At 47.6% G+C, this 60738-nt stretch overlaps 1 long non-coding RNA gene and 2 pseudogenes across 1 annotated transcript; all 3 read left to right on the plus strand.

The window, feature by feature from the left end:
• The first annotated feature begins 9051 nt into the window (after window positions 1–9051).
• LOC140691716 (uncharacterized) lies at window positions 9052–12555 on the plus strand. The gene is made up of 4 exons (XR_012067406.1): window positions 9052–9126; window positions 10325–10399; window positions 10683–10851; window positions 12399–12555. It is a non-coding gene; the product is annotated as an uncharacterized lncRNA (long non-coding RNA).
• Window positions 12556–28249: 15694 nt separating this feature from the next.
• Window positions 28250–41093, plus strand: LOC140691684 (alpha/beta hydrolase domain-containing protein 17A-like; annotated as a pseudogene).
• A 3600-nt stretch (window positions 41094–44693) lies between these two features.
• On the plus strand, window positions 44694–46449 carry LOC140691714 (suppressor of cytokine signaling 7 pseudogene; annotated as a pseudogene).
• Window positions 46450–60738: the final 14289 nt, after the last annotated feature.

Below are 60738 nucleotides of genomic sequence, written 5' to 3' on the forward strand. Positions count from 1 at the left end.
GGCTGGTGCCTGCAGAAGCCATGAGGGAGTGCTCAGAAGCCGAGGACCGCAGACTTTGGCTGTGGGTTTGTCGAGATAGCGTGCGGAGGGTGAGCCCTCGCTCCACACTGGCTTCTCCTGGCTCTGCTGACTCCTTCCTGCCGACCTGCACCTGGGGTGGCTCCTGGGTCACTGAGGCAGAGTCCTGTGTCGTCACTCGTTTGACTTGTTTCCTTGCTGAGGCCAGGTGATTCTCCTGTTTAGCATGCCCATTGAAATGCTCGTAACTGAGAAAGGGGCAAAGCCCTCCCTCCAGCTTTGTCCTGTGTGCTTTGTGCAGCTTTGAGTCTACCTGTTTGGTGTGGGGTAAATGTCAGAACCCGTGACCGTCTGTTCTCGGGACGGAGATGTGCCTGGCCCGCTGCGTCCAGTTGTACTCTGGGTAGATGTTGCTTCTGTAGTAAGAAATAGAGGCTTGAAGGGAAAGAGCCCGCAGTGAAGAGGCCTACTTCCCTGCAGGGGAATTGCGACGCGCAGCAGCGTCCTCCCGTTCGTGCTCCCCACCCCTGCGCCGGGTCGGGCCTGCCCCGGAAGCTGCCAGAGCTGCTCCTGTGCGTCAGCATGACACGTCGCGGGATTTTGCGCACGGGCCAGTAGGGTCCTTTTGGTGTCAGTTGTGGGATCCAGACATCCCACTTGAGTTTGCCGAAGGACACAAGTAGTGCGCGCTTCGTAGCGCACTGAAAACCCAGACGTCCCTGAGGATAGCGGTGATTGTAGCGGAGCCTGACTACCTCCTGTGGGCAGCGTTGTCCCCTCAGGAGCACTTGGGCAGCTCCCCCGCAGGACTCCGGGGTGCCCAGCTCCCCAGTGCACGTTGCGCCCAGGGGAAGCCCCTGCAGGTCGGAGGAGATTACTTGGTTTGGGGGGAAGGAGAGGGCCAGGCAGGGTCCTGGAGGCAGAGCGGTGACCCAGGTGCGGCTCTGATTGCACGTGTGGAGGACGAGCTTTTCCCGTCCGTCCCTTCCGCGTGTTCCTGGTCCGCGCCGGGCCAGCTCCCGTGGAGCTGGGGTGGTGGCGAGGAGGGCTGTCCTGCCCAAAGGGGCTGCCTGTTGGGAAGGCGCTGCTTTTGTCAGAGTGCTGGAAGCTCTGTGTGCATCCTCGCAGGCAGGACCCTTGGCTTCGTCCACTTGGAGACAGCGGCGGCGTCGTGTGGCGCCATTGTTGTCCCCCCGTGTCCTGCTGCGCGGCCCGGGCTGCCGGCTGCAGGCCCCAGAGGGCTGGGTGGAGCGTGGGGCACTGTGCTGCTGGGTGGGCACCCGGCGGGGTGTGGGGAGGGTGCCCGGTGCCGACAGCTGATGCGTTGGGTTTCGGCTTTTGTCGGTGGTCGCTCCGTTTCTGTCGCCTGACACGGCTCTCCCTTCTGCCCTGCAGGTTACCTTGCAGCGTCCCGGCGTTTGCAGGGACCGGCCCGTGTTGCCACCAGCACCTGGGCCCCCCTTGGGCCCTGTGCAGCCTCGCTCACCAGTACCGGATGCTCCACTTGGTAAGATGAAAGCGTCCATTCCTCTGTTTGTTCCTTGCGTCACTGCAGGAGAAGGGCAGATCGCTCTCCAGGTCCCTCCCAGGGCATGGGCCACCCTGACTGGGCTGTCGGCCGTGCTCCCCTGGTCCCTTAGCGGACGCAATTGATGGACCGCGTCTTCCCCTCGCCCATCCTGCCCTGGGGAGGAGGTGTCTCTTGTAGAGTGCTACGGAGTAAGAGGCCTGTGGCAGAAGGCAGGCGTGTCAGTTCTGCACACGGGGCTTCAACAGGGAGCACGTTCCGGGCTCCCCGAAGGAGAAGCCCACCCCTGCCATTGTCTGCAGCGTGTGGAGCCCTGACCTTCCACGGCCGTTGATCGGCTATGGAAGAGACACCTGAACCCGTGGCCTGTGGTGTCTCCCTCAGGGTCACGAGACCTGTCTCCCACTCGGTCTGATGCGGGGACGAGTGGGATACGGGGAAGGAAGGCTCGCCAGGTTTTGTGTGGCTTCAGCCAAGTCTTGGCAGGCGAGCCTAATCCTCCATCCCTTCTGTGGTTTTCAGCCCACGTAGGACCTGGCCCGGCCCCGGCATTGGCCGGCAGCTCCCGCCCGCCTGCGGCGGCCCCGGAGGCCCAGGTAAGTGGGGTGGCCGTGCTCCGTTGGACGTCGTCCTGGGAAAGGTGAGCTTCCTGTTTTCCCGGAAGCCATTCCCGCCCTCATCTCCAGACTGTGTGTCCTGTGACGGGTCTGGCATGTCGTTCGCTTTCCAATTCAGTCTCCCCAGGGGCCAGTGGGCTGCTTGTCCCTGGAGCCCGTCACCTTGGCTGGTGCCTGCAGAAGCCATGAGGGAGTGCTCAGAAGCCGAGGACCGCAGACTTTGGCTGTGGGTTTGTCGAGATAGCGTGCGGAGGGTGAGCCCTCGCTCCACACTGGCTTCTCCTGGCTCTGCTGACTCCTTCCTGCCGACCTGCACCTGGGGTGGCTCCTGGGTCACTGAGGCAGAGTCCTGTGTCGTCACTCGTTTGACTTGTTTCCTTGCTGAGGCCAGGTGATTCTCCTGTTTAGCATGCCCATTGAAATGCTCGTAACTGAGAAAGGGGCAAAGCCCTCCCTCCAGCTTTGTCCTGTGTGCTTTGTGCAGCTTTGAGTCTACCTGTTTGGTGTGGGGTAAATGTCAGAACCCGTGACCGTCTGTTCTCGGGACGGAGATGTGCCTGGCCCGCTGCGTCCAGTTGTACTCTGGGTAGATGTTGCTTCTGTAGTAAGAAATAGAGGCTTGAAGGGAAAGAGCCCGCAGTGAAGAGGCCTACTTCCCTGCAGGGGAATTGCGACGCGCAGCAGCGTCCTCCCGTTCGTGCTCCCTACCCCTGCGCCAGGTCGGGCCTGCCCCGGAAGCTGCCAGAGCTGCTCCTGTGCGTCAGCATGACACGTCGCGGGATTTTGCGCACGGGCCAGTAGGGTCCTTTTGGTGTCAGTTGTGGGATCCAGACATCCCACTTGAGTTTGCCGAAGGACACAAGTAGTGCGCGCTTCGTAGCGCACTGAAAACCCAGACGTCCCTGAGGATAGCGGTGATTGTAGCGGAGCCTGACTACCTCCTGTGGGCAGCGTTGTCCCCTCAGGAGCACTTGGGCAGCTCCCCCGCAGGACTCCGGGGTGCCCAGCTCCCCAGTGCACGTTGCGCCCAGGGGAAGCCCCTGCAGGTCGGAGGAGATTACTTGGTTTGGGGGGAAGGAGAGGGCCAGGCAGGGTCCTGGAGGCAGAGCGGTGACCCAGGTGCGGCTCTGATTGCACGTGTGGAGGACGAGCTTTTCCCGTCCGTCCCTTCTGCGTGTTCCTGGTCCGCGCCGGGCCAGCTCCCGTGGAGCTGGGGTGGTGGCGAGGAGGGCTGTCCTGCCCAAAGGGGCTGCCTGTTGGGAAGGCGCTGCTTTTGTCAGAGTGCTGGAAGCTCTGTGTGCATCCTCGCAGGCAGGACCCTTGGCTTCGTCCACTTGGAGACAGCGGCGGCGTCGTGTGGCGCCATTGTTGTCCCCCCGTGTCCTGCTGCGCGGCCCGGGCTGCCGGCTGCAGGCCCCAGAGGGCTGGGTGGAGCGTGGGGCACTGTGCTGCTGGGTGGGCACCCGGCGGGGTGTGGGGAGGGTGCCCGGTGCCGACAGCTGATGCGTTGGGTTTCGGCTTTTGTCGGTGGTCGCTCCGTTTCTGTCGCCTGACACGGCTCTCCCTTCTGCCCTGCAGGTTACCTTGCAGCGTCCCGGCGTTTGCAGGGACCGGCCCGTGTTGCCACCAGCACCTGGGCCCCCCTTGGGCCCTGTGCAGCCTCGCTCACCAGTACCGGATGCTCCACTTGGTAAGATGAAAGCGTCCATTCCTCTGTTTGTTCCTTGCGTCACTGCAGGAGAAGGGCAGATCGCTCTCCAGGTCCCTCCCAGGGCATGGGCCACCCTGACTGGGCTGTCGGCCGTGCTCCCCTGGTCCCTTAGCGGACGCAATTGATGGACCGCGTCTTCCCCTCGCCCATCCTGCCCTGGGGAGGAGGTGTCTCTTGTAGAGTGCTACGGAGTAAGAGGCCTGTGGCAGAAGGCAGGCGTGTCAGTTCTGCACACGGGGCTTCAACAGGGAGCACGTTCCGGGCTCCCCGAAGGAGAAGCCCACCCCTGCCATTGTCTGCAGCGTGTGGAGCCCTGACCTTCCACGGCCGTTGATCGGCTATGGAAGAGACACCTGAACCCGTGGCCTGTGGTGTCTCCCTCAGGGTCACGAGACCTGTCTCCCACTCGGTCTGATGCGGGGACGAGTGGGATACGGGGAAGGAAGGCTCGCCAGGTTTTGTGTGGCTTCAGCCAAGTCTTGGCAGGCGAGCCTAATCCTCCATCCCTTCTGTGGTTTTCAGCCCACGTAGGACCTGGCCCGGCCCCGGCATTGGCCGGCAGCTCCCGCCCGCCTGCGGCGGCCCCGGAGGCCCAGGTAAGTGGGGTGGCCGTGCTCCGTTGGACGTCGTCCTGGGAAAGGTGAGCTTCCTGTTTTCCCGGAAGCCATTCCCGCCCTCATCTCCAGACTGTGTGTCCTGTGACGGGTCTGGCATGTCGTTCGCTTTCCAATTCAGTCTCCCCAGGGGCCAGTGGGCTGCTTGTCCCTGGAGCCCGTCACCTTGGCTGGTGCCTGCAGAAGCCATGAGGGAGTGCTCAGAAGCCGAGGACCGCAGACTTTGGCTGTGGGTTTGTCGAGATAGCGTGCGGAGGGTGAGCCCTCGCTCCACACTGGCTTCTCCTGGCTCTGCTGACTCCTTCCTGCCGACCTGCACCTGGGGTGGCTCCTGGGTCACTGAGGCAGAGTCCTGTGTCGTCACTCGTTTGACTTGTTTCCTTGCTGAGGCCAGGTGATTCTCCTGTTTAGCATGCCCATTGAAATGCTCGTAACTGAGAAAGGGGCAAAGCCCTCCCTCCAGCTTTGTCCTGTGTGCTTTGTGCAGCTTTGAGTCTACCTGTTTGGTGTGGGGTAAATGTCAGAACCCGTGACCGTCTGTTCTCGGGACGGAGATGTGCCTGGCCCGCTGCGTCCAGTTGTACTCTGGGTAGATGTTGCTTCTGTAGTAAGAAATAGAGGCTTGAAGGGAAAGAGCCCGCAGTGAAGAGGCCTACTTCCCTGCAGGGGAATTGCGACGCGCAGCAGCGTCCTCCCGTTCGTGCTCCCCACCCCTGCGCCGGGTCGGGCCTGCCCCGGAAGCTGCCAGAGCTGCTCCTGTGCGTCAGCATGACACGTCGCGGGATTTTGCGCACGGGCCAGTAGGGTCCTTTTGGTGTCAGTTGTGGGATCCAGACATCCCACTTGAGTTTGCCGAAGGACACAAGTAGTGCGCGCTTCGTAGCGCACTGAAAACCCAGACGTCCCTGAGGATAGCGGTGATTGTAGCGGAGCCTGACTACCTCCTGTGGGCAGCGTTGTCCCCTCAGGAGCACTTGGGCAGCTCCCCCGCAGGACTCCGGGGTGCCCAGCTCCCCAGTGCACGTTGCGCCCAGGGGAAGCCCCTGCAGGTCGGAGGAGATTACTTGGTTTGGGGGGAAGGAGAGGGCCAGGCAGGGTCCTGGAGGCAGAGCGGTGACCCAGGTGCGGCTCTGATTGCACGTGTGGAGGACGAGCTTTTCCCGTCCGTCCCTTCTGCGTGTTCCTGGTCCGCGCCGGGCCAGCTCCCGTGGAGCTGGGGTGGTGGCGAGGAGGGCTGTCCTGCCCAAAGGGGCTGCCTGTTGGGAAGGCGCTGCTTTTGTCAGAGTGCTGGAAGCTCTGTGTGCATCCTCGCAGGCAGGACCCTTGGCTTCGTCCACTTGGAGACAGCGGCGGCGTCGTGTGGCGCCATTGTTGTCCCCCCGTGTCCTGCTGCGCGGCCCGGGCTGCCGGCTGCAGGCCCCAGAGGGCTGGGTGGAGCGTGGGGCACTGTGCTGCTGGGTGGGCACCCGGCGGGGTGTGGGGAGGGTGCCCGGTGCCGACAGCTGATGCGTTGGGTTTCGGCTTTTGTCGGTGGTCGCTCCGTTTCTGTCGCCTGACACGGCTCTCCCTTCTGCCCTGCAGGTTACCTTGCAGCGTCCCGGCGTTTGCAGGGACCGGCCCGTGTTGCCACCAGCACCTGGGCCCCCCTTGGGCCCTGTGCAGCCTCGCTCACCAGTACCGGATGCTCCACTTGGTAAGATGAAAGCGTCCATTCCTCTGTTTGTTCCTTGCGTCACTGCAGGAGAAGGGCAGATCGCTCTCCAGGTCCCTCCCAGGGCATGGGCCACCCTGACTGGGCTGTCGGCCGTGCTCCCCTGGTCCCTTAGCGGACGCAATTGATGGACCGCGTCTTCCCCTCGCCCATCCTGCCCTGGGGAGGAGGTGTCTCTTGTAGAGTGCTACGGAGTAAGAGGCCTGTGGCAGAAGGCAGGCGTGTCAGTTCTGCACACGGGGCTTCAACAGGGAGCACGTTCCGGGCTCCCCGAAGGAGAAGCCCACCCCTGCCATTGTCTGCAGCGTGTGGAGCCCTGACCTTCCACGGCCGTTGATCGGCTATGGAAGAGACACCTGAACCCGTGGCCTGTGGTGTCTCCCTCAGGGTCACGAGACCTGTCTCCCACTCGGTCTGATGCGGGGACGAGTGGGATACGGGGAAGGAAGGCTCGCCAGGTTTTGTGTGGCTTCAGCCAAGTCTTGGCAGGCGAGCCTAATCCTCCATCCCTTCTGTGGTTTTCAGCCCACGTAGGACCTGGCCCGGCCCCGGCATTGGCCGGCAGCTCCCGCCCGCCTGCGGCGGCCCCGGAGGCCCAGGTAAGTGGGGTGGCCGTGCTCCGTTGGACGTCGTCCTGGGAAAGGTGAGCTTCCTGTTTTCCCGGAAGCCATTCCCGCCCTCATCTCCAGACTGTGTGTCCTGTGACGGGTCTGGCATGTCGTTCGCTTTCCAATTCAGTCTCCCCAGGGGCCAGTGGGCTGCTTGTCCCTGGAGCCCGTCACCTTGGCTGGTGCCTGCAGAAGCCATGAGGGAGTGCTCAGAAGCCGAGGACCGCAGACTTTGGCTGTGGGTTTGTCGAGATAGCGTGCGGAGGGTGAGCCCTCGCTCCACACTGGCTTCTCCTGGCTCTGCTGACTCCTTCCTGCCGACCTGCACCTGGGGTGGCTCCTGGGTCACTGAGGCAGAGTCCTGTGTCGTCACTCGTTTGACTTGTTTCCTTGCTGAGGCCAGGTGATTCTCCTGTTTAGCATGCCCATTGAAATGCTCGTAACTGAGAAAGGGGCAAAGCCCTCCCTCCAGCTTTGTCCTGTGTGCTTTGTGCAGCTTTGAGTCTACCTGTTTGGTGTGGGGTAAATGTCAGAACCCGTGACCGTCTGTTCTCGGGACGGAGATGTGCCTGGCCCGCTGCGTCCAGTTGTACTCTGGGTAGATGTTGCTTCTGTAGTAAGAAATAGAGGCTTGAAGGGAAAGAGCCCGCAGTGAAGAGGCCTACTTCCCTGCAGGGGAATTGCGACGCGCAGCAGCGTCCTCCCGTTCGTGCTCCCCACCCCTGCGCCGGGTCGGGCCTGCCCCGGAAGCTGCCAGAGCTGCTCCTGTGCGTCAGCATGACACGTCGCGGGATTTTGCGCACGGGCCAGTAGGGTCCTTTTGGTGTCAGTTGTGGGATCCAGACATCCCACTTGAGTTTGCCGAAGGACACAAGTAGTGCGCGCTTCGTAGCGCACTGAAAACCCAGACGTCCCTGAGGATAGCGGTGATTGTAGCGGAGCCTGACTACCTCCTGTGGGCAGCGTTGTCCCCTCAGGAGCACTTGGGCAGCTCCCCCGCAGGACTCCGGGGTGCCCAGCTCCCCAGTGCACGTTGCGCCCAGGGGAAGCCCCTGCAGGTCGGAGGAGATTACTTGGTTTGGGGGGAAGGAGAGGGCCAGGCAGGGTCCTGGAGGCAGAGCGGTGACCCAGGTGCGGCTCTGATTGCACGTGTGGAGGACGAGCTTTTCCCGTCCGTCCCTTCCGCGTGTTCCTGGTCCGCGCCGGGCCAGCTCCCGTGGAGCTGGGGTGGTGGCGAGGAGGGCTGTCCTGCCCAAAGGGGCTGCCTGTTGGGAAGGCGCTGCTTTTGTCAGAGTGCTGGAAGCTCTGTGTGCATCCTCGCAGGCAGGACCCTTGGCTTCGTCCACTTGGAGACAGCGGCGGCGTCGTGTGGCGCCATTGTTGTCCCCCCGTGTCCTGCTGCGCGGCCCGGGCTGCCGGCTGCAGGCCCCAGAGGGCTGGGTGGAGCGTGGGGCACTGTGCTGCTGGGTGGGCACCCGGCGGGGTGTGGGGAGGGTGCCCGGTGCCGACAGCTGATGCGTTGGGTTTCGGCTTTTGTCGGTGGTCGCTCCGTTTCTGTCGCCTGACACGGCTCTCCCTTCTGCCCTGCAGGTTACCTTGCAGCGTCCCGGCGTTTGCAGGGACCGGCCCGTGTTGCCACCAGCACCTGGGCCCCCCTTGGGCCCTGTGCAGCCTCGCTCACCAGTACCGGATGCTCCACTTGGTAAGATGAAAGCGTCCATTCCTCTGTTTGTTCCTTGCGTCACTGCAGGAGAAGGGCAGATCGCTCTCCAGGTCCCTCCCAGGGCATGGGCCACCCTGACTGGGCTGTCGGCCGTGCTCCCCTGGTCCCTTAGCGGACGCAATTGATGGACCGCGTCTTCCCCTCGCCCATCCTGCCCTGGGGAGGAGGTGTCTCTTGTAGAGTGCTACGGAGTAAGAGGCCTGTGGCAGAAGGCAGGCGTGTCAGTTCTGCACACGGGGCTTCAACAGGGAGCACGTTCCGGGCTCCCCGAAGGAGAAGCCCACCCCTGCCATTGTCTGCAGCGTGTGGAGCCCTGACCTTCCACGGCCGTTGATCGGCTATGGAAGAGACACCTGAACCCGTGGCCTGTGGTGTCTCCCTCAGGGTCACGAGACCTGTCTCCCACTCGGTCTGATGCGGGGACGAGTGGGATACGGGGAAGGAAGGCTCACCAGGTTTTGTGTGGCTTCAGCAAAGTCTTCGCAGGCGAGCCTAATCCTCCATCCCTTTTGTGGTTTTCAGCCCATGCAGGACCTGACGCGTCTCAACTTCGGCCTGGCCCCTTCCTGACACCTGATTCCGATGTGGAGGCTCAGGTAAAGTGAGTGTTCCTACCGTTCGATGTCTCTCTAGGGAATGTGTTGTTTTTGTTTCCCTTGCAGTTGTATTAGCCTCCTCTGTAGAGATGTGTTTTTAGACAAGTGTTTTGTGTCATTAGAAGTTCAACCTGTTGCTTACGTGCGCAGTGGTCTTCTCCCCTCAGCCCTATCACCTTCGATGGAGCCTTCAGGAAGCATCAGAATTCTTACATGCTGAGTATCGTAGACTTTGTCTGTTTGTCGAATGTGGGTCTTCAGTGTGAGCCCTTGCTCCACACTTATGTCTCCTCGCGTTTCTGTTGCTTCCCTAACACTTTCTTTTCTGATTGTTGCTGGTTAAGTTATCGAGATTCCTGTTGTCCTTCTTTGGTTTCCCGGCTCAGGCCAGGTGATTCTCTTGTTTTGCATGGCCGTTCAAGTCCTCATGACTGGGAAAGTGCAGAGGTCTTCCTCCTGCTTTGTTCCGTGGGCTTTGTGCAGCTTTGAGTCTTCCTGGGTGGGGTAAATGTCACAACCCACCTCTGTCTTTTCTCGGGAGGGAGATGTGCCTGGCCCGCTGTCTCCAGTTGTACTCTGGGTAGAAAAGCCTGACTCTCAGAGTTGTTGCTTTTGTAGTAGGATGTAGAGGCTTGAAGGGAAAGAGCCCACAGTGAAGAGGCCTACTTCCCTGCAGGGGAATTGCGACGCTCAGCAGCGTCCTCCCGTTGTGCTCCCCACCCTGCGCCGAGTTGGTCCTGCCCTGGGAGCTGTCAGAGCTGATCTTCTGATTCAGCATGAGATGCCGCGGGATTTTTCGCACGGGCTAGTAGGGTCCCTTTGGTGTCAGTTGTGGAATCAAGACTTTCCACTTCAATTTCCCAAAGGACACATGTAGTGTGTGCTTCGTAGCACAGTTAAAACCCAGACATCCCTGGGGATAGCGGTGATTGTAGCGGAGCCTGACTACCTCCTAAGAACAGCCTTTTCTCCTCAGGATCACTTGAGCAGCTCCCCCGTAGGACTCCAGTCTGCCAAGCTCCCCAGGGCTCTTTGCACCCAGGGGCAGCCCCTGCAGGGTGGCGGAGGGCCCTACATGAGGAGGGGGCAGAAAGGGCCTGGCAGGGTGCTGCAGACAGAGCAGTAACCCAGGTGTGACTCTGCACGTGTGGAGAATGTGTTTTAACATTCTTTGTTTCTCTGTGTTCTTGTTCTGCAGAACATTACGTGTCGTTGGAGCTTTGGAAGATTCCTTAAAATTTTGTTCTCCATGGAGAAGTTTCGTTTTCATAAGGTGAATATTAGTCAATTTGCTGGAACCTCTATGAGTTTTTTATCGGTTAGGACCCTTGGCTGCATGAACTTACAGAATTTGTTGGTGACGTGCAGCCTCCGTGTCATATCCCTGTGTCCTTCTGTCGACCCAGGCTGGGTGGAGCATGTGGTAGTGCTCTGCTGTCTGGCCACCTGGTGGAGGTGAGGGTGACAGGTGCTGACAGGTGCTGCATTATGTTTCTGGTTTTGTCTGTGTTTATCCTTTTGTCTGTCATTCAGCAGATCTCTCTTCTGTTCCACAGGGCACTGTGGATGGCAAAGCGCCCCGTTCTTACTCAGGGCCAGCTCATGTTTCCCCCTGTATGAGTGGCCCAACGTCACCCTTCATGGGCTATTCACCACCTCCACCTGGACCACCCTCGTGGCCTCTGGGTCCTCAGGCATAGGCAGAGCCACCAGTTTCTCCACTTGGTAAGATGAGAGCATGTTGTCCTTTTCCATTGTTGAGTCTTTTCTGAAGGGGAGATGGCACTCCAGGGCCTTGCGTTGCCTGAGGAAACCTATCTTGGGACATTATAATGTTCATGTAGTTTCCTAGCACACACATTTGATGGGCTTTGTCATTTCCCCATCCTATCCTGGGAAGCAGGTGTCTCTTGTATAGTACAAGAGACTTTTGACAGAATATCAAATGAATTTTAAGTCCCTGTTTGGCAGATGTGCCTCCGGCTTGGACCATGTGATGTACTTTTTTTTTGATGAAGCACACCACTAACTTTTGGGGTCTCAGGGTGTTCCTTCGAGGGTTGAGGGAGAGAGACATTCAGCTTGTCATCACCATAACAGACGTGCCAATACAAAGCCCCAAAGTGCAAAAGAGGGACACGTGAGCCACACAGGAGTGAATAGGACGGTGTGAAGGGGAAGAAAGAAATTGAGGTGCCCAGCGAGGGTTTGTTGGAGCTGGAAGGTCACTCCCAGCTGGGAGGGCAGTCCAGGCAGGCTTTCTGAATGCAACGTGAGGTCCACTCAGAGCCACGTGTGTGTGCAGGGGACTCAGTGCAGCCATGCACATATCCCCGTCAGAACCCACTGCCTCCAGAAAGCCCTCAGTTCACAACATCATATACAAATGATTGTTCTCTTGGGTTTCTGAAAGTCCTAGATCTGGATGAAAGAAATCTCTGGATATCAGAGAAAGTGAAATTTACCTTGTTTTTTTCAGAATATTTTGTGTGGCTAAAGTTTTCTTCTGCCCCGGTGATTTGAAAAGTACAGGCAGGATTCAGATCAGCTGAGCAGGTGCCTTGCCCTTCAGCATGAGGCAGGTTCTTTAGGGGAAGTCAGGAGTGGTCAGGAGACCCCCTCCAAGACCCTGTCCCCACACCCCTGCTCCCTCCTGTCACCATGCCCACTGCCAGCTTAGCATCTCTATGTTTATGTGTGAAGATCCAATTTCTGATTCTTTGTTTGAATTCCTGCAGTTCAGCCCCCAACACCAAGACCCATTGGGGCCCCCACAGGGTCTCAGCTTTGTTGTCTGTGAGCCGGGGGTAACACTGGCTCCTGATGTCATTGTGAGGAGGATCAGGTGAAGCACACACATTGTTTTGCAATATGACTGGGACATATTTCTCACTCAGCATTCTCATAGTTTAAAAGAAAGTGTCTGCACACAGAATCATCAAAAGAGACCTCGGGAAGTACATTAAATTAAACTGAAGATCTAAGAGCTCAGGCCCAGAGCTTACTATTCTCTGCTTTAGAGATAAGGTGAAGGGTCACTTTCTTCTATTAAACCTCTGGTCCTACAAGTTAAAGAAGGAAATGTAATAATGAGAATGTGCACATTTTCAGATCTGTGTCCGAGATGTGAAAACAATTATTTCCATTATATATAGACATGGAGCTGCACCCACAGACTGCAGTGTCTGTCAGAGGCCATGCATACGTTAGAGAAGACAAAATCGGGAAAAAATAAGATCCTATTAAAATAAATATTTCTTTTTGCCTTACAGCCCAGTAAGTTTGAAAGCTGAAGGGGACCCCAAGCTGTGGCAACGATGTGTTTAGAGACGATGTCGGAGGTGCATTATGGCCTAAATGTCTCCCTGCTCCATCCTGCCACCTCTGCTATTGTCTCCTATTGTCACCCCTAATGAATCTGTCACAGTTCTCTGTGTCAGTGTCTGTTTCCTGGAGGACCAGTGGTCACACACTCTCGAGGGCACACAGTGATTCACAGGCATACAATTCACAAACCAGCAGGAAGTAGGATGACAGGGCGGATGCAAGGTCACCCCTGTGGGGCAGCAGTGACCATAGGGGCCCCGGGGCTGCTTCTGGGAGGCGGGCACAGCCTGTGTCTGATCCAGTGACGGCTGTGCAGCTTCAGTCTGCAAACACTCACTGGGCAGGTGGGCCTGTCAGTCACAGGGGCATCTGGTTGTGAGCCAGATGATCAGAATGAAGTGGCCGTGTCTCATGATGAGGAACAGATGAGGTGCAGAAGGAGCCACGGGCATCCAGCAAGAGGCCCCGCACTGACCAGGCCCGTGTCCCCACGCTGTGCGTCATCTGCCGGCCGCCCCGGCTCCAGGCACGCCCTGAGGGGGGCTGAGGGCGGCAGTGCTCTCAGTGAGCCCGTGAGCGCCCTTCATCCTCCCACAGCCTCCTGACTCTGAGGTGGGCTGGGCAGGGTCAGTGGGTGGGGCGCCACCACTGCCAGGGAGGTGGTGTTGGGTATAAAATGAGTCCACTCCACTCTGCACCAGCTGTCCCTGGAGCCCGCGGGGCCCTCCCTCCTTCCAGGTTGGGGAGGCGGCTAGCCCTGCTGCAGCTCTAGGGTCCAGGCTGGGCCACCAACAGGTCAAGGTGAGACTGCACTGCCTGGGAAGGGGGGGAACAGCGGTGCAGCAGTAAATGCCAGTGAGAGCAGCTCTGTAACCGGCTCCACCTCTGTGAGCAGGGCCAGGGCTCGAACTTGGCCATGAGGGTGGGAGGGCTGGGAGAGCTGGGGCCCTGTGACCCTGGACAGGGCTGAACCTGAGCTCAGGGCCGGAGGGCCTGGGGGAGAGACAGAAAGACACAGGCAGGGAGAGAGAGGGTGTGAGTGATAGAGAGGTGGGGGTTAAGTCCTAGAGAGGGACAGGAGGTGATGGAACACCAGGTAGGGGGAAGCGGACATGAGGAGGCATATCCACTTAATGTTAGGTGTGGTGTTGCTAAGGCCCACATCAAGTCTTTTCCTGTTTTATCAGGTTTTTTTTTTTGCAGCATAATAGGAAAATCCTGCTTCACACAGGTGCATGTAGCAAACGAAGCAGTACACAACCTGCACGCCTCGCAACGCTTGGCTGCTCCTGACTCAGGGTGCTCCAAAAATCATTTCCTGAAAGTTCAGTGAAATTTTGCTTCACCTGGGAATCAGATGTTAAATCAATCAGGCTCTCAAAGTTCCATGCCACTAATGAGGCTGGTTTAAGTTACTGTAGATGGATTTCTAACCCAAGCACTCTTATCCTTTGTTACAGGAAAATATTAACAAAACAGAACACAAACCCCTGGGGTGCTGCACAGCAGCCCTGCGAGTGTCTCCATCAACCATAGGACTAGTCACTGAGTGTAGGAAAACAGCTTTCTTTTGATGATAATTTATCAAATACTGTAAAATCTGTCACATTTCCCCCTTGCATTGACAGAGTAACCTCATATAATTTAGTAAAAATATCTGCAAGATATACAAGTCTTAGCAACCACTATGAATTTGTTAATCAGATCTTCAAAAAGCAGAATCCACAAAAACCAATAGTTCATGATGAAGCTCACAAAATCTTACAAGAACTTTACATCGGGAAAGACACCTCACCTCTGTATTTAGAGGTGCTGTATGCTGGGCACCCAATTCTTCACATAAAATTGTTAGTAGTCTGGACCGATGTGGCTGAGCTTTAATATAATTGATGATTTGGACTGCCTGATCAAGCACGTTTTCCAGAGATGCAGGTATTATTTTAACTGCAAGTGCATGTCTGTATAACAGGTGCTTTCGGGAGCCACATATTTTATCCAGGTGACAGCCCCAGCAATTTTCCCTTCCATCACCCTAGAAGCATCACTACAAACACCAGCACATTTTCCCCATTCAATTTCACATTTTTCCATAAAGCTGTGGACACAGTTGAGAATGTCCTCACCAACGGCATTCCCTGCAAAGATCCACGTAAGAGCAGGTCGTCCTCAGTGCACTCGATAAACCTGCAACGAACAAGCATGAGCAGCACAGCACGTCCTGAGACTTTGGCTGGTTCATGTAGCTGCAGTGAGAATGCGCTGCAGGTTTTCCGTCGACAAACAGGCCCTTCCTTCTTCAGTGGCAGCAGCTAGATCCTTAATTCAACAGCAGTGCTGTCTGACAGCTGCACCGCGTCTATTTGTTTTTACTATACTGTCCGTCACACACCCGCATCACGATGTCTTTTGCACAAGGCTTGGTGAGAAATTCTCTGATGCGTGAGCCTCTCCGCTCGGGGCTGCATGGTAGTTGACACTGCATGATGCTTCTCTAGTGCTTCCATGATCTGTATTGACAATTTTAGGTGCTGGGGGTTTATAGTTTTCAGATGAATCAAGATGTTGCTTGAAAAAGATTATGTTTTTGTCTTTATATGCAGCATGTTTGGTTTCCAAATGTCTTCGAAGCTTAGTAGGGGCCAAAGAGCTTTTTGATAAAATTTCCTTACATAACACACACTGAGCATGAGGTGTAACTCTATTTCCAATGTATGTAAATCCAAAAGACAAATAACTTTCATCATATTTTCTTCTTAGTGGTTTCTTACTAAATGTTATTTTGTTGGAATTGGACATAAAATTGGTCCTGGAAATCTCACTTCCTGAATTTTTTGAAATGGAAGGCTGCAGTGCTCATCTTTACTTTGTAATATTCCGACCTTTTGATCACTTGATTCAGACACAATTTGATAACAAAAAATATTCTACTTCTTGTTTAAGACTTCCTTGTTTCAGCAACACATCCATAGGCAATGTGTTTGTGGTACAAAACAAGGTTAATTTAGAATAAACATTGAGTATCACAAATGTGTTGAAATTATAAGACAGGACACAGAGGATGAGCCATCATCAAAGAGATGCTACCAAGCATCTCGTCAGTGTCTGTGTGAGTGCTGCCTGGGCACCAAGGCACAGGTGGAGCACCGCATGCTCATATATCGGGCGATCTCTCACTCGATGTCCTGGTGCTCTCAGGCTTGGGACATCTTTTCATAAAGGTAGGTTATCACATAAAAATAAAAGCCATAGCAATGAGTTTGGTAGTCTTAAATTTTATTTTAAAATAAACTACAAAGGGAAAACTACTGTTAGCATGGATCTTTTCCCCACAACACTTATTAAGTTAGACAATATAGTGCAGAAGACAGTTTGGGAACCATTGGGCTAAGAAATAATGAAGAGGTCATAAGTGTATTTTTAAGGAAGGGACTTCGAGGTTCCATGGCAGGGGCTGGCAAACGTTTCCTGTAAAGGAACATACAGTAAATATTTTTTACTTTATTGGGCCCCACGGTCTGTGTTGCAACAACCCAGCTTTGTAGCTGTGGCAGCAGCCACAGGCAATACGGTAAAGAATGAGCACAGGGGTGTCCCAATACATCTCTGTTTACAAAACCAAGATGGGGCCAAAATTTACCAACCCCTTTCATGGATACAGTGTCCTGGAATCTCTTTCAGCTTTCTGCTGCCTGCTGCCATTAGACACACTCGTTGTTGACACCATTATACATCTGAAGGCTCCTTTCAAGGGTAGCAACTGTTCTGATGAGCTAAGTCAAAAACACACAAACATAGTTCAAAGTTTTGCAAGACACAAAATTCTGCTGTATCCTAATTATTGTGTGTTCACATTGAAAAATAAACTATAAACTGAAAGTTAGTTACTATTTCTCTGGACTTAAAATTACATAAATATTTACAGTATACAGAATAAGACTCATTGAAAGTAATGTATATATTTTACTGATTACTCTGCATCCCATTACTTTTTACTGAGGGCTAAATGAAGACCTAATGAAAACAAAATCTCTCATTTTAATAGGTTTATTCCTCATAGAACAGCTTTTAAAAAGCATAATTAAATGGAAAGGTAATGCAAGTTTTAGGACCTCTAAAGAATGCTGGCTTTATAAGTTAAGGCATTCACATTTTGTGTCTACCTAAGTAAAGCTACTTTTGATTTAAACTTTATGATTTGACTACTGAGTAAGCAAGGGCTTCTCATGTCAGAGCCTGACTCTGAATGGCTTTCCTAGTGACAGCTACAGAGTAAGTTACCTGGAATGAGGAGCCCTCCCTTCTGTAATCACATTCTCTCATTGGCAGCTTGAAATGCAGACTCTTTCAAAAAAATAAAATTAAGGGATAGGGTGGAAGGGGAGTAACCAAAAGCCTAGAATGAGAATAAATTAAAATTAGACACTGCAAAGCAGAACTAACTACAAACCTCTCAGATGACCATTCCTTACATTTTGTTTTAGAACCAGGCAGCGCAAATGATTCTTCACCACAATGCAGACCTTAAGAGTGAAGTGGAAGGGACCTAGCATAGGAGAAACACTAATGTTTTTGTTCTGTTTACTACCCGGGTAATCTCATTGTTTGGAAATGCTCCCCCATCCACTGACTTCATAGAAAGACATTAAAAACTCTCAGAGACGAAACCTAACTCTTTAAAGTACAGCCACACCTTAATGTCTCTAAAACTAAGCATTGAAAGTAATCTGAAATGGAATTATACATGGAAGTGTTACGCACCGTGACTTTTTGCTATAACTCTTGTCTCAGTCAAGCTCCTAAGGTTACTAATGTTTGAGGGACCATTATTTACTACGTGCCAGGAACTGCTAAATCTCTCATAGATTGGCTCATTTAATCCTCAAAACAAACCTGAGAGTCAGGGACTATCATTAATCTGCCCCCACCAAGCAGGGATAAAGAAATAGACACAGAGGTTAAGCCATCTGCTCAGTTAATACATCTGTGAAGAACTAAGAACAGAACCCAAAAAGCTCACCTACAGAGCCCACGTGCCTAGTCACTGCTGTGTGTCCCTGAATACTCTTAACTTCCCAAGCACTCGAAACACCTGGTACCAGGGGTTGGCTGGTGCAGAGAGAAATGACCAACGATGGAGCACAGCTGCCAGGAAGCCGAGGGCCTCCAACTGGCGGCAGCAGTGGCAGCAAGGCCTGCTTCTCCATTGCTGGGAGCAAATGAGACTGTCCTTCCACAGTCCCGAATGGGATTTGGCGACAGAGAACTTTATGGAGCCGTTCGCTGGGTGACCTAAAAGCTTAGGATCCATCTCCTTTGCTGCCCGAGAAGGACGCAGCAGAGTAGGAAGCTTTGTTATCAGGAAGGAGAGCCTCACCCCCACCTTTAAAGAGGTGCTTCCCCAAATCTCTGGAGGACAGAGATTGTCCTCTCTAGGGAGTAAAGTTTCTATTTGACTCCCTGAAAAGGGCAGGGTGTGGGGGACCCTCAACTTTTGTCTCTTCCGGTTAAGCTGACAGCATAATCCACTCACCCCCACCTCAGGTGGTTCCGGCTTTGAACAACACCCTTGGGGGCAGGAAGGCTGGGGAAGAGCGCAGTCCATTCACAAAGGCAGGGGTGGGCACGGACACCCCATCCAGCATCTAAATGCTTTTTTCAACAGTCACCTCAACCTGCAGCCTGGGCCAGCTGTCCCTCGGCTTCTCCTTGTCACAGGTGCATGCTGCCCGCAGCCCGTGACAGCTGGGGGCTGGCTTCATGTTGGAGTCCACCCTCGCCTGCAGAGCCCCTCTCACATCCCTGGATGGTGGCCTCAGCTAACAACCACAGGCAAAGGACACTGTCTTTCTCCTTCATCTCCATCAGTGATGGGGAGAACCGTGCGGCTGGGCTGCGGAGCCTGTGGCCGCCCTTTCACAGAGCACAAGGCAGCCGTCTCGCCAGAGGGCACTGCTGGGCCGCTGCGGGGCTCCGGTCCCCACCACCCCCCCCACACCCGTACCCAGGCCTGAGCAGGGTCAACAGCCAGTCCTTGTGGGTGGGCTGGGGGAGGGGAGGAAGGAAGCAGGAAGGGGGAGGCAAGGGGAAGGGGGGTAATGAAAAAGAAAACGGAGGAATGGAGGATTCGGGACTGGACCAGGTGATGCTCTCAGCTCGGGGGTAGCGCCTGTGCCTTCTCTGCAGACATCCATTCATCTGAAGACACATTTGGCGCTCTGGGGCACCCAGCTTCCTGTCTTGCACTAGCTTCTTGAACTCACCAAGTTTTGTGATCCTGGCAGCACTAAGTTCTCACACCTCAAGGGCGAAGTCCTTGTCTTCAAGGCTCCTGACGAGGCTGTGACACCAATAATCCCATCCACACACACCCCCTCCCAGAGAAGGGAGAAGAGATGGTTTAAGGACATTCTCCCGAGAGTGCAAACGGCATTTCCATTTCTATCTCTGAGGGAATTTTTGTCACTTGACCACATACAGAGACCTTCAAAGGAGTCTGGAAATTATGAATCCTTTTTTAAAAATTGAAGTAGAGTTGATTTGCAATATTTGTTAGTGTCAGGTGTACAGTATACGGATTCTGTTTGATGGCTTTTTCCTTACAGATTATATTTCATTATGGATTATTACAAGATATTGGGTATAATTCCCCATGCTGCACAGTAAATTCTTATTGCTTGTCCATTTTATGTTCGGTAGTTTGTGTCTGTTAATCCCATATGCCCAATTTGCATCCCCGTTTCTGGCAGCCATAAATTTGTTTTCTATGTGAGTCTTTTTCTGTTTTGTATATAGTTTCATTTCTATTATTTTTTAGATTCCACATATAAGTGATATCATATAGTATTTGCCATAGAGTGTTTGTCTTTCTCTGTCTTAATCTGGGTGTATTGAGACTTGTTTTTGAGATTCAGTTTCTAAAGGTGAGGTGAGACTAGTTCAGAAAGCGCAGTCTTAAACACGCCCATCAAAGAGCATTCCTCACACCCGTGTGTTCTGGGTACCTGTGGCTGCATGCTAAAGCATCCCAAAGCAATGATCCTCTCTGTGTTCAGGATTCATGGGTCAGGACTTTAGGTAGGACTCAGCTGAGTGATGCTTCTGCTCCCGGGGTTGGCTGGGGTCACACGGTGGCATTCAGCTGGCAGCAGCCAGTCCCTAGCCCGAAAAGGCTTTTTCCACGTGCCCGAGACTCTGGTGGGCGCAATATGAAGGTCGGCTGGGTGGGCGCACTGTCCCTCTCCACGTATTCTCAGGGCTTCTCCACACAGTCTCCCCCGCGGGTAGCTGCTCTCCTACCTGGTGGCTTAGATGCCGAGTGGGCGATCCATGTCAAAGGGAAGCTGTCGAGCTCTTAGCAATCAGACTTTGAAACTGACATGACAAGCCTTCAATGCAAGAGAAGAGACGCGGGATACAGACGCCCCGTCCTGCGGGAGGGACGGCCGGACAGCGCGTGGCCATCCTAAACCCGTCCTCCGGGGGGCGCTCGGCAGGGTCCTTGTGCTCACTCCTACGAAATCCGAATCACAGCGCTCCAACTGTAAAGTAAATAGATAAATTTTTAAACATCAGGTTTAAGAAATACCCTGGAGAGTTTTCCTAGATACAGATGACTTATAAAAAGCTAAGCTACTGGTTGTATCTACATTGTAGGATTTTTCACAATTTAAATTTTAGGTTCTGGAAGTAATTACCAATGTTCAAAAATATTTATTGTCCTTTTGAGTACAAATAGTCTGTTATCTTCCTCTTAAGTTAGTCTGAGAGAAAAAAATTCTAGGGTCACACCTTTCTAAATATAGTTTGGGTACCAAGCAACTGGATGTTCAGAGTATATGTTGTGTGTGTGTATTTCTAGTTTAGGAAGAGATTAAAAGGACAGGTGAGTGGTCTCACATCAGTGTGCCATTCCTTCTGGGATGAAAATGAAATTTTAAACTTCTAATTTGGTGTTAGATGCAGAAAACAAAACAACCTCAAAATAAAAATAGAAGGCTGACCAAGTGTCATCCAAGACCATTACAGCTCCAGAGACACCCCATAAACCATGTAATCTTCTTTAGTTAAATACACACCCAGAGAGTTCATTCTTTGCTGACTGGACAAGTCTGTTATAACTTTGTAACTAATAAAAGAAGAAAGAGGCCACTTCCAAAAGTTTTATTTGGAGATCCTGAATTTATCTTTAAACCTCCATTCTTAATTAGAGGTCACCTGTACTCTCCATTATTTCACACTTTAATTTTACTTTGAAATAATTTTAGACTTTCAAAAAGGGTAAAATATTACAAATATTGTCCATCTAGCCTTTACGCAGCTTCTCCAAAGACGAATGTCTTATAAAGTCATAGCTCAGTCATCAAGACCCAGGAAGTTAACAGTAACGAGACGTCACTGACTAACCTACAGGCTTTATTTGAGCTTCACCCTTCAGTCACCAATGTCCCTTCTCTGGTCCGGGACACACACTGGGTTTAGTCATCAGCTGTCCTCAGTGTCCTCCAATCTGGGGCAGTTCCCAGCCCTCCTGTCCTTCATGAACTTGATACTTTGGAAGAAGAGGCCATTTTGTGTATTTTCCCTCATTTGGGTTTGTCTGACATTCCTCAGTTTTATGTTTAAATTGCCTTTTTTTTTTTTTCAAAAACACCAGAGACGTGGCTCTGTGCCCTCCTCAGTGCCTCATACTGAGGTGTGTGTGACAGTGATATGTCTCATTATCTGTGCTGTTAAATGAAAGCTTGACTAAAATGATAACCAGCAGGTTTCTTCACTACAAAATTAGTTTTTCTATTTATGAAGTATTTTGGGGGGAGACACAAACATGTGAAAATATCCTTTTCCCCATTATACAGAAATTTTGGCCACAAACTTTGGCATCCATTGATGGTTTTTTTCCTCAAAGGTTATTACAGTGGTATATGCCAAAAAAAGATTTTCTATTTCCATTATTTTGATACATGTATTAATTGGAAATACTACTAATTGCTTAAAGGAATTCTGGATTTTATTTCCCACTCTACTGTGGCTTGATGATAACAATGACTAAATTTGAAAATAATACTGAGTTTTAGGTTTTGTTTCCTCTCTGTTTTGGGGTAGCTATTATTAGCCTTACTTTGATTTATTTGTGATTAAGGCCATTTTGTAGGGAAGTATTAAGGCTATTCCATCTTCTTTCTACCTGTCTTTTCCTCTTTGTCTTTAAAACTTTTTATTAAAACCATACTACCTTTCTATTTTCCACTTTTTTTCCCTCTATCATCTTTCATGTGGAAGATACTAACCATAATGTAGAAGCTTTGGTTGTGCTACTATTTGAAGAGAAGTAAATTAATTAACAGAAGAGAAGAAAACAGTGTTTTATTTTGATTTTATTTTCTGAGGCAGAAAATTGACACTTTAGTGAGATGAGAGAAAGCAGCTTGGCATGACCAGAATGATCAATAACTTCCACAGCCCCTGGGAAACAGGTCGGAGGCAAAATTCAAACAAACAAAGGGGCCAGTAGGAAAGGAATTAAGTACACAAGTTCAAAACAGAATAACTGGCCCCTGGAGGATTTTTAAAACAGAAGAATTTTAACTGAATCTTGAAATGTTTCTGACATTCTTTGAACAAGAGGAGAAGTAGCCCTCAGGCCATAGATGGAGTGTTTCGGGGAGACTGGGAGGTGTCCCGTGGGAATCCCGCTGCCAAGAGCAGAGTGAGGGCAGGTGCTTGTGAAGACGTGGAGCTGGCCTGACTGGGACTCAAAGGATGGTGGTGGAAGAGTGGTTTCAATTGAAAGAGGGAAAAGACCTGTAAAGTATGTTTGTTTTCATCTGAAGAAGAGTTAAGGACATGTATCTAACTAACTAACTCACTAAATAAATAAATAGAACAACAACAACAAAAGCAATGAATATACGTACGTTCATGTCTAACGGAACAATTGTGCTCCACACTGGAAATTGACACAACATTGTAAACTGACTATAACTCAAGAAAGGAAGAAAGAAAGAAAAGAAAAGAAAAAAGAAAAGAAAAGACAGGACATGTGTCACATGGTGGTATCACCAGTCAAGCTCATCTCAAGGGAGAAAACACACCATTTTGAGGCAGCAGCCCTTCTGTGTCATTTTTTTCATGGGTAGATGGTAGGCATGATTTATTTTATAATCTCTCTGAGGAAGGCAAACAGCCCATAAGCTAAGTCATAGCTGAACATCGGTCCCAGTCTTCACCTCGACATACTTCTGGTCACCATCTGCACAATCTAAAATGCAAATGATTGGCACATGAACTGGCACCCCTCGGCAAAGAATTCCAGACTCCCAGGATAAACTCCAGCCCACACAAGAGTGGTGGGTGCAGGAAGTCTCAGCTCCTGACACCTGCTGCTTCAGTGCCTTCAAACTGTGTAGCTCTCAGTGGACCAGCTCTGCCCCAGCCTTGGGTGGGAGAGACCAGCAAGCTCTGGGAGGAAGAAAGGGGGCTTTGGATCATGCTCTCAACCATGTGCATTTTATTTTATTTTATTTTATTTTATTTTATTCTTCATGTACATTTTAAATGCAGATTTCCAGAACACAGTATCCCACTTCCTAAATATTTCGTCCTGCACTAGTTTAACAAAAGCTCCCACATTGTTGTTTCTTGAACATGTTGAGATGTTTTACCCAGAGGGAAGAGTTCTGGGATGAACAGGGTACTAGCGAGCCCAGAGCAAGCCAGTTTACATCCCTGAATAGACCCACATTTGTGACTTTGGGCATCACACCTGACAACACTTAATGTGTAAGTTCTCCCTGTTTGCAGTTACTTTTCTGAGCACTATTTTTCCTGTGCAAATGATCACACAAATCCTTTTTTAAAAACTTTATAATGTAGGTATTATTGTGACTCCATTTTCATGAGAAATAAAAGGGAGGGAGGAGAGAGGGATAACTGGGAGTTTGGGATTAACCAATACAAACTACTATGTACAGAATAGATTAACAACAAGGTCCTGCTGCATAGCACAGGGAACTATATTCAGTGTCTTGTAGTAACCTGTAATGAAAAAGAGTATATATATATGTATATGTGTGACTGAATCACCATGCTGTATGCCTGAAACTAACACAGCACTGTAAATCCACTCTAAGTCAATAAAAAAGAGGGGGAATGAGGCACAGAAGTTAAGCAACTTACCCTCTGTCATAGGGTTAGCAAGTATGGAGGCCAGGATATGGCCCCAGAGGTGTAACATAATCTAAGTACCCCAACTTTTATTTATTTATATTTATTTTTATGGAAGTGTAGTGGATTTACAATGTTAGTTTCAGGTGTACAGTGGAGTGATTCAGTTACACGTATACATACATATATACATTTTCTTTTCAGGCCCTTTTCCATTATATGTTATTGCAAGAAACTGAATATAGTTCCATGAGCTCTACAGTAGGTCCTTGTTTATCTGTTTTATGTGAAGTAACGTGTGTCTGTTAATCCCCAACCGAACTTCCTTTGATACACCTAGTCTTCATTTATAAGTTACATATATTTCTCTACCACCAATGAGCACCATTTATGAAAAAGAAACACATGTACTCACATATCCACTTTCCCTCAATATTTTGCGACTTGATGAAATGTATAATTCATGGAACGTACCTTTGTATGTTACCTAATGTTGTTTTTGAGTGGAAAGGGAAAATCGTATTTCATAAGCAGCGGAGGCCAAGGAAACCTGGGAGGGACTGAGTCTGAGTGGGGAGGGAGAGGTGGGAGACAGGGGTGAGTGACACACACTGCCAGGAGGGAGCCCAGCAGTGGTGACAGGACACAGAGGAGGGGACAACTACAGCGGCAGTAAGCTGACCATGAACTACTATGTTCTGCACATTTTTTTCACTCTTGGCTCATGGCTTATTCCATAGTGGTGTATTATTTTAAAATGTGATTTTTCTAATTATGTCACTGCTACATGCTCATGAAAAAGACACAAGGCTTTTGAAACCTCTCATAGATGCACCCACAAAGAATGCCAGCTGCCACCTCATCACACGACATTCACCTCTGTTAACAATTTTGCCAACAGGCAGTGAGAAGAGTTAATATTCTGACTGCAGTCTGGGACCCAGGGAATTCTCTGGGACACCAAATGACATTTGCAAATCCTGTGCTGAAAGCTAATGGCAAAATACAGAAAGCCAATAGAGCAAGACCAATAATGACAGGAATTCAAGGACTGAAAGTTTGGATCACTTAACAGTCCTGCATCAGCGATACATTTCCTAATTTGACAATTGTACCAATGTTAGGTAAGAAGGTGGTCTTGTTCTTACACAATATCTGTCAAATCATTTAGTGATAAAAGAGCATAAAGTTCCCAGTTAACTCCTGAATGGGTCAGAAAGTGCAATAGGAATACACATAAATGTAGAGAGAGAGATGATGAAAAAATAAATGGAACAAAAGTGTCAGGAACTGGTAAACCTGAGTGAAAAGACATATGGGACTTTGTACTGTTCTTGCAACTTTTCTATAGATTTGAATTCTATCAAAATAAAAAGTTTTGGCCAATGACCGTTTGGGTCACCTGACCAGGTAAAGGAGTTTAGATCGCTTCACTAGGTAAGACCTGGCTGAGGCCACAGGGTGCTGAAACCACCCCAGAAAAGAGAGGCTGTAAACTGTGAGTTCTGGCCGGCTGGCAGAAGCCCCACCAAGATGGAGTGAATTACTCGAGACTCTGCGGAAAGTCAAGAGAGAGGGAGTCCGGAGGCCACTCTCTGAGACTCTCAAATGCTCCCATGCTTAGTGTTACAATCAAAGGGAAAATCACTAACAGGTGTGAGGGAATGCAGGCATTCAGGGAAAGACAGGGTGGGCTGGAGACTGTAGAAGCCACAATGAGTACAAAGGCTTTGTTTATCTGTAGGGGAGTCATGGGGAGAGGGGCACAAGGTACATCTTTAGATATGTTAGTTACAGAGCAGAGCCCAGCCCCGCCAGGTCCCTGTTTTGGGGATAACAGACTGTCTAACAGCAGGCACGCCCAGCGTTTATAGAGAGCTGAGGGCCTGGGTCGTTGCTCTGCCATGAGCAGAGTGCTATCTAACACCTCAACTGTGCAAGCAAGGCATTGTCTCTGCTTTTTAGGGCCAGGAGACAGGGTTGCGGACGCACAGGTGCCTGCTTGCAAAGCAGTTACTAAGCACAGTTGTTCGTGGTGGCTGGGGTCTGTTACAATTTGTTAACCCTGTCATGGGCTCCCACAGTAAATACCAGTGACCACCAGGCAACCAGCTCAGAAGCGAGGACTGAGGGAAATGCATGCCCGCCCTTGTTACTCTTTAATACAAGGCTCCATACATCAAAGGAGGATATCAAAGGGGGATTGTGACTGAAAAATAAATAAAACATCATCACTCAGAGTTAGAAAAGCAGTGTATGGGACTATCTATAAGTTGAAAAACGTAGAGTCACATCTTGTACAGATTTGTGAGTGAGGTGTTGACACACAGAACTGACTTGACTCACAGACAACAATTCAACCAAGGTTTTGAGAAGGTATCACTTTCAAAAGAATCGTTTGAACTACAAGAGGCTGACTGTTCAAGACTTAAAATGGCCTTTTTGATGGCCATTCCCTAACTTCTGTAAACAGGAAGCAGGTTAGAAGTCTGCATTTGCCCAAAATAATATATTCTGCAGTGTGTTCTCATCTGTGGTTGAGGAGAAGAGTATCTTTCAGAAGATGGAGTCACGAGTCCTAGAGAACCAGGGGTTTAGGAGCCCCACCCTCAGGGCAGGGCCTGCACGTCTTCCCAGTGGGATCACAGACTTGCTCTGTCCCAGGATGGTGCTGCTCCCCCATCGTTTCCTTCTGAAAGGGAGTGTTGATTATGTTTTTCTGGATTTGTGCAGCTCTTGCTTTTGTGTCTGTGTGAGCAAGGCAGAAAAATTGTCTTTATAGTTAATAGGTTTATAGAAAAAGAAGATCCGCATAGAGACAGTGTTAAGATGCTCACCAATCCTAGCGCTGGGGTTTTGGGATTAGCTCCTTGGAGAAGAGGGTGAGAGTAGCTCTTGTGCATGGCAAGAAAACCAAGAGGGCAACTGGGTTAGATTGTATTACTGTCAAAGTATCCCCTCTCCTGATGAGTCCATCGTCACAAGACCTCACCCTGGGCCAAGCAGCAGTTTGGGGCCAAGAAGTATTTGTAGAGATGATGTGTGCTCCTTCTGAGAAAACGCCTTATGAGCTATCAGGTGGTTGTGATGCCACCTGCTTTGTTGTGCCAAGACTGCCGTAGATATTGGCTACTGATCTACCCCACGTCCATAAGTGAAGTGGAGGGACAGGCAGACTTTGGCCAATGTTAAGCCTATGTCTCTGTTTGCCACTGAGATTTTGAGACTGTTTATCACTGCAGCACAATGTAGGAGAATCTAACCAATGCACCAAAAAATTAGTAAGGAAGAATCCATGTCTATACCACAGGCAATAAGGCTGGTGTTAGTGGTGATAATCACTGAACATGGAAAGCAGGTATGTGATCCGTCCACCGATTCAACCAACACTTACTGAAGACAACAACTGTATTCAGGAACTGCGCTATTATTGTTATGATTTCTGATGTCCAGAAATGCACATGAGCAGGTTTTCTTATTGTGAAGCACTGGAAATTAATGATCTAAGACTAAAAGAAAAATAGCTTTGCAAGGGATATATCAAAATTACTGCGTCATCGTGGGCAGCATGTGCCGCTGGGAACCAAGTGTAAAAGTGTGCACGGTAGTTCAGGTGAGAGTCGAGAATCTGTCATTAAGTCTGGTAGTTATTTGGAAGGATGCCCCACATAGGCAGCTTGCAGATCAATCTGCAGAAGGCCTAGCCAGCATGTCTTTTCCTCATGGATTTGAGGTTCTGTGGGTCACATGAATACACACGGGTTTAGCAGGTCCCAAGGAAAGAGCCATGAATTCCCATAAGCTAAAAAGCAGTTGGTTGGCTTAGAAGAAGTCCAATGGCATCCCTCATTCTTATACTAACATCCTTTTGAAAGAGACAACAAACAGAGAGGGCCCCAAACTGACGTAAGACACACAGCATGTGTGAAGGTGATGAAGCTCAGTGCCCTAGTGAGTGTGAGATAAATGGACATCGTGGCACAGAGACCAGCAAGTTGTGACATTTGGTGAAATCCTAAAGAGGGAAATGCTCATGTGGCCAAACATCAATATACTTCTATTAGCTCATTTATATAAGACAGTGGATTGAATGACTGAATTAAAAACACACAAAAAGCAGACCCCATTTTGATTTTGCAAAAAGAATTATTAGAAAATATAATTTTGTAATGTGGGTGGTACTAAGGGGACTGCAGACAAAGCTACTAGGCAAGTTCCAGGGACTTAAATACAAACTGCAGAGAGAGGTTTTCTTTAAGGATTGAGGTGAGAATCTGGGGACTCAGGAAGAGACATTGGTGTTATTTAGGAGAAACAGACACTCTGAGAGGAATTTCATAAGTTCCATTACTATAAACAAAGTAGCATGAAGAGAAAGAAGACAGACTGGAGGAGATCAAGACGGTGAAGTGGGAGGTCAAGGAGCTCACCGCCCCCCACCCCCCAGACACAACTAAAATATACATCTGTGTGTGGAGCAGCTCTCACTGAAAACAAACTGGAGACAGGCAGAAAGACTCTTCTAGAACCAAGGCTGTAGAAAAGGATCCACACAGAGGCAGGTGGGGAGGGAGGGGAAGCAATCAGTTTGGGACCCAACTCCTAGCAAGTGACACAGAAGAGGAGGGATGTCATGGCCGTGGACTCCTCCCTGGAGAATGAGGGGTCCAAGCACATATTGGGCACCCAAGCCGTGGGGTCCGACACCAGAAGGCAAGTCCCCTTAGCTGGTTTGAAAACTGGTGGGACTTACAGGAGGGCTGTAAGAAGCCTAGACTCTGCTCTTGGAGAATGGGTACACACAATTGCTTACTCTCCAGAGCAATCTGCAGAGGAAGTGGACTGAAACTGCCCGGGGCTCTGGCTGGTGTCCTGGGATGGCCCCAGCACCTCTCCTGGCCACACTGGGCATGCACTCCAGCCCCTCTTGCTCCAGGGCAGCTTCCCACTAGGGTGATGGCTGCTGTCGCAGAGGGGAGTGAGCATTTGGAGGGGATGGGGCTGACTGAGACCCTGCACTGCATCTAAACTGGGCAAGGACAGCTGTTGCTGGAGCTTAGAGAGTGGCAGATCAGGACCAGCCTGGAGCTCTGCCTGATATGCTGGGACCCAGTGTCTGCTCCAGCCCCTCTTGTTCCAATCCTGCACCCCACGGGGGCAAAGGTGCCATTGCTGGGAGTGGGGAGAGTGCATGTAGATGGATTAGGACCAGTTTGGACCCTACCCTTATGACTTCTGCTCCAGCAACTTGGGACCAGGGAGCTGTGACTCCCACTGAGTAGCAGAGAAGCCCTGGTTCACACCTGCCTCTGGCTCTAGCCCCTCCATCTCCAGCCCCACCTCCCACCAAGGTGATAGCTGCTATCACCCCTGAGGGGAATATGTGACCCATACGCACTCCAGATCCTGCTCCCCGCCAAAGCCACCGGGTCCAAAGGCTGCAGAGAGAAGCTAGCACACAAGGACACTACTTCAGTACCAGGAGAGGTCACTGCTCCTTCTAATTTCATAAAGACAGAGTAAGCTCAACAAAATGAGAAGACAGAGAAATTTCTTTCAAACAAAAGAACAAGAATAAATCCCTGAAAGAAACGACAAATGAAACAGATAAGTAATCTACCAGGTAAAGAGTTCAAAGCATTAGTAATAAGAATGCTAAGTGAACTTGGGAAAAGAATGGATGAAAACAGTGAAAATTATAACCAGGAAAATATAAAAAAAGAAAATATAAAGAAGAATCAGTCAGAGCCGAAGAATAAAGTAATTGAAAACAAACAAACAAACAACAAACACTGGAAGGAATTAACATCAAAGTCATACAGAAAAATAGAAAAATATTTTGATCTGAAATATAGAATAATGGAAATCATTCAGTCAGAATAGCAAGAAGAAAAACAAATTAAAAAAAATTGAAGACCGTTTACGGGACCACTGAGACAACATCATGTGAACTAACAAGTGTGGTACAGGGGTCCCAGGAGGAGAAGAGAGGGCAAAAAGTGTAGAAAATGAATTTGATGAAATTATGGCTGAAAATTCCCAAAGCTGAAGAAAGAAACAAATTTCCAGGTTCAGGAATCTCAGAGAGTCCAAAACAAGATGAACCAAAAGAGACTCACGCCAAGACATGTCACATTTAAATTGGTAAATATTTAACTTAAGTAGAGAATTTTAAAGGCAGCAGGAGAAAAACAAAGAGTCACATAGAGGGAACTCCCAAGGCCATCAGCAGATTTTTCTGCAGAAGCTTTTCAGGCCTGAGGGGAGTGGCATGTTACATGTAAAGTGCTGACAAACCCACAGCCAACATCATACCCAACAGTCGAAAGCCAAAAGCTTTTCACTTCTTACAAGGAGCAAGGATGCCCAATTTTGCCACTTACATTTAACATAGTGCTGGACCACAGTGCTAGCCAGAGCAGAAAAGAAAAAGATACAAAATGTATCCAAATTGGAATGCAGGAAGTAAAATTGTCATTATTCACAGATGACATGATACTATATGTATAAAACCCTAAAATCTCCACCCAAAAAGTTATTAAAATGAATAAATGAATTCAGTAAAGTTGTAGGATACAAGATTAATATACAGAAATCTGTTGCTTTTCTATACACAAATAATAAACTATCAGAAAGAGAAATCAAGAAATCAACCCCATTTAAAATCAGAAGAAGAACAACAACAACAAAAAAACACCTAGGAATAAACTTAACCAAGGAGGAAAAAGACCTATACTCTGAAAGCTATGAAACACTGATGAAGGAAACTGAAGATGATATAAATAAATGAAAAGATAGCCAGTGTTCATGGATTGAAATGGTTAATACTGTTAAAATGTTTATACTACCCAAAGCAATCTACAGAATTAATGCAATCCCTATCAAAATATTCATGACAGTTTTTACAGGAATAGAACAAATAACCCTAAAATTTAAACAAAACACACACACACACACACACACACAAACTCAAGAGCCAAGGCAATCTTGAGAAAAAGAACAAAGCTGGAAGCATCACACTCCCTGTCTTCAAACTATACTACAAAGATACAGTCATCAAAAAAAGTTTGGTGCTGGCACAAAAACAGAGAAGTAGATCAGTGCAACAGAACGGAGAGCCCAGAAACAAACTCACACACTTGGTCAATTAATCCATGACAAATGAAGCATGGGTATTCATTGGGGAAAAGACAGTCTCTTCGTTAAGTGGTGCTGGGAAAACTGGACAGCCAAAGGTAAGTGAAACTAGAACATTTCACAGCATATACAATAATAAACTCAAAATGGCTTAAAGACCTAAACATAAGACTAGAAGCCATAAAATTCCTACAAACATTAGGCAGATAATCTTTGGCATATATCACAGCAATATGTTTTTGGTATCTGTCTCCTCAGCAAAGGAAATGAAAGCTAAAATAAACGATGGGATCTAAATAAACTTAAAAGATTTTGCATAGCAAAGGCAAACATTAACAAAATGAAAAGACAACCTACTGAGTGGGAGAAAGTATTTCCAAATTATATGATAGATAAAGGGTCAATATCTGAAATATATAAACAGCTCATACAACTCAAAAGTCAACTAAACCCAAACAACCCAATCAATAAAATGGGCAGAAGATCTGATGGACATTTTTCCAAAGGGGACAAGCAGATGCCAACAGGCACTGAAAAGTTGCTCAGCAGCACTCGTCATCAGGGAAATGCAAATCAAAACCACAGTGGGATATCACCTCGCACCTGTCAGAATGGCTAGAGTCAGTAAGACCGCAAATAACAAATGCTGCTCAGGATTTAGAGAAAAAGGAAAAGATATGCACACATCTCAGTATTCATAGCAGCCTTATTTACAGTTATCAAGATATGGAAGCAACCTAAGTGTCTGTCAACAAATGAACGGATAAAGAAGATGTGGTATAAGTATACACACACACACACACACACTGGACTATTTTTCATTTATGAAAAGATTGAAACTTTGCCATTTGCAACAGGCAGTATAGATGGATCTGGAGGGTATTATGCCTACTGAACTAAGTCAGACAGAGAAAGTCAAGTATTGTATGTACAATCACACATACGTGGAATCTAAAAAATAAAGCAAGCAAACTGGTGAATATAACAACACAGAAACAGACTCACAGATATAGAGAACAAAATCATGGTTACCAATGGGGGAGGGGAGGGGAGGGCACGATAGGTCAGGAGATAAGAGACACAGCTACTAGGGATGAAATAAATAAGATAGCAGGGTACACTGTACGACACAGGCAATGTAGCCAATGTTTTATACTAACTTTAAGTGGACTGTAACCTATAAAAGAATTGAATCACTATGTTGTACACCTAAAGCTAGTATAATCTCCACAGATATTTTTAAATGTCAGAGAAGAATACATAAGCTGGTTACTTACAAATGCAACAAATTGCTGAACTATCAGACTTTCACAATGCAATACAGGTGGAGAGCGGATCTTTCAGTGTATATTGTTGTTCCACAGCATTTCATGTCAGACAGCCTTTTGACAGTAAATAATCTATTTACTATTTACTATACATATCTATTCTCAGTTAGCTTTTTATGTATTTACAGGTGAGAAGAACTAAGGAAAAGCTTCTTGCAGTGTGAAAAGACTCAAAGCTAATAACAGCCATTTGCCCCAAGTCAAGACGCTGCTCTGTGCACAACAGTAGAAAGACACGTGGTCTAGTAGGTATCACTTCTGACCTCTTCCTTAGACTGTACTTCATCATGAGTTTCTACTCCAAAAATAGTGGGATATAACGAATGTTCAGCAACAAATAAAAAGGTAATGCAGACCAGAGAGCTGTCCTTACCCTCCCCTTTACAACGAACGAATCCTTTACACTTCTGCTTTGAAGAGTAAAGCAATGTATGTCAAAATCATTTTGGAGGCAACAACATAAAAACAGGGTCACAAATTTCTTTAAAGGTCACAGGATTTCTGCGTCCCTATTGCTTTCTAAGTGTCCTTGCTTTCTTGCTTCACTCTAAAAAAACAAACACAAAACCCAAAAACTGAAAATCAGAGTGATGTAGGGTGGGTGTAGTTTATGCAATAAAGACGAAGCAAAGAGCTAAGTCGAAGCCTTTCGTCTCTAAATCAGAAAAGATGCAAGTTAACATATTTCAGGGTTATATAAAATTTATATAATAAGGATGTGTATGTGTTTTGTTTTCCACTTTACCTGACTTTTCTAATTAAGCTATGACTTTTCTAGCCTGGTATTGTCAAATAATGCGATCTATAAAACACATCGCTGGCTGCCGCGGAGAGAGTGCGCCCAGCCCGCCGTGATACCCGCGAGCTCAGGGCGCCTCCTCTCGCCGCGGCCCCGGGCCCGGTCCGGCCGCCCCGCATCTGCTACTGGGGCTGCTGAGCCGGAGCGGGCGCTGGGGCGCGCGGGCACAGGAGCCGGGGGTGGGGGGGAGGTGCAGCGTCGGACAGGTCCCCCCCAGCCGATGGCGGGGACGGGCAGGACCCGCACGCCAAGCACCTGTACACGGGCACGGGCACGGGCACGGGCACGCGCGGCATCCAGAGCGCCGCGCACTGCGTCACGTTCTCCGCGCCCTGGTAACTGGCTGCACCGCCGGCCTGGGGCTCCACGGGCGCAGATGGGGCCGGGGCCCCGCACTGTGCACTGGGGGGCGCGGGGAGGCGCGGGGTGGGCGGGCGCGGTCCGGGACGGAGGGGGAGAGGGCTGTCCCTGAGGGCCCAACCGTTAAAGGCCGTCCCTCAGGCTCCTGTAACCCCCACCCTTCCCTGCTATACTCGCACCCAGGGAAGGGGAGGGGGTCGTCGCCCCTCGTGGTAGCCGGGAGCCCAGAACCCACCTGTGCCCCGCGCCCAGCCTCCAACTTCTGCGCAGGCGGGAGGCAGCGGCCTGATGTGAGGCTGGGACCCGGGGACCATGTGCGGCCGCCCAGCAACCGGGGGTCCGGCATGGACATTTGGACTTTGGATCCCCTTAGCTCGCCGCCAGGCAGATCCCCAGATTGAGGGTTTAATTGCAAACCAGGAACTCGCGAAGGCATGATTTCCCACTCTGTGCGTTCCTGAGGTGGGAAGAGGGTGCCTGCATTCCCCCGAGTTCTGGAGGCCCCGCCACAGCTCCACGTGGGAGGGAAGCTGTGCTTTTGGTGACAGGACCCACTGGCCCTGGACCCAAGGCTGTCCTCTGGCACCTGCTCCCCTCTGCTCTCTTGGAGCCTGGTCATCTGCAAAGTGTAAGATGGGAAAGGTCACCACCTTGAATTTACGGCCCCTCCTAGCATGGCTCTCAGGTGGGGCTTCAGTGTGTGCTCCCTGCCAACCCCAGAGGCCCTGTCCTGGGACTTGTCCTAGGAGAAGGACTTCCTGCCATTCACACCTGCACGGGGAGTGAACGCCTTGCTCTCAGGGCCTAGATGCCCGGGATGAAGGAGGGTCCCCGTGGGCCAAGCCGACAGCCAGTCTCGCGGCCCAAGGCCGTTTGCAGACTTACGCAGAACTTGGCAGCCCTCCCCAGAGCGGGAGGGGCCCCTTGAGATGTGCCGAAGGGAAGCAGGAAGGGATGGAGAGCAGACGCCCAAGAGAAGCAGCCTGTTCAGAAAACGCGCTGGTGGAGGGTGGAGGAAGCGTTTCCTCTTTCTCCCCGTATTCTGGCTCTTATTTCAGTTCATTTGGAGTTAAATCAACACGTTTTGGTCAGGGCCAGAGCTGTCATTTATTAACAATGTACTATGGGATCCATTGTGTTTCAAGTTCGCAAGAACAAACCGACTTGAATTTTTAGACCTGCCAGTGGTATAGAGAATAACTTTGTGGCATAAAATAACTGATACGGATAATTTCTTTGTGAAGGATTATTCTCAGAATAGCTATTCCAACTAAATATACTAGTTAACGGGAGCCAATTTCAGTGGAATAAATCTGTCCAGGTTTTTTTTTTTTAAAGAGTAGCTGACATGTAGACGTAGTAAGTCCATAAAAAAAAAAAAGAAAACAAAAAACAAACAAAAAAACTCATTGCTGGCAGACCTGAAGTGAGGCTGGAGCTTCATACAGTGGTGGCAGATTATAAATTGGTCAAAGGTTTTTAGAAAACAAAATGCCCTTGGAAATATTAGTACATTTTGAGCATTTCTAGGCATATCTCCTAAGGAAATAATTCCTTAAAATTTAGAGAAATGATTTCATGTAAAAATGTTTACAGCCGACCATGTGTATACATCATGACAAATCAGTGGAATAAATGATGGTGGCAGAGGTAACACACACACACAGATATAGACATATGATCAAATTTTATGCAGTTATTGAAGTAAATGGAATATTAAACAGCATAGAAAAAAGTCCTAAAATAATGTTTAGATGATAGAATAGGTTACAAACCTGTATATTGAAAATTATTCCAGTAAATGTAATAATAATTTGGAGAAACATCACCAAAACATATTGTTGGATGCTAAATGATTTTCTCTTACTTTTCTTCATAAGCTTTTACTCTTTCTCAAAATTTTTAGGTGTATAATGTTTTTGAATCAGAAAAAAACCTAAGGTTTGAAATTATTTTATATTACAATTGTGTGAAAAAACATCTTGATAGCTTTATTCAAATGAATAATTAGACTTTTTTTAATTTAACATTTTCTCCCAATCTGAGAACATTTTGCACTGAGAAGTTTGGGAAGAAGGTGCAGATTTTCTGAAAAATAATTTTTATTCTCTGTAGGACCTTGTCTCTGTAAGCCTAGGTAAGATATTCTAGAACAGAAAGAATATGTGTCAAAACTTTGTACCAGGAGCAACTAGTATAGATTAAGAACAAAGAAAGTAGAATTAAGAGCTCTTCCAAGACTTCTAATAATGAATAGCTCCGTTTCCTCTTTTGTAAAATGAGGGATTTTGACTGATTAATCTACGTATATATTCTTTCATTTCTGACAGAGCATGCTTCTACCGTATTATCTCCAAAACCTGTAATTAGTTTCCAAATTTGCCTCTGCATAAATAGTCCCTCTGAAGTTACTGCTGTAGGGGGAGGATGAAAATCCTGGCGCCTTATGAATGCTCCTCATTGCACAGCCTTTTCCCCTGTGGCCCACAGTCTCCTTCCAAATTTCTCAATCTCACCTTTCAGAAGTTTTTACTTTTACAAGAAGTGGAATTATTTTAAACGAACCATTTGTTTAAGCTTCAAGAAATTATCATTTTGATTTCAAACCACATAATTTTATTCTTGCTGTTCCACTTTGCTTTGTCTTCCTTCAGATATGGGAGCAGAGCGCATTTCCCTCCTTGTGTCAATTATTTTGCATTCCAGTCACTAATTGGTGACTGTTGGGGGCTCCACATGTGTTTCACATAAAGTTGCCTGGTGTGAAGGTCCTCTGGTGTGAAATGACAGACTCCTTGAAAGTTAAAGACAAGGTGCTTGCACTTTGTCTAAAAACAGACATAACTGGAATGAACAGAAATTTACAGCAGCCGAGGGTACATCCTAACAGTAAACCGTGCAGTCGTGGATGAAGGAACAGTGGTCAAGAGCAACTCTCTCCACAGAGAGATTCCAAAAAACAGGACATAACTTCTCTAAAAAGCCTTGCTCTCCCCCCAACCGCACTCATGCTTTTTAAACTCAGCCCCAGGACCCCTCACCACTCTAATCTCCTTCCCATCTCTTCCTTTTTCGAGGGAGAACCCATCTGACGGTGCCCCAGCCCCACACCCGCAGCCCCTGAACCATCACCCATAGTAATGCCCAAAACACCCCAGGAGTGACAGCTGCCAGACAACAAAGCCGTCCTCCTGGGAAGAAGTGGGCAGAGAAGAGGGCACACACCGGTTAGTGGTGGCTTAGTTATTTCCTTTTCTCTCGTCCCCTCAGGGACATGAATGCTGGTTTTGCTGCTGCTGCCCTGGCTACGGTTCCTTCCAACTTCTGTCTCCTCATCACACGGTCACGATGCTGAAAACAGCAGCGTGGTGACCAGATGATTTCATGGCCCCGGTGGGGCTGTGAGCACCATCCAGCCTGGTGCAGGCAGCGCAGAGACTGGACAGCTGTTGAGAATTTTACAGTTTTACGAAAGACACTAAATTTATTTTGCTTTCTGCTGTCACTGCATAGTGTCAGTGACAACTTACCCTCATGCGGGGCCACCATGTACACCAACCCCACTGGGGGTCACTAGTGCCTGGAGTCTACACTCGCCCCTGTTAACTAGGGTCCGTGGTTCTCCAACTATGTGGGGAAAACAGAGATGTCAGGGGAGGAAGTAACCACGTGCTTCACTTCATGCAAGGCCGCCTACTGTCTGGTGTTGAGTTGTGTCTACTCAGTGCTTCCTGCCTGCAAAGAACTCAGCTTATTTATTTAGTTAATTGGTTTCTTTTTGGGGAGGAAGAGGTAATTATGTTTGTTTGTTTATTTAATGGAGGCACTGGGGATTGAACCTGAGACCTCGTACATGCTAAGCATGTGCTCTACCACTGAGCTACAGCCTCCCTCAAAACTCAGTTTTTTAATCTTCCGTTTATATTGAAATATCCCAATGCACGTACAACCAAATGGCTTGCTACTTTCTTTGCACCTTAACAGGGTATGGACATTTTCACAGACTTTTTTTTTTATTTGAATAGGGATAGCATGACAAAAAACAGTAGTTTTTGTTTTATTTTTTGCCTCGGTGACACAGGTCTATCTAGAGACTTGCTTGCTATGGAAGATTTGTTACAAACAGTAGTGTGGAAGTGTGGGTGTGTGTGTGTAAATTTGTTGGGCCTTTTTCTTTTTTTCTTCCTTAAACCCTATTTTCCACCTTTGATGAGCCAGGAAAGAGTAAATTCCTCATAGACCAATAGCTCTTCTACATGTAGGCGATTTATAAAGTGTGAATTGGAGGTGTTGTGCCCATATAGAAATGGACTTCTTTAGGCTGAAATGTTTTAATTTTTAAAAATCTTCTTCAGAAAAAGTTTGCCATGTTTGTGTTTACATTTCAATAAATGAGGAGAAATACAATTTTCATTTCTGTCTTATTTTTGTGAAAAAGCGCCCTTCGAGATGTAGTCTTTTTTTCTGCCCATCTGAGAATTTTAACTTGTGTCACAAGTATTGGAATTTAGCATGTAGAATCCAGAAGTTGCCTTAGAGACGCAAGGCTTGTCACATGTCTCCCAACAGGGTCAGAATTTTATTTTATTCTGCAGTCAGCAACGTGAGAACAGTTAACCTGCAAGTTACCAAGCAGTAAGACTTCTCTTACGATATGCTGTTTGATTTGGATATGGAATACTAGGAAGTAAATTGTAGCTCAGGGGTAGAGCCCGTGCTTAGCATGCATGAGGTCCTGGGTTCAATCCCCAGTACCTCTGTTAAATATAATAATAAATAAATAAGCCTAATTACCTCCCCCCAGAAAACAAAGCACTGACCTCCTAGGTCCACTCCAGCTGCAGTGTGAGCGCGGGCAAGCCCTCCGAGCCGAGCCTCCATGCTGACATCTATGTTGCCCAGCAGGCCCTGCGCACCAGGTGAGCTCTGCACTGCAGCGGGATAGGGGAGGGCAGGCAAGCATTGCCTTACAGGTGATCAGACCAGGTGAAACCAGGTGGTTGCAAGGTGTGCCCCTCAGGCACTCAGGCTGGCTTCCTTGGGGAGGGAGGAAGCCCAAGGGGGTGGGCCTGTAGGAAAGGGAGCCTGTTTGTGGCCACTCTGGGCCACAGGGCAAGGCCTGGCCTTGTGTGTTCTCTGTGTGGTGACAGCCAAGTGCGGGGATGTGGGTGGGCGGGCTTCAAGCCTCCCTGGGGCTGGCCCCTCCTGGGAGCCCCTTGCCTGAGCGGAGGCGGTGACAGGGCCTGGCACTGGTCCCCATAGGAGTGGAGGCTCCACCTGGATGGAGAGGGGTGGGTGTGGGCCCCTCCCAGTTCAGGAGGTGGTGTGTGAGGCCTGTGTGAAAGGGCTCAGCCCCACCCCCCAACCAGGCTGTGGTAGCTCTTGGTGGCGGGGTAGGTGGCTCAGGGCCTCTGTGTCAGGTGCTGGTAATGGATCATGGTCACATCCTGAGGGCAGGGCTCCTCTGGGCCTGGAAGGCTCCCTTGGGCAGCTTAGTACCCAGCACAGACCTGGTGGCTGGTGGGAGGTCGGCGAGCAGAAGCTGGGTCCTCCGTGGGCACGGTGTCCAGCACACACCCACGGGCCTGACTCAAGACAGGGCCATTGTGGTCTGGTCTACACATCCTTCCCTGGACCCCACCGCCCTGGTCATGCAGACCCTGGCGGACCCTTCCACCCCTGTGCTCACTCACCGAAGCACAGTGGCTCCGTCTCAACCAGCGTGTGCAGAGTGCAGTGTGTGGCACTGCGCCCCGGGCTGCTCTAGAGGGAGACGCACCCAGCCCCCACCCTCCTGGAGACTGTGCCCTCTGCCTCCACAGGGCTGGCTGCCCCAGCTCTGCCCTGCCTGGCCCACTGGAGTGACCAGCCCGTGCCAGGACCAAAGCCCACCTGCCCTGGGGAGGCAGGGGCCCTGGTGCCATAGTGATGCCCTAGCAGTCCCTGATGCGGGCCCTAAGAGTGGGGTCCCCTGGCAGTGGGGACCTGTGCTGGGTGGCATGGTGCAAGTATGTGTCCAACCTCGGCCGCTTCAGCCTGTCGCCGCTGGCTCGGGGGGGGGGTCACTGCAGAATCACACCCCACATAGGGATGAGAGTTCTGAGTTCCATCTGTTGGTCCTTCTACCAGCCTTGACCTCCAGAGACCAAATCCCTCAGCCCCAACAGCTGAGAATAAGCAGGAGGGAGGGAGGCTTGGGCCCAGGCCATGATCCGGGGCTGGGGAGGCCTGGAAGAGCCAAACTATCCGGCACCTGCCACGTTTGTCCAGGTGGAGATGGCCAGGTTGCAGCTGGGGGTCCCTGCCTGGAGCTGGGTGATTGGACTGGGCCAGGGCTTGGCACAGCGGTGCTCACAGCGAACCAGAGAGCCGGCCTGGGAGGAACAGCCAGGGTAGTGGGCACAAGGCCAAATGGCATCCCCGAGGCCTGGAGGTTTGTCTGGGGGTTTGGGCCAGAGGACAGGGACAGTGCAGATGGCCCCTGGGTGGACAGGGAGATGGACAGTCTGGCTGCCCAGGTGAGATACAGCCCTTCCCTGGCCACTGAGAGGAGAGGCTCCTGTGGGATCAGGGTCATGGGTGTGTGGGAGGAAGGCCACAGAGACCTCCAGCACTGGAAGGTGGTGAATGGTCCTCGTGTGGTCAGGAAGGAGCACCTGGTGGTATGGTGCTGGATCAGCTGTGCTGGTGTGGGGCTAGGGGAGCTTGGGGTGGCGGGTGGGCCCCAGGACCTGGCCACTGGTAGGGGAGGGGCCCAGAGAAGGAGGTGGCGGCCACCCATTTTCTCTCAGGAGCCGTTGTTCCTGCTCACCTGTGTTGTACTAACCTAACTGGGTATGGGGACACTGAGGGGTTGCAAACTCGCTGAGGCATCAGAGGATACAGCTGCCTCCAATCGCCACCCCACAGCTTGCGAAGAGGGTGGATGAGGGTGGGGGTGAGGGCTGCTGGAAGACACGCCCCCTTCCAGTGCGACCAGGAAGGGCTGTCCAGTTCAGAACAGCAGAGACAGGAAAGTCCCAAGCAGGTTCTGCCCGTGGCCCTGGTCAGGCATGTGTAGGGGTGGGGATAGCTGGATGACCAGGAGGAGCGGGTGGGGCCCTTACAGGTGCACTGCCCAGGTGTGATCAAGTAGATACTCTCTAAGAAACGGCAGAGTGGGGTGGCTGTCGGCCAGCTCCCCTCACACCTATCTGGGTTCTACCTCCTGTATTGGTCCGACCGCCTCCTTGGTGTTGGGGTTGGGGGTCAGGGGAGGGTCCTGGGCCGAGCCTAAGCGTGGAGAATAGGGGACTGCCCCAGGAGGGCGGGCAGTGGGAGGGGTGTGCGCGCGTTTTGTCCCAGCTGATCCTGCCCCCACCGCTGCCAGGTACGGCATCAGCCGGGACAGCAACATCCTGTAGGGGCAGAGCATCCGCACGGTGCCCGCCGTGGACCTGGCTTCGCGGTATGAGTGCGCCACGGTGGTGCTGCACCTCGGGCATGCGCATCGCCTTCCCCGACACCAAGAAGACCTACTACTTAGACGCGTTCCCCAAGTGAGCGCGGGGCGGGGACCCAGGGGGCGGGGCCTCAGCGGGGGTGGGGCGCGGAGGCCTAACGTGACTCCCCGACCGCACAGCATGGAGAAGGGGCCCAAGCTGACGTCGCCGGTGCTCATCATCCATGGGTTGGAAGACGAGGTGGCCGACTTCTCGCACGGGCTGGCGCTCTACGAGCGCTGCCCCAAGGCCGTGGAGCCTCTGTGGGTGGGGGCCTCCGGGCACAACGACATCCAGCTCCACAGCCAGAACCTGGAGCGCCTGCGCAGCTGCATCTCCCAGGAGCTGCCCCAGCCGGCGCGCCTAGCCTAGCGGCCGCCCAGCCACACCCAGACCTCAGCAGTAAGGAGGGGGCGCCAGGACCCCGCGCCGTTCCCGGGGGGCTGCATGTGAGCCCCCGGGTGCTCCACACCCTCGAAGCAACCGGCAGGCAGGAGTCGGGACCTACCCCAGCCCAGGGACCGTGGACAATGTACAGGCGACGGAGCTATGCTCTCATTTCCTTTTGGAAACAGGACGATAGAAGAACGTGAAAGTGGAAATTAAGGATTTAAAAATTTTAGAATAATAATAAAATAAAATAACATAACAGGAAAAAAAACCTAGTTGAGTAAACCTGAATGCAAATAAAAGGATAATAAGGTGTAAGAGACACATACGCAAAGCTCTGCGTAAGGTATCACCCACAAAGGAGCACTGGGAAGACTGCAGAACAGTGGTAAGAGTGTAACAGTGAGAAAATCTAAGAGCATGAGAGGAGGATCGTACCACATATGTGGATAAATGAGGAGACATTTGTCAGATACTCAAAGGACAAGATAATAGTGTGTAAGAAGGAGGCTAAGACATGGAGATGGTAATTTAATAAAACGGAGGAAGAGCCAAACTTAATCAGACAGCTCCTATCGTGTAGTATTTAGCATTCATCTGTAACGTTATCTATAGCCTATCCTGGGTGAAACTGATTTTTGTGAATTTTGCTTTTTACACCACTCCCCACAGGTAACAGTGCATTTGTCATTGGCTTCCCTTATGGAGTCTCTCATGGGTGATTTTGACAAGGTGACTGCTCAATTTAATTACTGTGTAATGAGACATAATTTTTTAATGTATTTGTATGGTGTTCTGATATAGATTTTTCAATGTGTTAATTTACTAAAACCTAAAGCTTATGCACTTAGGGAACTACAGAAGCTGGAGCAATGTCCCTCCTTCCACCCAGAATGCTTAGCTTTTCCATATTATCTTCCTAGTCCTCGTGGATGTTAGCCAAACATAAGCTAGTGTTTGATACAAAATATAAAGTTTGAGACAGAAAATGTGTGTTTTGTCCCCAGTTCCCTGTATGTATGAGTCCAGATAATTCCCTTAACGTCTTCATACTTTCATTCTCTCTAATGTAACAATAGAGATCATGCTCTGTACATATCTCTCAAGGCAGGAAGAGTAAACAAAACACAAGAGAGTACTGTCAGCCCTTCTGAACACATATCAGTCTGGGGTACAGCTGAGCCTGACTGTGTAACCCACCTTTCAGAATGCTACTACCATAAGTCAATGACTTGTGATGCCAGGAACCTCACATCCCCTTCTCTCCTGGAGTGAAGCTGAGAGAGGAAGCTCTTCTTGTCTGTGCAGAGGGGAGGCTATCTTTTTCCTTAGATGGCACTGTGCTGGCCATAAGATTTCTGCCCATCCCTAACCCCTACCTCCACCCACCCTCCCTAGAACGGTATTTGGTGTGCAATTGCAGGCTGGTTTTGAATGACCAGGAGGCCAGTGACTGGAAGGCAGCATGGTTGGAACTGGAAGCTCTCTGACCTGGCTCTCCGCCTGAGCACTACACAGCTCAGACTCTTAAGCAACATCGTCCTAAGAGTTGAAAACTGCCCTAAGAGTCTCTGAAAAATGCCCAGAAAAGTGCCCAGCCATCCACATTCACTGGCCAGCAAAACGCCAGGCATGTGGCCAGTTTGAATGATATAGGGAAGGCACATGGAGAGGGATGGCTCTTTCCTCCAACAGGCTTTAGAGCTTCAAAGGGAGAGTTTGTTTGATTATCATTATATCAACCAATCCCCCAACATCTTGGACCCCCTACAGTTCATCAGGCACTATGCCTGGCACTAGGACAAATAAAAAGAGAGAAGACCTATCTCTAGCACCAAAGGATTGAGACTAGATGGCAAAACGCCTAACAAAATAATTACCCACAATAGTCATAAATAATAGCAATGATGGTTGTTTTTGGAAATCCAAGAAAGGAGAGTATGTGTCAAAATACTCAGGGATGGCTTCACAGAAAGGGTTGGAACTGAACCACCTTGAGGGCTGGATCTGTTTTGGACAATTAGAGAGGAGTTAGGGAGCAACAGTATGAACAAAGCTTTTTCTGGGAATGTTCCTAGAAAGGCAGACAATAATTAGGCAGTAAGAATGGCAACAGGGTTGGGAAGATGAGTTAGAAAATTGTTGTTTAGTGGTGTATTTAACAACATCCACTCAACATTTGCTGTAAGTGAGGCATCGTACTGGAAGCTGGTTATAAAGTGATGAGCAAAACCGACCAAGTTCCTGTCCACTTAATGCTTACCTTCTAGTCAGGGAGGTAGCCAACAGGTAGGTATGCCAGCGCGTAAGCAGTCATGCTAAATTGCTATTATCACAGTGCTATGGAGAAAATGCTCTGTTGCAGGAAGTTCAGAAACCTAGCTGGCTGCCCTGGGGGTGGCTGCCCAAGATGAGATACTTACTAAACTGAAAGCTGATGGATGACAAAGATCCAGTCACTGAAAGGGTTGAGCATAAGCTTATTCCAGGCAAAGACAACAGAATACAAGAAGGTCCAAAGAAGGGAAGAGCTTGGCATATTTCATATATTAAAAGGAAGCCAGGGAGGTTAATTGCATAGTCCTGATGATAACATTCTTGACTTATATCTTATCGTGTAGAATTCTTGGCATCTCAGTGTTGGAGGACTCAGGTAATTGGTACTGAGCTTGTTAATGAGGACTTCTACACGTTATTGTGTAAATTACCTAGGTAAGTGGAAGTCGAGGCAGTGAATACTACCTTGACCATCCAGAATGTGAAAAGGAGAGTGAATCAGTATATATTTACTTTAAAAAAGTTAGATGCTTTGAGCATACACAAGTTGGTGAAGTTGAGGGTATGAACATTTATGTAAGGCATTCCTTTTGGGTAATATAAATAAGATAATGATAAAGCAAGAAATAAATTTTAGTTCAAATTATAATATACATCTTCTGTGTAGTAAGAGATACTAGTGCTGGTGATATATTAATTCTTAAGATGTCGAAAATGATCATAATGTTGTTCAAGTCCCTTATCACACTGTTCTGTGATGTGTGAAATAGCAGTGATTCTACAGAATAGGGTGAAGTCCAGATGAGACGACACCTAAGGCAGTTGCCTTTGGTAATTAAAAAGCAATATTTAAAAAATTATGTGAGTATACATTTGTGTGGTGTGTATGTATAAACAGTTTCTTTACTTAACTGAGCCTCAAACCTACAAGTGAAAATAGTCCCATTAGTAATATTTTACAAGAGTTAATTGAGAGCATTCTAATATATTGATTGACATCTTCCAAATCATTGTGTGTATGTACTGAAACTATAAAGAGGACTTTTTAAAACTTCCATTGGATTCTTATCTTTTCATCCTTCTGTTTGTGATGATAACAATTGCAGGCTGAAAAATTAGGTCATGGGCGGCGGCGGCCTGAGACCACAAGGGGCCCGGCGCGCCCCCCGCCCGCGCCATGAGGCAGAGGCCGCGGCGGCCGTCAGCGCTGTCGCTCCGGGTCGCGGCGGGCGGGGCTCCGGCGGGGCCAGGCTCGTCCCCACCCCAGCCCGGCTCCCCGCCGCCCGCCCTCCGTCTCTCTGCTCGATGCCCAGGGCTGAGCTCAGGGATGGCGAGGCGGAGGCGGCGGCCGCTTCGTACCGGTTACGGGAAGGCGCCCCCGAGCCAGGCCCGCCGCCGCCGCCCTCCCTCGCGCGGCCCGGCCCGCGGGGCTCCCGGCCGCCGCAGCTGACGATGCTCCGCGGCGTGGCTCAGCCGCCGGAGGGGGAGGGGGAGGGGGAGGGGAGGAGGACGCAGAGGTGGCCCCGGAGCCCGGCCCCTCGGAACCGCTGTGTCGCTGGCACCGCTGCGCCCTGGACCCCAAGGCCCCGCCGCCGGGGGGGGGCACTCGCGCGGACGTTGGGCCCGGCGCCTCTGGGGCTCAGGCAGCCGGCGGGGCCGGGGATCAAGACGGTGGGCGGGGGCTGCTGCCCGTGCCCCCGCCCCCGCAGCTCCCCCTCCGCAGCCCGGGCCGCCTGCTGCTGCCCCACAGGCCGGGGAGGACCCCCCTGAAACGAGCGATGCGCTTCTGGACCTGGAGTCCGAGGCCCAGGAGCTCAGCAGCCCGGGCCGCGGCGGGGAGGAGGGGGCGGCCGGCTGCTGCCGCAGCCCCCAGGCCCTGAAATACCCCGGTGCCCTTCCCGATGCGGGACTTGGTCCCTCCAGGGCGCTGGAGTAGAGGGAGCAGCAGCAGCATCCTCCCCCGCCCCCTCCTGGGCCCTTAGGCCGCTCACGGGCCCTTCTCGGAAGGGCTCGCTCAAAATCCGCCTCAGTCACCTCTTTCGCACAAACAGCCACAGCGGTGGCCCCGGCGGTGGTGCTGGGGCCGCAGGAGGCCTTCCGGAGAGCGGGCTGCTTCAGCTGGGAGCCTGACAGACGTGGGAGGCTCTGCAGGCCGGGAGCTGGACTCGGAGGGGAAACCCAGGTTGACAAGAACTCAAAGTGCATTTTCTCCAATCTCCTTCAGCCCCCTGTTCACAGGTGAAACAGTGTCACTTGTAGATGTGGACATCTCTCAGCGGGGCGTGCCCTCTCCACACCAGACAACCCCCGTCTCCCACAAAGAAGCCTCAGTCTCCTAGATGCATTTCCCCGGATTGTTCCCATCCGAGCAGCCGAATGCCTGTAGAGCTAGTCCCTGCAACACCTTCAGTGTCCCCTCTACCCACCCGACTCAGCAGCTTGGCAGCCAGCCTTCAAGAGTTGGAGAAGTGTTGGTATTGGGGGCCAATGAATTGGGAAGATGCAGAGATGAAGCTGAAAGGCAAGCCCGATGGGTCTGTCCTGGTAGGAGACAGCTCTAATCCTCGTATCCTGAGCCTCAGTTTCCAACCACAGGGTACCGCCCCCCACACTAGAATGGAGCACTGCAGAGGAAACTTCAGCCTGTGGTATCATCCCAAATTTGAGGATCGCTCTCAGTCAGTAGTGGAGTTCATTAAGAGAGCCATCATGCACCCCAAGAATGGAAGTTTCTTTCTTTCTTGAGATCCAGGGTTCCAGGACTGCCACCAACTCCAGTGCAGCTACTATGCCCAGTGTCCCGATTCAGCAACGTCAAATTCCTCCTGCACCTTTGCCTATTCCGAATCCGACAGCTTGTCTGGATAGATCACATCCTGGATCTCCCACTGCCTAAGCCTCTGATTTCTTATATCCGGAAGTTCTACTAGTGTGATCCTCAGGAAGAGGTATACCTGTCTCTAAAGAAAGCTCAACTCATTTCCAAACAGAAGCAAGAGGTGTTGGAACCCTCCACGTAGCGAGGGGCCCCCTGCTGGTCACTGCCTAGGGTACACGCTCTCCGCCTCACCGTCCAGCCGAGTCTCCTGGGCAGTTATCATCATGCACTGGGCCTCGTCCCCCGCCCTCCCACCCCATGTGTATGCCCCTGATACAGGCATCTGTCCAGAGAGTTGCCAGACCTGATGGTGGAGTTCCAAGTGGATACATATCCCAACACGGAGAAGGGCGGATAGACACGAGAGGCTTGAAGAGTACTTGCCAGGCAACGTGCGAGCTCATCACTGAGTGTATATAAAGACGAAGACACACACGAGCAGCTAACTGTGCATCCTTCTCTCCTCCTCTGGCTGATCGCCCCGATATTGGACAAATGACAGATAAAGCAGGAAACCAGGGAGAAAGAAAACTTCATCAAAGGGAACACGAAATGCCTTTAATTGCAATAGGCCTGCATGTCAGTGAGAACTGCACTGTGTCCCATGGCTTGGACCGTGAGGATGAGGAAAAACAGCTTGCTCTTCTGTCTAGAATTCCATCTGGACTACTGGAAAGTAAATTGTTGGAAAGAAGAAATGAATTAACTAAAGAATTCATTTATCTAAGAGGCTATTCTCCCAATGCTTCACTGAGTTCTACTCATTTATTTTCCCATAAAATATCTTGGAATTAAAAAAAAAGAAAGAAAAATTAGATGATAACAGTTGAACTTTATATTCTACCTTTTATGTAAAACCTTGAAAACTTTTATAAATTAAACTTCTTACTGCCCCCTAGGAAATCATAAAATGCAGTATAATTCCTACAGCATCTCCTACCATGTTCCATGCTGGCCATTTAGTTCTATTTTAACTTCTATTTAAAATCCCTTTATGTATAAAAAAATTTAGATTCTCTGGGCATGTCTAACATGCAGGCACTCTGACACAAGATTGTAGAGTATTACTACTCTGCCAACTTGGACCTTATTCAAATTATATTGAGGCAGTTTGTGATTCTTTGATTCATTATCTGTAATTAGATTATCCCTATCTTTTTAGAAAAGGAAGCCATATTTATTAGTATGTGCATAACACACAGGAAAAGGAAGCACAGACCTATTGTTACAAGGTGCTCTAAGCCTTGTAGTATCTGAAACTTTTAATGTCATATATGTCATTTTTATTTGACTATGATGTACCTTAACTACGAGCACAGTAAATGGATTTCATTGTGTCAGGTGGTACCTGCAGTGTGAATGAGGGTGGGATAAAATAAGGACACCCCTCGGGAGGTGGCAGCTGTTGTGGGGTTCTCTTTTATTTTGTTGACAGTAATACATGGTTCTGTAATTACCATAAGCTTTTCTGGTGATGTCATATGGGGAAAGTTAGCATTTATTCTTTTTTTAATGTTTTACTGGATCTTTATAGAGTTTTATAAAACAAGTGTTTACTACTTAGTAGCTAAGCATTTCCCCCTCTTTGTTTCTTTGATTACTGTATTGATCTAAACCAAATCTATAGAAACAAGCTTATTGAGGCAGATGGCCTGTGCTCCTTCAAGAGATCACTGCTACACTTCTCCTTCTTCAGCACATAAAATATGGACAAAACTGCAACGTGCAGAGGCAGAAGAATCCGCTGAAGACTTTTGGCAGTAGTGCCTTAAAGATATTTCAAAAATCATTGTGCTTTGTCACTTCATCTGTGCTATTACATATAATGAGGATTTAAAAAAGACCAAATACAGCTCTCTGATTTCCATTTAATGGAAGAGGTAAGAAAGTTTAATTGTATACTTGAGCATGGGGCATCATTTCCAGCACATCTGATCGATAACTCATAGACTGGTTTGGGCTCAAAGTAATATTTGGAAGAAAATGCAGCTGCTGGGAGTTTATCTAGCCCAAGCTTCAGCATCTCTATTAAAAATGTTTTCCCAAAATTTGCATCATTAGGCCCCCAAAGTGACAGCAGATGGCGAGCAAACTGGACAGGATGCTGAGAGGACCAACATGAGAGCAAACTCCTTAGGAGAGTTCACTAAGTACCTCGCCCAGGATGCGGAAGGTATTAGAGAAGTCACAATGTAATCATCACTTCTCCCAACCGAAAAATAAAGGGCTTACTCAGGCCTGGAATTTATCTTGTAAGAGATGACGTTTCTAAATTTGGGAATTGGATTTTTAAAAAGTGTTTTGAGCTAGATATTGAAGGGCATTATTAGCTGAGAATCTACAGCCCACAGTGTTAACTAAAATGCACTTTTATCTCACTGGTGATAATCATGGACCCCAATACATTACCTTTTTTATATGCTAAGCCACTAACTTGCTCTAGAGAGGATTACCTCCAGATTCCTAACTGAACCCAAGCCAGTCTTTTAGGCCTGAGTTTTCCAAGTTGGCTATATGCGCTTTGCAATTTCACCAGAATGTTGCCAACACTCTAACGTGTGCTGTGTGGATGTGGAAGTAAATTCGCTAAATCGCAAGAGTGAAAGAAGTAACATTACAAGTTCTACATGATTCGCTGGACTGGTTTTCTCTCAAATTTACTCATCTTGGTAAATAATACAAGTTACCGTTTGATTTTAGTTTTATTGATCCCTATTTACTCTCTGGGCTTTATAATTGGTCAAGAAAGAAATTTGGAGTTAAGAGAAATTACTCCCAATGGGATTATAGTCTAAGTGGAGAGAAGAACTTACTGTTTATTCCAGTGGATTTGTGCAGCATTGACGGGCAGACATCCCATACAAGAAGTCACCTTGGGGCAAATACATAAAATTCTGCTTTCTCATCACACAACATTATCCTGGAACAAGGACTCAAGGTTTTTTGAGGTTTATAGATGATCTAAAAATTCTTTAGAAATCACTGAGAATTAAGATCTTTTATAAGTTATAAATTCTGTAATATTAAAAACAAAAAGCCCTTAAACTAGGGAAAACCAGTGCTGTCTTCTGAGAACACCCATCTACATTTGCCGTGTGGCTAATTTCAAATTGCGATTTTCTCAAACCTGATTTGTATTTTACACAGCTGTTCAGTGCCGTTCCGTTTCTTGCATTTTTCAAGGAGTTATATGGTTCCCCCTCTTCCTTCCTTAAACATAATTTTAACAAAGCTTACAGACACACACACACACAAACACACAAGTTTGTTAGCCAATATCCGTAAATGACCAAAGCCTGGGGGAAACTACTGAAAATCAAACTTGATTATAGCAGAGTGGTATCAGCCAGGTACTGGCTATGTTCCATGTTTATAAATAGGATGCAAAAGCTTAATTTTATCATAACTGCAGAGCAACTTTGAAAAAGTCATGTAATTTAATGGCATAACCATCCTTTGTTGCTATATGTAAATAGACTGAATAACAGCAGTAAATTTTGAACACAATCTAGTTGCTGCAATTTCTTTGGAACACACTTTAAATTTCAAATTATGTTTAATGCCTTTGTACATAACACAGGTCTCTTTTTTAAAGCTTATCGCATGGAGTTGACTTACTTGAGGAAAATGGCATTTGGGAAAAACAGAGAAGTAGAAGCAGAGTGGGCCATTTGGAAATCTGACCACATATTTTTTTTTAGGTGACTCATTTAGTTTTAAATTGTCTTTTCCTTTCATTATTTTGAACTTTATCAATGTCCTCCTGTGTTAGGTATTTACATCATCTATGAATAAGACTTTTCCCAATTGCACTGTGTGACTTGGCCACAACATTTCCCTTTTCTTTGGTATAATTAGGCTTAAAGGGAGAAGGTGATAGACAATGGTGCGCACATGCTAGGCTGCTTCTTCCCATGGAAATGATTCACTAGCAGGTATCCTTTGATTCTGCGCTTGGTCCTGCCCTCAGGACCAACATATCCTTCCTATGCTCAGTGGAAGAAGGGAGGAAATGCTGTTCTCTTTGTATCCCGTCTGATTTCAGAATGTTATAATGAAGATACAAATGTGAAGGTGAGATAAGAAGCTAAAAAGTAAAAAGTTCTTTTGAGAGGCAGAGGTAGAAGGCTCTGATGAAATTTTAACACGGGGTGTTAGCAATAAGCTAGGAGGTCTCCCCTGTGCTCTCCTGGGCTGCCATCAGCAGTGCGGGGAAGTTTACCCTAAAGCAAATTCCCTCATGGGATTGATAAGTCTTAGAAGGTGAGTCCTCAAAGTTCATCATGCACACAATAATATACTTTGATCTCGTGGATTTTTTAATTTTTAAAAATTTAGTTTTGTGCTCATTGGATGATTTCAAACAAAATTGAGAAAATAGGGAAACAATTTTGCCTTTAGGTTAAAATGAAATCTATAAATCCACCATGATCAGGGCAGTGCACTGTTTACAGCCATACTATTAATGCATCATCAGGAAAATCATGGAGAAGATGTTTATCCTAGAACTCTTACCTTCTCGAGCAAAGTCTTTTCTTACGTTCAACAAATTCTCTCATTCCCAGGAAAGTTGGTTAAATGAATGGGTCTAATTCATTTATTTGGGAATTCATCCTTATTGTGTGCCAGGCTTAAAGATTTCATGGTGGACCAAACAGTAATGCAACTCAAAGGCTTACGAAAAGGATGAACAATACACAAATAATTATATAATTATAATGAATCCCTAGATGGAGACTGGAAGGCTGGAGCAGGAAGGAGGGACTTGCCCCTTTCTGTCGGTTCCCATTCATGTCAAGATGAGCCCAGCTCTTGAGGCTGGCAGCAGTCCGTCACCTCATGACTGATTTGCGGTTTCTCCAATATTCACAGAACGAACCTTATCTCCTAGCACCAGAGCCACTCCTTCAAGTACTGAGTTCCAACTCTGCCTTCTCGCCTAAGCTTCTAAGTTTGAATAATTTCAGTCTCTTCCCTTTGTTTCCCGGTCCTGGAAGTGCTAGTTGCTTCCTGTAATTCATACCTCTGTGATACCTTGGTGTTCCGATTCACCTTTTCAGTTTTCTGATACCTGATTAACAGTTTTTGCATTAAACTCTCTCTGTTGAAATAATCGGTATGGTAAAATCTGACTGCAATCTCTCTGATGCAGTGGGCAGAACCTAACATTAATCACATGTACATTTTTCCCCCTAAGGACCTACCTGGATCCCCTGTGAGGGCTGGTAATCACACAGTCAGGGTATTTGAAGTGGTATTCAGTTAAAGAAGAAAGTCAGAAGAATAAGCCAGCCACTGCAGCAGGGTGTGGGAGGTTACTCATGTTGAGTTTATAAGTTAATGGGGGAGATGGAAACATAAACACTTGACAATAAAATGGCTCATGAGATGAAGGAATGAAAGATGTTTTTAAGGCTTTGCCAGCCTAGTGGTAGAGACAATTGGAAAGCTAATGGAAAACTCATTACTCCTTAACTTAGCTTTATGTGTTGATTCACAGAAATTTATTCATTAACCTAGGCCCTCTTCTGGCTTTGGATGGGTGAAGCGCAAAGGCAAATATTAAGTTCTAGCCGAAAAGCCATGCAGAGATCAAGTGAAAGAACCTTCCAGGCAGGAGGAATAGCAGAGGCAAAGTCTCAAGGCAGACACGGTCTTAGCCTGTTTGAGAAAGTGCAAGGATGCCATGGAGGTGACGCTGAGTGAGTGAGAGGTCACTAGAAGGACATGATGCTAGAAACGCAGTCAGAGTGAGGCCAGGTAGGACACTGCAGGTCATGGGAAGAGCTTCAGATTTCCTTGTCAGTGTGGTGGAAAGCCGTTGGAGGGTTCTAAATGGGGAAGTCATGTGATCTGACATATTTTTAAAGGATAGCTCTGACTTCTGTGTGGAGAATGAGCTGCAGATGTCAGGAGTTCTGACCAGTCGAATGTCGCTGTGGTGGCATTCACTATAAGAGTAATGATGGTTTGAAATGAGGTGCTTGTAATGAAGATGTTGACAAGTGGTTGGACCAGAGATACATTTGATGTTCAGCTAACTGACTTTGCTAATGGTTTATATGTGAGGCTCCAAGAACAACTGTACATTTAGATGAACAATGTACCAATAAATGAGATGAGAAATCTGTTGAGGGGGTGGAGTGTATATGTGTGTTGTATTTGAGATGCTTATTTGCTACTCAAGTGAAAATGTCATATAGGCAGTTATATGTGCAAGCTGAATGTTCAGTGGAGAGTTTGGGCTAGAGATACAAAATAGATACTATTAAATGACACTAAAAGCCATGTGATTGGTTAAGATTATTTAAAAGATGAGTGTAGATAGAGAAGAAAAGAGGACAGAAGGCTGATTCCCAGAGCACTCTAACATTTGGAAGCCAACAAGCAGAGGAGGGGGCAGCAATGGGGACTGAAAGGAGAGTCAAGTGAGGCAGGAGAAAATCCAAAAGTGGGGTGTCAAGTGATCTACTAAGGAAAGGTTTTCATGAAAAAGAGTGCCCCCCTGTGCCAAATTCTCCTGAGAGGTCAAGTCAGATTAAAGTGGTGTGCTGACCACTGGATTAACAACGTGGAGTCATTAGAGACCAATATAAGACAATAGAAGGATGGAGATAAAAACCTGATTGATGCTTATTCAAGAGAAAATTGGAGATTGTAAAATATCTAGTATAGTTAAATTTTAAAGGATTTTCTTTAAAGAGCATCAGAGAAATGAAACAGTAGCTAGAGATGTCTAATTAAGAGAGCAGTTTTTTAAAAAAAATTAATGGTAGATATGCATAATTTTATGTTGATGAAAATTATTTGGAAAGGCGGGGAGACTGATGCAGGGGAAAGAACTGAAAACCAGAGGAATGAAGTCCTTGAGTTGGCAGGCAGGGATACAATCCAGCATAAGCACGTTGGGGTTTGCCTTTGAAAGGAGTGTGGACAATAATTGATCCATTGAAACATGAAGAAAGAAGAGTGTATAAGTTTAGAGGCAAGTAGGATGACAGATTTAGTTGTGAGAGAAGGAGGTTTTCTCCTGGCTGCTTCTTGACATCAACAGCTGAGAGAAATAAGGGGGCTAGAGGATGTTAGGGTCCAGAGGGTAAAAGGCAAGATGCAGAGTCATCCCAGAGAGCAGGGAAGTGAGGTGGTTGGGTGTTGCAGTTGGACTGTTAAGCAAGACTGAAGCTTTGAGGTGTGTGGACGCAAACTTATAGTGATATCAGCGTAAAAGCAGAGAGTGGAGGGAGAGTCCTGTTTAATCAGGAATATGGTTTTGCTAAGTAATTATAGCAGAATTAAAGATGAGCAGGGAGACCAGGTATATACATGGGAATAGTTATTACAACGGCACATAGAATGGAATGCAAGTTGTTTAGAGAAGGAAACAAGGATATGACAGGGTGATACAGTGAAAAGCTGATTTGGTCAGTTTTTTAAGCTCCTTGGTGGGGGATCAACTAATTGCATGACCATATAGTTGATATTTTTGAGATGATTTGGTTATTGGTGGTGTGAACGTGGAGTGAGGGGCCTGATGTAAGGAGACGTGATTGATGGTAAGGACATCAAGGAAGTGAATCTCCAGGAATCGAGTTTCCATTGAGTTTTTGGAGAAGGAAGACAAGAGAGACAGTGGAGAGAAGGGCAGCAAACTGAAGCCAAACATTCACTGAAGTAGAGAGAGTGGCCGGAAGAGTGGTAGATCAGAAGGCTGGGTGCAGAAGGATGGCAGATTACTGCAACGTGGCGGGGGAGTAGAGTCCAGCGGCAAGTGCTTCAGAGGAGCAGGGCCCTGTTAGGGACTTGGAGGGACTGACGACTGGGGATAGCAATGAAGGGCAATGAGTGTACATGCCATTTTCAGGCTTAGTGGTAAGTGGGGTGGAGAAGGGTAAGCAGCCACCCTCTGGAAGGGCTGCAGAGACAGCGATGCCCCAAGAGCTTTCAGATTTCAGTTAGTGCAAGGAGGTGAAGCTGAAGGCAGCAATCAGAGAAGTGTTTATGCAGAGGCATCTATTCCTATAACATAGCAGCCTATGGACACCAAATAAAAATCCAGGTCCAGAATGAAGAACCATTATGAGATTTAGCAAAGAACAGATCAAATGTCCTGATGAATACTTGGCTTAACTTATAATCAAGTTATTGTTACAAATATCACTTAAGTGTAATGCAGAGAAGAATTTTGACAGTCAAGACTTTTTATCCCATGTTGTGGTTTTTACTGTTGCTGGTGTTGTGGGTGTGTGTTTGGCAGGTAGTACATTATATAGAGTAATTTGTAGACAAGGTTAGGCACAAAGTTGTGCTCTTCCTATATAATAGAACAGAAGGTAATTCATGTGTGGAGCTGTACTGCTAACTGTAAGGAATGCAGTATTGGATATACTTAGTTGGGTTTTGTTTTTCCCATTTCCCATCTGCTGTTTCCTAATCACAGGCTTTCAGTTTGTATTATAATTTTCTTTATCATCTTTGCACCTTCTAGCCATTGTGAGGGTTGATCTTGGTGATAGACACATGACTTTGTTTTGCAGTTTATGGAATTAATCTTTGTTTATTTTTTATTTAAATTACAGACTTTGTATATCCCCCCAACTGACTGTTAATTGTGCTGGACATACAAATGACAAATGCTGGAGAGGCTACACTGCTGGTGGGAATGCAGTTTGGTGCAGCCACTGTGGAAAACAGTATGGAGATTCCTCAAAAGGCTAGAAATAGATTTACCATATGACCCAGGAAACCTGCTCCTGGGCATATATCCAGAAGGAACCCTACTTCAAAATGACACCTGCACCCCAATGTTCATAGCAGCACTATTTACAATATGCAAGACATGGAAACAGCCTAAATGTCCATCAACAGATGACTGGGTAAAGAAGCTGTGATATATTTATACAATGGAATACTATTCAGCCATTAAAAATGACAACATAACGTCATTTGCAGCAACATTGATGTTCCTGGAGAATGTCATTCTAAGTGAAGTAAGGCAGAAAGAGAAAGAAAAATACCATATGAGATCACTCATATGTGGAATCTTAAAAAAAGACATAAATACAAAACAGAAATAGATTCATAGACATAGAATAAAAACTTGTGGTTGCCAAGGGGACGGGGGTGGGAAGGGATAGACTGGGATTTCAAAATATAGAATAGATAAACAAGGTTAAACTGTATAGCACAGGGAAATATATACAAGATCTTATGGTAGCTCACAGTGAAAAAATATGTGACAATATATGTATGTTCATGTATAACTGATAAATTTTGCTGTACAGTGGAATTTGACACAATATTGTAAAATGACTATAACTCAATAAAAAATGTTAAAAATAAAATTGTGCTGGACATGATTTCCTGCAGAATAGCTGACAAACATGTCCACATTCAAGTTTAACCTTTATTTAAATTGAAAAGTTAATATTGATATAAGGATTTGGACTAAACTACCAGCCATTTATGGATGGACAGCAGCCTGAGCTCTTCTTGTCCCATGACTAGCCACATCACCAGATGTTTATTATCCCATTCATCCTGTGACGCAGCCATTTCCTTTTGGTTATAGTCAGGACATAGCACTAAGATGACAAAAACCCAAAGCAGCCACGTGTTTCCATCTTTTGTGACTGGAGGTGTTGTTAAGGGCATGTGATTTCAAATGAGCACTTGATAGAAGTGCTGCATAGGGTCAGAAAAGAAGCATGTTTCCCCCACAAAGAAGAGTCTCCATGGAAGGTTCACTTGTACTTCGTGGGGGAGGAGTTTCATGTCCTATGGCGTAGAGGAGCTATCCCCCGCATCGCAGACACGTCTGGTGAGTCAGTGTCGCACAGGCACCTGCGCTAAGGGCGCACCGAGAGTGGGGGCAGTGAGCGTGGTCTGCCCTGGGTGCAGCTCTGCCCTGGCAGAATTTAAATACAGTGATAAAACTCATGGAAAGTAGGTTGGATTTCATTATGCCCACATGCTGGAAGTTCTAGATGATGTCATTAACAAAATACTTCTCTCTGAAAAAAATGTTTGTTGACCTAAGTTCTAAACATTTATAATGGCAAATTTCAATAATCTATATGTAAGCTTCAAATTAACACAATTTTGTTGCTTGGCCTTCAATAAACATTGTTTTTTATGGAGAACTCCCAGTTATACAGTTGGGTCCTCAACACACGGACTCAGCTCTAAGTGCTTGTTTTGAGAAGATAGTTAAGAATTCAAATATTCAGGCACGATTTGTGTCTTCAGCTCTTAGGGCACTGCATGTTCCTGTGTTTTAAACAGTATATCTGAAATAAACGTTCTTTGATGAAGTGTTTGTCAAAAAGGAGAACTAGAACTTGAGTTACTTCAAATCTATCGTCCTATGTGACCCTTTGGCATTTTAAGTCTACGTTTAAAATATAAAACATGCACTACAAAGTTCTTTGGAAGCACAAATTGTTTAAACTTGAAATACTTTACTGCAATTGAATAACAGCTTTAAACTTCAATTTAATTTCTTTTTATATTGTTTTAAAACTAAAAAAACAAATAAAAAATCACCATGTCACATTAGTGCTAAATTGTACTTTTTGCAGATGTTTTAGTTTATTAAAATCTACATAGTAGTTACTGGACAATTACCTACATAATGCATATACATTTCAATAAAAAAAACTTTCCTCTGCCTGCAATTCTTTTCTGTTCCTTATTTGTTTTATTTCTTGATTATTCCTGAAAATAATGTTGTCATGGAGAGGAGGATGTGTTAAAAATTATCTACTCTGAGTGTCACAGGCCAGATTGGCCAGTAGGGGAAGCATTTCTATGAATGGAGATGCTCACTTTGTCATTTTGGGGTGTGCTCCCACGGGAGAGTTACAATCAGGCTGCTAACGCACTTCAAATTTTGGGTGCAGATCTGCCCCATAATAATAGACTACTTGTGTTTGGAAAACTGAGTGGTGGACATGCGCTGGCAACACAGTTGTTTTAGTTTGCTAGGGGCAGAGGACAGTGAGCTTTATATCTTTAGCATACTCTCAGAAGCTGGAGGCTAAAATGAGGGACAACTGCAGAATCATAGAGGTCTGTGTTTGAGTCTAAGCCCTATCTCTTGAGCAATTTAATTTCTTTAAGCATCAGTTTCCTCATCTTTCAACATGTAAAAAAATCTACAGCTATTTCAGAGGGTAATGAGAAATGGAAGAACTTAGCTGACACTCAGGCCATAGAAAGTGCTCAATGCATGTGTTTCCTGTTCATCTACTTCCTTTAAATACTCAGTTCGGTTATTTGTTCTTTGCATACATTTTCACTAGATGGATACTTCCCTTATATTTTCTGCTGATATTTTAAGCATGAAGGATGTCCTTTTATAATATTTGCTAATAAGTTTGATATGTGACGTTAGTTTCTTGATGTTAAATTTTCCACGAATTATTTATTGACTGCCTTAGAGATAAAATAAATGAGAATCATCAACTTTTAGTTTATTGAACATGTATGTATCTTTCAATTATAAATGGGAGGTTTTTCAGCTGTAAGATGGGAGGACGGGGCAAGTCACGGGGTATGCAGAGTGCAGGGGTGGGTGGTGAGTGGGGATTAAACAAAAGTTGATCCATTGTAACAGTTTTCTCTCACTCTCTTTCCAGGGAAGATTTGTGTTGGTGGCCCCAAAGCAGACAGCTCTGTATCCCATTACCAGCCCATGAGTCATTTAGTCCCCCACAGATCCAAATAAAGTTTTACAGAATACCCTATGGCATGCCTTCCAAAATATATGAGCACTATAAAATACATCATTTATTTTACCATATGAGCTGACTCTGTCCCTCTTTCACCATCTGGGAGAGCAATCTCACGTGTTTTTGGCTCTTAGGTTATTATCAGATACACTGGACTTCTCTGAGCTTTTCCATGCCTAGTCCCCATGGTCTTTTCAGGAGTTTTATAACTTGGTTGTAAAAATTCACTCTAAACTGAAACTTGGCAAACAATATATTAATCTGGGAAGTTAATTTCTTTTATAAAGTCCAGAATCTGTGTAGCCCCTCTTTTGAGTTTTCAGAGACCTTGGAAAAATAAAGTGAGCAATTAAATTTTTTTGCATCTTAAAAAAAGTAACTCAATTTTTTTTAAATCCTCTCAACCCAATTTTTACATGTGAATAGCTAGTATTTTGGACTGACTTCTGATACACTTTGAAAAATATTTTTTTTGGCACAGTGAAATAAAGTAATTGAAAAAGGAATGAGGCTGAGATTTCCCATTACATCACTGGAATAATAAAGTATATTTAGAGAGTAGCACCTTTCTGAATTTACAAAAAGGGGTAAGATGTTCATATCATTGGATGTTCACCAACATACAAATAAATTAGTGAGAAGTATCACTTTAAAAAATGCGATGTGTCCTCAGTCTTGTAAGAATTACTAAATGGTGCTAAAGCTTATGTTTAGAGTTGATTCATTGGACTTTGGGAATGCCTTCGCCATCAGATAGTGCCAGGAAATGTGAGTTCAACTTTCATGTCCTTTCGGTGCCAGAAAATGCTGTCACCGCCCTTGCCTCTTAACCAGCATAAAGCTCCAGAATGGACTGACCAGACAAGGTGACAGACAACACAGAACCTCCACGAATTACCTTCTCACCATAGAGACAGGCCCAGGGACAAAAGGAGCTCAACAAAGACAAAAGACAACACAAAGGAGCATTTAAAATGAGGCTTTGCCAGCTTTAAAATACTTTCAGGTACGTTTTACTGATGGATCATAGAAGAGAATTAAGTCACGGTCTCTGGAGCGAGACAGCCCCGGTGGGCACTAGCTGTGTGGCCTTGGGGAAGCTATGTAACCTTTGCAGGTTTCACTTTGCTTATTCCTTAAAGTAGAAAGAATAACAGTATGTACTTCTTAGAGTTATACTAAGGCTTAAAATACGAAAATACATGTAGTGCAATTAGCAGAATGATTAGCAAGCAATTAATCAATTAATTTTGTTAAAAATTAATATTAATTTTGTTATTGCTGATACTATTCAACTTTTCAGTTAACTTTGTGAGGTTGATTTCATCATTATTATCCTTACCATTTTACAGACAAGAATAATTTAGGTTCAAAACGGGTTTTACTTTGTACAAGATCACACAGCGAGCAAGTATGCGTAACTTGATCTCAAATCTTGGTTTCCTGACAATAAGCGTGGCACGTTTTTTCCTGGTGTTTATGGTGTATATTTGAGGAACATTGTTTCTTACTCAGAATTTTGGATAAGTAGTTGTTTCATAGAGGGTGTAACCTTTTCTTCTCACACTGCAAAATTAGTTAAAAATTTTCATGCACACTATCAATGTGTTTGGTGGTAGAGTTTTAAGGTCCCTGAAGTTGTTGTTATTGTTATTGTTGTTGTTATTATTATTATTATTATTATTATTATTATTAAAGTATATTAACCAAGTACTAAACTGGATGTAATGGATGGGATGTATCTGTTACAGCCGGCTACGTTAAGAGCACCCAGAGTTCCCGGTGGGCTAGAACGGTTCAGAATAAAGCAGCCATGAGAGCTTAATAGCTTACCCACTCACATCCGTGGAATCACTCGGTGCTGCAGGTCTTGTTTTGTACACGGCGGTCGTGAGGGCTGCAACACACAGCTGGTAACAACTGCGTATTTAAGTAAGGTGTATGTACTTGACGGAGAAGGAGAGGCACGAAGCTAGTCTGCACTTGTTTAAAATAAAGGAGGAGTGGGGCTGGCTTTGTCAGTTAGTGACAGACGTGGTGGGTGGAGCAAGGCACCCGGATCTCTGTTTAGGACTGAACCCTGGGCACCAGTGCTTCTGTCTGGCAGCAGAGGGTTCCTCTCCCTGTAATGGGTCTTAGCTGAAAGGAACTGTTTGCCCAAGGTGTTTCACCACTCCCAGAAGCAGCCTCTGTCCAATGACTGGTTGGTGGGGAGTCTTAAAGGCCTGATTCTTTTGTCCCAATTCAAGGTAACTTTGATGTGCCATCCAGCTTCAGAGCCCATGTAGGATTGGCTAAGACCCCGGGTGCAAAAGCAGCACAGTTCAGCTTCTCCCTCTGCCCAGCCAGTCCTGCTCCCCTCACTTCCTGACCAGCGTTGCTCTGTGGAGTGCTCCCCATAAGCCTCCCGCCCGTGGATCTCCAGCTGAGGGTCTGTTTCCCAGGAACTCCAACCTAACATTGTAGTCATACATGAAAGAGCTGGGTAGGTTTATCAGAATCCCGAAGGAGAAGAAGCAGCTTTCCAGTCACAGAGGAAGTGGGACGCAGACTTGGAGCCATGGCAATGAGAATAGATGAGTTTGGGTGGATGCTAACGCATGCTGTTTAGAGAGATAGAAAAAAGACTAAGAAGAGACCAGATGAGATGGATCCAGGAAAATCAATGTGTTCACTACATGGCAGCTTGGCGAACATAGAATTGAAGGTCAGACAGCTATAGCGATGGACCTCTGGGATGGTC

The sequence above is a fragment of the Vicugna pacos genome, chromosome 36 (assembly GCF_048564905.1).
Source record: "Vicugna pacos chromosome 36, VicPac4, whole genome shotgun sequence".
NCBI classification, from domain to species: Eukaryota; Metazoa; Chordata; class Mammalia; order Artiodactyla; family Camelidae; genus Vicugna; species Vicugna pacos.